At 41.8% G+C, this 72,089-nt stretch overlaps 1 long non-coding RNA gene across 1 annotated transcript; it reads left to right on the top strand.

Annotated features, from left to right (window-relative positions):
* The first annotated feature begins 32,489 nt into the window (after positions 1–32,489).
* LOC125500895 lies at positions 32,490–39,810 on the top strand. The gene is made up of 3 exons (XR_007278363.1): positions 32,490–32,621; positions 36,577–36,633; positions 39,343–39,810. It is a non-coding gene; the product is annotated as an uncharacterized LOC125500895 (long non-coding RNA).
* The last annotated feature ends 32,279 nt before the right edge of the window (positions 39,811–72,089 follow it).

Here is a 72,089-nt window from a genome sequence, read left to right on the forward strand (position 1 = left end):
TGCACCGAGCCGCGGTCACATTGGTGTAATGGCTACGGTACACGTGTTACTTTTACCACACATTACTTACCCTGCACCTTTTCTTTTTCACAATTCTTCTTTTTTTTTTTTGCTATTTATTCTATATTTCGAATTTTCTCGCTCTTCATCGTCATCGTTACTCCGCTCCTCTTAATTCTTTTCTTCCTTTTTTCTTTTCAATCACGATTTCTCGATTTTTTTTTTTTCTTCTTTGAATCCGAGAAACTAAAGAAAGAAGGAAAGAAAGAGGGCGGGAAAGAGAAAAAAAATTCGGAACGAAATTTCAGGAAGAAAAGTTTTTACGCCGCGACTCTTATTCTCTTCACCTCCTTTTCACACGACGTACATACACGCCGGGGGAGGTATAAAGAGCGTTTGTGACATTGAAAGGGCGTTGAAGTCGATTGAGAAAAAAAAAAAAAACAAAAGGCTCTAGCTTTCGTCCTCTAATTTTTTTTTCACTCTCTCTCTAGCCTCGTGCGTCTCTCTCGTTTTTTCCGCCCACTTAATTTTCGTTTCTTTTATTCTCCCTCCCTCTCCTCACCCTTCCCTCCCGCGACTCTTTCGCTTTCTCGTCGCCGTCCGCAGGTTGTTACTTCGTTAAACCGTGGCACGGGGTACACCCCGTACAACCGCAGCCTCGCGGTTCGGATTTTGACGGGACCGGAAATAGTAACCTGTCCCCAGGGAGCGCGACACCGCCCTAATCCGATTCGATGATTTTTCTCCCACCGCTCAGCTTTTTTCATTCCTTCTTCATTTGTTTTCTTTTTTTTTTCTCTCTCCTTTACCCGTTTTCTTCCATTATATCTCATATATCTTCATTCGGATCCAGGGTTTCGGTTTCTTTTTTTTTTTGTGCCTTTTTTTTGTTTTTTTTTTTCCGTCGGCACGCGGCAACTCTTCGGCACACGTGCGCTACCGTGGCCACTTTTTATCCCCTACTTAGATTTTTTCCTTTTCATTTTTTTCATTTCTATCTTTTCGTCGCTCGTCTCTTCGCGTTATAGATCTGACTGGCGGCGAAGGAAGGAGAGACTGACACACGATCCGTGTGTTCGATTTTTTTTCCTCCTGTTCGCGTTTTTTTTTTTTTCCGCACACTCGAGATTCCCCTTTGGCGCGTACGTTCGTTGGATTTTCAGCGTGGATTAGAAAATCAAACAGAAAATTAGGCGAGATTCGACAAAACAGAGGATACGAAAAAGTGTAAAAAGGGAGAGGAGGAGAGAAATAGAAAAAAAAAAAAAAAAAACGGCGCGTCGTAGGACGATTGAAACGCGTGGCGAATGGTAGAAAAAAAAGGTAAGGAAAGGGAAGAGGACGAGAAAAAAAGATTTCCTCAGGCAAGTGGGCAGCGGTGCACATTTACCAAACTTATTAAAGAAAAACCTTTCTTTGCTTTCCTTCTTCTTTTTTTTTTTTCTCTCTCTCTCTCCTTTCACCTACGGAATATCCTTTCAGAATTTCGCCGGCGATATGTACCACGGATATATACCGGTGTGCGTGTGTATATATATGTATTATGTGCACGTATAAAAATTCATTTATATAAAATCTATGTGACTATGTACTCGTGTATATACGTATGTATTATATACAAAGGTCCTACGTAGGTACGCCTCAATTCTTATAGTCGCGCTACACGCAAATAAATAATCGCTGACGCAATATTTTCGCTGAGGTGAAACGTGCCCAAAATACTCGACAACTTATACCGATGCTGTTTCTACGGATGATAGTGAGAAGATAAAAAAAGAACAGAAGGATGAGAAAAAAAAGAAGAAGAAGAAGAAGGGAAGATAAAAAAGGTTTTTATGTACCCACATCACAATTTTGTCTCAGGATTTTTACTTTTTTTCTCCCCGTTTCTTCATTCTTATTTTAACAATACGAAAACTTACCGAAATATGAAAGCTTGTATCGAATTTATATTTTGGAACGAAATTATTTGGTTTTTTTTTTTGCGACGCGCACATCGTGACTAAAAATAAAAATTTTCATTTCGACGATTTGATCTGATTTTCTTCTTTTGTTAATCACGTCTTCGTTGATTTTGTCTCTCGATTAGGATGACAGCGAATAAGGTCATGGGAATGATAAAAAAAAAACATGATCGTGCTAATTAGCAGATCCTACAGATCATTTAGAATCATTTTTCCGGTTGATCAATTTTGCTTCATTCCACGCTAATTATTTGTTTCTGTTTTGGCGAAGCATCGTTTCGAAGTCGCGGTAACCTAACCTCATCATATCCGATGACCTTGAACTCAGCTGTGTTCTCGACCTCCATATTGGTACCGAGCGTTAGCAGCCGACGAATTCTGTCGTTTTTCAATTTCGCGCTAACCTCTTCGATAACGTGGCGATCGCGACGAGGAAGATCAGACGGTCGAAATACGTCGGAATCGACGAGGAGCTTTCCGACCGTTCGGAAAATTCGAATTTCCGATGCTTATATTTTATCTCCCGGCCACTCTGGTTGCGTCGGACCGACGTCGTCGAGTCCTCCGAACCCGTCATGCATCGGGCGAGGATATACGCGTACACGTATAAGGGGGTGTTATTTTTAAGCCCGTGTCAGCTCGATAGCAAACAACCCTTATTTGCCAGGGATATTATATTTACCGGCTGTCCATATATTCAGCCTGATGATACATCGCCTCAATCTTTTGCCTCGCCGCTCGCTGCGTAGGTGTGTAAAAAAAAAAAAAAAAAAAAAAAAAACACCTGAAACCAAAAAAAATCCACGTCCATTTTTCCAGACCTCGTTGTCGCGGTCATCACATGCACGCGTATCTACGGGGTGTAAGAAAAAAAAAAAAACAAACGACGCGTCATCGTCCTGCCAGGTGATGATTCGAAATCGGTGAAAAATTTGTACACCGGAATTGGAGTGAAAACTTTTTTTCATTCGATGAAAAAAAAAGAAATGTTCGTTTCTTTGACGAGAACGAAAGTTTCAACGTGCTCCATCGGATCGTATTCGATTTTATTTTTTCGGCTTTTTGAGTCAATCCGAAAATTTGGAAATCCAATTTCAGCGATCGAAATTTTTTTCTCACACCCTGTACAGTCGTGGATACGTTAGGCGACGATGTGCGAGCACGTGATCCGAAAAGCCTGGATGCGAGCAGGTAAAATAGAGAAGAGAGAGAGAGAGAGAGAGAGAGTGAAAAGTAAAAAGGATGAAAAAGGTGGGACGAAAATTGTTTGGAAAGAATCATCGTAGAGAAGGGCGAGAAAGATGCGTTCACAAATATTGAGACTAGTTTTGACAACGAACGACCCATGGTTTTTACTTATGCACGGGTATACCTGCCTCTGCTTTGTATGTACAACCGACCTACCTACCTACCTACCTACCTACCTTCTCTATACATAATGCTCTGCAAGTGACATATTACTTATGCTCCACACTGCAGCACGGGTTTCAATGTATAATAACGTCGGCAGCTCGTGATTTGTGTGGGCATGCGAGTGCTCGAGAACATCGATCTTCTATGAGAAATTAGTGACGTGATCTTCGGGGGGGGGGGGGGGGGGGGTCGGTATTCGTCGGGCGTAAAGTTAATCCGAAATCCCGTCGCTCTTTATTCCCGTCCTAACCCGCGATATCGGCCATTTTTTTTTTTTTTTTTTTGTTTTCATTCTTCCCGGTCCTCATTAGACTCGCGATTCGACGGACCGCGTGCATCGCGCGGGTTATTCGCGGACCGTGTGTGCGCGCGCGAAACGCGAATCGAAATGAAATGAAAATGAGAAGAAGGAGTGGAACGAAAAAAAAAACGAAAAAAAACAAAACGAAACGGAAAAAAAAAAGTGAAAAAGTTTCACGGTCGGCGGTGAGGCGCCGTCGTGTAGTACACCGGAGACGAAGTTGATACGCGGCGGGCATGTATTAATTTTGCCAATTTATGTTTAATACCCTACAATTAAACTTCCCACAGCCTCCCATCCACCCGGGTCACGGATGGATACACGTCGTGTATTATCTCTCGAGAAAGTTCTCTTCTCTCCATCCTCCGTCCCGTACCGAAGCGGACGCGCCACATACTGTGACCAATGCTTTAAGAATGCACATTATACCTATATACATGCTCACATATGTATATGTATATACATATATCTGTAACCATGTACGTACATAGCCTTACGTCCGTACCGAGGGCCTCCTCTCGTCCCGTCTCTTTTGATCCTCGTGTCTAAGCGCATCTGCCTACTCCTTCTCATCTTACTATAGATTCCCTTCTTCTTTTTTTTTTCTTCTTTTCTTCTTCTTCTTCTTCTTCTTTTCTTCTCCCGCAACAATTTACAGCAACTTTTGCTCTTTCTCGCATTCGGTTTCAGCGACTCCTAATTCCCTTCCCGTTATTTTTATCGCTATTTTTTCTTCTCTTCTCTTTTTTTATCCGAGCGAACTTGTTTCGGCCGTTCTGATAATTTTCCCTTAGTTTTCCCATCTTATTCGCATTGTTCATAGACCTTCGCGATTACGGACGGCGCAACGGCACCTGGTGGAGATACGGAGGTACCCGTTACTCAACGTCGTGTGTAATGTTCTTCTCATATTTTTCGCAATTTCTGACATTTCTCTTATAATTTTTCCCTTTGTTCCGTTCTTTTTTTTTTCACCTCGTTTCGATGCACTTACATCGCCTCATTGGCGTCTACGTATGTACGTAGAAAAGTACATAAGATGGGTGAGTAGTTCTCGGAGTCAGCGTTACCACCGGCATCAGCATCAGCAGCTACTTAATATCCCCGACTAGATAATACGATGACGAAAGAAAAAAAAAAAAAAAGAATCCGTAAGACGATGACGATGTAAAATCGTCATCAAAAAGTCAAGTACGTGGTACACGTACCTCACCAACGCTTGACCCACATTTCGTCTAACGAGTGACGTACACCGGATTCAAAAATTCTTTTTCAAATTTTGAAAAGAAATTAATTCCACACGAAATTGTTTCGCGCTACCCGATATTCTTTCTCCATGAATCACGTCGTTTCGATTTCCCATGCGATCGACGCATGAGAGATAAAAGATGAAAATCAAATTGAAAAAAAATAAATAAATGAATAAATAAAAAACAAACGATCCGCAAGGCTCAACGCGAGCACCACTCGTTAAGTGCATAGGTATGTATAGACATATGTAAAGTTTCTTATATACATCCTTATTGTTTTTGTTTTGCTTTGTTTTTTTTTTCTGGTTTTGTTTTTATTTAAATAATTTACATATTGCGAGCTTGTTAAGCAAACTCGAATAAGGGGACAGCGGACGGACGGACGAACGGACGAACGGACGGACGGACTAACAGAAAAATCGGACAGACCCTCCGGTATAAAACCAAAGAGGATATCTTTTCGGAGCGCGGAGGTTGGTTGGTTGGCTGCACCGCACGTGCAGAGAAAAACCATTTCGACTAAAAGCGCGCGCACACACGTATTCCCACTTACGACTTTCCGTACCGTTATTATTATCGTTATCATTTTGAATAAACTTCTGAAGGGATGAGAACGCAGATAAAGATATTTTATCCAAACATTCGAGGAGGCGTACGTATGTATACATATGGCATGGGGTCGTAAAGTCCGGAGTTAGTTTTTTTTTTACTTTCCTACCCTTTTTTTTTTTTTTTTTGAACTTCCCTTACGCTCCTTTTTCATCCTAAAAAAACGACGAAGACTACATTGTTTAAACAGATGCATCACTGCAGTGAGTGTATACATTTACGTATACGTAACGTATTATTTTCATAAATTTCTTTCGAAAAAATTTTTCTAGATTCTCTCAGTTTCATTCTCACAGATAAACAAAATCAGGATTATATCGAGCGACCGCCTCTATTCAAACATATTAATTAGAAAAGTTTGATTGGTTAAGATAAAATCCAATTAAAAAATTTATCTTTTTTTTTTTCGTTCATCTTCTTACTTTATTCTTATTTTACGTCTACTTTCGTTTTATTTGTTTTTTCAATGAAATAGAGATGATTCCGTACAGTAATGGCTCATTGTCGGTGAAATGTGATAATTGGTGATTTTTTTTTTCCTTGATAAAAAAAGTAAGAAAAAAAATAAAACAACGAAAACGACGAAAATATAATTACGAACAAGAGTCACGCGATTAATTTAATAAATTGGGCGAGTGTGAGGGATCGATGAGAATATTATTCGGTGTTCATCGAGAAAATATCGCTTCCTTTTTTTATTTTGAATTCATAATTTTTTTTTCAATTTTCCTCTCCTTAATTTCTCCTTTTAAACGCAAATTCAAAACCACCGACTTCGTTACGGTATAAATTAAGCGAATATCCGGACCGCGCAAATGTTAATTAAAAATAATCTTAATTGGAGCGATTTATTCGTTGATATAAATATACATATATATACAAAGTAACGTCAATTAAGAATCACTTCATAATCGATTAATAATGGCACCCGCTTGTTTTTCGTTCAATTACTCCAGCCTTCGTTTCGTTTCGAAAAATTTTCTGGATTCTTTTTTTTTTTTTCTCCTCTTCTATTCCTTTCAAATTTGGAATCGTTAAACGGTCCTCGTGTACCGATAACAATTTAGAAGGGAGTTGCGGAAAAAGAAAGAAAGAAAGAAAGAAGAAAAAAAATCAGAAAAATTACGAAACGAAACGAAAATTAGAGAATCGAAGTTTCGCCAATTTAGCGCACTGCAAATGTATTCGGCGAACAAAGGTGAAAATAAATTACAGTTCGGAACTACGGGGTGTGTACCCGTGAAGTAAGTGGATATCGAACAGATGAAAATCCAGGTGAAACGGAACGAACAAAGAACGAAGGAGAGCGAATAATATTACCGTGTAGGTTATACCGGCCCATTATTTTATTTCATATCATTTTATTTTCGCTCTTTTTCTTTTTCGGTACAAAGAAAAGAAGAGAAAAAAAAAAAAAAAAGAAAAAAAAACAAACGGAGATGGTTCTAAAACACGTAACGGCAATCATTGCCTCGATATTTTCACGTTTTTTGATCGCGGTATCGCGAGAGCTGTCTGCTATTCGCTGTATACGTGGCTGACCCTCTCCCTTCCCCACCCCGTTTTTCGCCCCTTTACACTTAATTCGCTTCAACCTTTCACCATTTTCTTCCCTACAATTTTTATTTCCCCGCACGATTTTCCTCCGTTGTATGTGTTGTATGTACTCGAGAGGAGGAAATTTTTTCCTTCTTTTTTTTTTTTTCTTTTTCTTTCTTTCTTTATTGCGAGTATATATGTGTATATATATTTTGTTGGGTAAAAGTACAAAACGCGTTCGCCAGGAAATTACAAAATATCACTCAAAGTCTCTTGTTTATTACCACCCCTACCCCTCCTCAACTTCTAATCCCTCCCACCCCTTTATATGACCCGAATAACCTTACCCTCTCCAAGATTTAAGACCAAGATTAGCGAACTTCAGAGGTTAATGAATTAGGCGATGAAAATTAATTTTTTTCTCTCTTTCTTTCTCTCGTTATTCAAAATTCTTGAATATTCAAATTGAATTGAATTTTCAGCGAACCACCGCCTCGAATCCGTACGATTTCCGCCGCGTGTGGCCCTACCCCCAAAGTGGCGAGAAAATAAAAGGAAAAAAAAAGAAAAAAAAAACCCAAAAATGATAATGTCGATGGTAAAATAGATCGGTACAGTTGGCCGATAGGGAAAAAATAAGATACACATGTATACGCAACAGAAGACGATATCGGCAAACAGTCGAGTGTTTCGTTTTTCTATTCGAAGCGAGATTTTCTCCATTTTTATCATTTTTCAAGTCCTAAGCAAACGTTTCAATCTATCCCATGTGACGGTGTACATACGTTATCTATGGTCTACTTCAGAGAATAGATATAACGTGTTCAGTTTCACCGAAGACGAGACACTATTATACACCTACTCGAGAACTTCCTCACACACGAGGTCCGATAAAGACCGTTTTCCCATCTACGGATATTTTATATCATATCACTCGCTCCTTTTTTTGATCTTTTTTTCGAATTTTTTTCCCCAACGTCCCCCCTCCCCCCCTTCCATAACCCTGCACGAAAACGAGGAGAGAATTGATCGACAACAAGCTGCACCTCGCCGGTGTCATTTCAATGTATTTAATGTACCCCATATGACACGTGATATAATATACGAGCATGACCGTGCGACGAAATTCACCCGTGAAATCCCCCCCTCCCTCCCCCCCTTCCTTCCTTCGAGGCCATTTGATTTGATTTATAGATATGGATTATAGATCGTAGATGTAGAATCATATGTTTATTTTTTCTATGAACAGCGGATCGAAAACGCGAGCTTTCGCTCCGCTGGTGAGGAACAGAACGTTTTGCACCAAAAGCTGAAACAGGCGTTTTTCTCGAATTTTGAATACCATTTTTTTATCAGAAGAGCGAAAACGCTCCTTTTCGCTCCGTCCGAGCGGAGTGAAATCGAGTGTTTTCGCTCCGCTGGTAAGAAAACATGTATATTTTTTTCAAGTGGTCTAGAAAATCCAAAGTCACATCGATTTCCGTGTGGTAAATTTTATTTTCGGATTATCAAGACGTTCTCTAATTTCCCAGTTTCTCGCATCGATCAATTTATTCATTTAATAATAGATACGATTAAATTTTTCAATCTTTTTAATTTCTTCTGAAATCAACGAGTCATATCTAGACAGAATTCATTTGAATAATACACGAGCTCGAATAAGTGACGGTAAGATATGAAAAATGAAAAGTGAATACTGCACTCGAATAAATAAATAAAGCCGGTGTACGAAAAGTTGAAAAAAAAAAAAAAAGAGAGGAGGACTCGGAGTAAAAATAGTAAAATAAACTAGAATAAAATAAAATAAAATAAAATGGAGGGAATAAACTGAGTAGGTGAATGCGCATAAATATTCAACCCTGTACGAGCGTGGGAGATGTCGGGGGCGGCCTGCGGTTAAAAGCTCCTATATTTAATACGCATAAATCGTGCGCTCGGTGCGTGTATCCTACGTATTTGTAAATATATATGTGTAAATATATACGTACACACACACACACACACGCGCGCATACGTGTATGTATACGTGTGGCACTCCGAAGAGAAACAACGAGAGGAAGAAAAAAAAAATCAAAATAACGAAAAAAAAAAAAAAAAACGACGACGAGAAAACAAACAAACCGGAAAAAATCTTCATAACGAAGAAGAAAATGAACGAAACAGAAACAAAAGGAGAAACAACAGAAAAAAAAAGGGCAGCACACCAAAAATGAGGGCGAATAAGGGGCCCGGGAAAAGGGGGAAGGGGGAAAAGATATGGTCGCGGCATTCGAGAGAAAACCCCTTAATGGAAAGGAAGAATATCAAAACCAGAAATAATTTCTTTTGAACAGTTTTCAGCGTACATCTTCTCCTCTTTGTTTTTTTTTCTTCTTCTTTTTTTTCCTCTTTTTTCCACATTACCATGCGAGCAACCCTCGAAAACGGCACGAAAGACAAAAAAAGAAGAAGGTACGTAAACGGTACTGACTCCGTAATAAAGACTCTTCTGTAACATTATAGAAATGCATGCAATCGCCATACATAGACCTCTTTTATTCTCCGACTCGGAGAAACTTTTTCTATTCAATTTTTACCCTCTCGAGGTTTGGCGGCAGCCAACCGACGACGTAATAGATCCTCACCGTATCCACTTCTTCTCTTCACATCCGAACCCCCTTTTCCCTACCGGCTGGTTTCTGTTTTTCCTTTTTTTTTTTTGTTTTTTGTTTTTTTCTTTTCTTTTTTTCTCTCCACTTTTCCGCTCGCTCTCCTCATGCAGTCGTAATGACTGTTTCGTTTAACGCAACCTCGTAATCGACGAGTGGTTCGAAACGCTTAAATCTGCCACCACCCCCCCCCTGACCTCATCCGTAAACCCTACGCCCTCTCGTACCACGTGCAACAAATTTTTGGGCGAACGTCGAGAGCGGATCGCGTCGCCCGCGACTGCGGCGCGAACGGTGGGACGAGGAGAGAAGAAGATGAGGAGAGAGAGAGAAGAAGAAGTTCAAAAATGGAAAACAAATAAGCTACTCGTCGCGGCCGAGTGACTCTCGCCGTGTTCTTAGACCCGAATGGCAGCAATAACCATCGCGATATGATCAAGAAAACAGGGGAAACTTGATACCTCTAAATCTTAACTTTTTGACCGCCGCGTACCCGCCACCCTAACTACATACTCAAGTAGCTCCGTTCCTTCAATCTCCGTACGGATAAGCCGGGGTACTTAAAAATTATGGTATAATTTTATTTTGCCTACAAAAATGGCTGATTAAAAATGCCATTGACTCCGAATTTTACTTTTCTTTATTTCCACTTTTTTTTTTCGTCAACCGCCAACGATGAAGCAAAAAGATGCAACCCTCAAAAATGGAACTAGAATAAGAACGCGCGATATTTGTTTTATTTCTTCACTTTTTTTCTCCAACCACTAGAGATACGAGAACCAAAAGGGCGTAACCCTCAAAAAACAAAGAACTAAAATAAGAATATACCAGATTTTTGTTTCATTTTTTTACTTTTAATCTTCAATCATTAACGATATGATAACCAAAAGGGCTTAACTCTCAAAAAACGAAAAAAGGAGTAAAACAAGGAAGCAGTGAAAATTTTCAAATTCTTTACTGAATTCTGTTGATTCTAGATAGGGAACGAGAAATGTAGTTTTTCGGTTAATTCTCGCGTGTGAATAAGATCGGTTTGAATCGAGTTAATAGTTTGGCTGGAACTTCTGCGCGGTGAAGTGCAGTGGAAAGGTAAGAATAAGGGTGGATTACGGGCAGGTATACAGCTATGCATTTACCTGTTTATATGTTAAGTCTGTATAAGGGCTGTTTATTAGAGAAAATTTTCTAGTACAAGAGCGGCGGCGGTGGGGGAGGGGGGGAAGGGAAGTACGAAATAAGGGAAGGGGGGGTGGTACGAACTACGGAATCCACTTAGATAAGTAAATGACTTTGTTAATTAGATTTGTCGAGAGTATAATAGGAAGCGTGAGAGAATAGAGTGTACGCCCGGAGAGAGAGAGAGAGAGAGAGAGTGAGCGAGAAGGGGAGAGCGGGATCGAAAGATGCGAAGAGAGAAAGAGGAGGCGCGATACAATCCGGCGTGGTACTGCAAGCGAACTTGGGTATACTCTCAGGCTATATCTCCGCTCTTCTACCTTCCACGAAACTGAAATAGAGAAGAGAATAATAGAGAAAGAGGAAATAATAGAATAGCTAACGCGAGATGCTATGCTTACCATGGGATATACGATCCACATTTATACACAACACATGAGAAACCCCACCCCCCCCCCCCCCCCCCCCCCCCCGTCGATACATGCACGGCGGACGCGTACGTACGCGCTTATTTATGTTAATGTGTCGTGTGGTATGGTTCGTAGATCCGCGAGACAGTGGAGTCTAGATACCGAAGAGATACGGTGGCGATGGCGAGGGGTTGGAGGGAAAACGGGTGAAACTGGGCGGGCTGGTGCACCATTGTTAATTTAACAACCTGCTGCCACTGCTTCTACTACTTCTGCTTCTGCTTCTGCTTCTGCTTCTGCTGCTGCTTCTGCTGCTGCTTTTGCCGGAGCAACTATACGAATTAAACCGGTAAAACTACCCGTCGGTTTCGGTAAGACCGTGAGTTCTCCCTCTCTATCTCTTTCTATCTCTCTCTCTTTATGTCTACGCGAATGCGTCGCATCTACGTAGATAGGCACCGTAACGTGAATAGGTGTTCGAAGAACGAATTCAACCGTCGATTGTTTCGATTCGAGGACGGAAAATGGCGATTATTTGTCGGTGATCCAAGCCCCGTCGGTAATGTAGATTCGTAATTCGTTCGTTGCAAAAATCCGAAGATCGTCGATAGCGATTTTGACGTAAGGTGAGCATTCTGTGAATATATCCTGAATAATCCTACCCTTCGGATGCCCATATTCTCGACGAACTTAGCTACCGATTTTGTGATTTAATGACGGAAAATCGCAATTATTTTTCGGGGATCCAAGCTCTGTCGGTAATGTAGATTCGTAATTCCTTCGTTGCAAAAATCCGAAAATCATCCATAGCGATTTTGACATAACTTTAACATTCTGTGAGTATATCCTGAATGATCTTATCCTTCGGATGCCCATATTCTCGACGAACTTAGCTACCGATTTTGTGATTTAATGACGGAAAATCGCAATTATTTTTCAGGGATCCAAGCTCTGCCGGTAATGTAGTTTTGTAATTCGTTCGTTGCAAAAATCCGTAGATCGTCGATAGCGATTTTGAGGTAACTTTAGCATTCTGTGAATGTATCCTGAATGATCATATTCTTCGGATGTCCATATTTTCGACAAATTTAGCTACCGATTTTCCAATCTAATGGCGGAAAATCGCAATTATTTTTCTTGGATCCAAGCCCTGCCGGTAACATAGATTCAGAATTTTTTCATTGCAAAAATCCGAAGATCGTCGATAGCGATTTTGAGGTAATTTTAGCATCCCATGAATACAACGACAATATACCTACCGTTCGCATGCCTATATTTTCGGATGCCGTCTAAGTGAAAGTAATTCACTTGGCGGCAATGTAGATACGGGTTCGTGTGCTCCATGCGGCTTATCGGGATCGACGCGGCTGGCTGGAAACACACTCGTTCGGTAGTCGACTCCGGCGTATGAATTATGCGTAGAACGCGTGTCTCTGCCACACCCCCTGTACCGAGGTCTATCCGCCCCCCACCCTTTCTTCTCCCTTCGGTTCTATTTTGACACAAGGGTGGCCGTAGCCGCGCGCGCCTTCCGAACCACCGGAGACGGCTGGCGACCGAGTGCGAGAGGAAAGGGAAAGCTCGGGAACACCGCACCGCTATGGTATTAGGACTGCAGAATTCCACCCCACGAACTATGCGCTCGCTTTACTAAATCCTCTGCCACTTGTACGGACAATACAGGTATATAAACCATAATGTATACATATGTACACCCCCGGTAGCAATTGCGTCCCAATCGCTATCTTCGCTTTGTCGCATCGAAAACTAACTAAATAAATGGACCGTACGAAAGTGGACGAAAACTTTGGCTGTCCAAAAATCGAGAAATTAGAATTTCAGAGTTGTCCTTTTTTTGTTTGTTTTTTTTTTTTGATATTCATTTATCATCTCCGTTTCACATCGTTCTTTTTTCCATAGTTTCATATAACTTTTTTATCTCGTTACTGAATAATTTTCTTCTTCGTTGTTTTTTAATAATACAGGCGACGCGTGCATGATCTTGTACACCAAGTCGTAAATAATGTGGAAACATGAATATCAAAACGCGCTTGGCGGGCGGGCTTATATCCCTTTCTACCGACCCCTTCCAAAAACCTCTTTCTTCAACCCCCCCCCTCTAAACCCCCTCGGCAAACACTTGCTGCTCATATACACTCGTGTACAATATTTAAATACATAACAAGCCCGTGTACATACATACATCCGTACATATGTATATCACTTACCGAGGTATGCGTGCGGAGTCCGTGTTTTTGGGGTAATTAGGGGTTGTTTTTTAAATTTACCGTGCACGACCTCCATTTTAATTTGTAACCAAATATACGTCTGTACGTGCGCGCGCACAGGTGCGTGCACCGGTGTACGTGCAACATTTTTATGTAATTCTTTTGTCACTGTTACACTTCACGTGAATGTGAAATACGTGCGTACATATTTACAAGGGGGAAAAAAATGAGAAGTAGGGTTAGGTATTATAAGAATCTGTGGGTGTAATTATTCGCTATTTATTTCACATATATATGTATATGTACCTATACTATTTTTATACATGGTATACATAACGTTTGACTATGTAATACGTACCTATATCCATTCAACCTACACAACCGTAATAACATGTGATTGAATATAACAGGGCGGTACCTTAACCTAGATCGCGAGAGTATAAAAAATTCAAACAACGCAAAGGATTTTTTTTCTTCCTTTTCTATTTCATTCCATTCAATTCTGGTTTATTCCCCTTCTGATCCTTCAGTTAATCATAAATTACAAAGTCGATTTCAAACCTATTTTCGATTTTGTTTCTCCTTTCGTTTCTCTTTTTTGTTTCAGACATTCTTCGACAACTGATCGGAGATTCTGAAAAAAAATATTTGGAAAAAAAAATGTTTGTCCTTCGTTTTTCCACAATTCACACAAACTTTACAAATCCTACGGGTACGTTCCTGAATAGGGATCGATTTTTTTTATACGATCCAAAAACAACAAAAAAAAGGAAAGGAAAGAGAAAAAAGGCAAGAAACAAATTCATATTTAAAGGATGCAAATGTGTGTCGTGATTGGGAGCAATGAAGCCGATACACACGAAGCGCGACGACGAGGTTGCGCGAGTGAAGTTGTTGTATAATATTTTATACGTTTTACATACCTGTATACACATATAAAATACACATACATAGAATGAAAAAAAAAAAAAAAAAAAACTCCAGGTACATAAAAAATAAAAAATACGAATAAGGGATATTTTTTTCTTCTTTCTCTTTCGTGTACATATTACGAGTATTTGTTAGTCATACATGTATACATATATGTATAGTATGTACATACCGTATGTATATTTGAAGGGGTAGATGAAAGAGGATTTCGCGAGAGTTATACAAATTGCGGCATTGAAATGATTCGTTCATTCAATTAATTAATTGGTTATTAATTTTACTTCAATCTGACGACGGAGGTTAGGTGGCGATATTACATACATATATGTATGTCCCGATCGTTCGCACTCGCGTGTTACGCTTTGTGACGATTTTTTTTTGTCGATGAAAACATATATAAAAATGTAGAAAATGATAAAAGAAAGAAAGAAAGAAAACCAAAATTTCAGGTAGTCCAACAGGTCTGAAACGTTCATAGGTGTACCACATGTTTTTGTTTTACGGTTAGAATGATTGTGTTTCATATTTCAGTGAAACGGCGTTATGTACACGAAAACATATTACCACGTACGTACGTACGTAGAGACCTGCTTAAAAGCGGGAGGTTCCCTCTTATTTATTTATACCGTAAAAGGGTCATTGTTTGCCATTTTGATAGGTCAAGTCACGCAGAATAATCGCGTTTATTAATCTTCAGAGAAATATAACGCGCAACGATCATCTCTTCTCTCTTTTCTCTTTCTTTTTGCTTCCCCCCTCCCCCCCCCCCCGTTCTTGTTTCTTTTTACTTTTTCTTTTTTACCGAGTGTACGACCCGACTCATGCGATTCTGCAACTAAAATACAACCCCAGTTCCTAATTGACCGACATTTCACGAGCGCATGTTACATGCGCCAACACCAAATGGAGATCAAGAACACAGCTGGGGTCGGGCGGGGTGTTCGGATACGTTGAGGTTATGTTGCGGCAACTTCGGAATGACGCGCCTCAAAGCCAGACTCGAATAATTAGCTACATCGCATGGAATGAAACAACATTGATCAACCGAATGAGGCGTTCATATTTTTACCGAAACTTCGAGAAATCATGAGGATCAGTTACGACAGGTTAGGATCTACGTGACTCTGATGATCCTGAATTATTGAGCCTAGAATTTCATCGATCAATCGAATTGATTATCATCATTTGTTGCTGGTATTAGAAAGGTGGGAATTGCAACTCCGACTACAACTGCTTTTTTTTTTTTTTTTTCCAAAAAAATCCTCACTTTCGAACCGTTGAAGAATCTTCTCCGAGGTCTCAAAAATCTTGGTTAGGTTTGCCAAAAAAAGCACTACAAAAGCAATCGTCGAACCACCGATTTCCCGCCTTAATATCGAATTTTGGCATTCGAAAATAAATTTGCAAATTCGTAAAGTGTTTTTCCAAAAAGTCTGATCCAAGACGAATCCAAAGCACTCCCATTTTTCCCAGATACGATTTTCACTCTTGGAGTTATGAGGGATGAAAAATTTCCTAAATTTCAAAAATCGTAGAATTTGAATTTCGAATGACAATTACATCAGAGGGGGTTCCAAAAAAAAAAAAAAACTTTCGATGAATGTTTCGCCTTCATTTGGATCCGGGCAAACGCGAAAGAAAAATTTCAGCCGAATCCAAGGGGTCGAGGTCTACTGGAGAGGTCGGTCGAGTCGAGCTGGAATCCCCCAAAGACAACATAGAAGATAGAAAAGGAACGAACGAAATAGAGAATAAGATGAAGAGTGAAAAGGAGAGGAGAAAATAAAGAGACTGAAACCAAAAAAGATGAGAAAAAAAAAAATAAACATGAACACGGCTACATGGGGATAGATTTTTATCTTCACGTGTCAAAGGTCGCGGAGGTTGCGCGCGCTCGGGGGTGTAACCCGATAGCGATGACGTGGGGGGGGGGTGACTCTGCACTACTTTCATAGCTGAAACAAAAGTGGAAACCCAACCACCCCCTCCCCCTATTCTTCTCGCCATCGGGATACCTGGGAGACCAGAAAAAGGAAAATTAATAAACGAATAAATAAATTACACGAAAAACGAAAAGGGAAGAAATAAAGTGAAAACGAAACACATGAGAAATAAAACAAAATGAAGAAAAATTTAGAAAATCAAAAAAGAAGAAGAAGGAGAAAGAGAAGAAAAGGAAAATAACAGTGAGAGGAACACCGAGAGATGAGTAAGTCGTTCGGACGAGTGATCCTGTCACTTCGTATTCACTTGGACACGTCATAGAACGAAGAAGACGTAAAAAAAAAAAAAAAACGAAGAAAACAAAAAAAAAAAGGAAAAAGGCGGTGGGAGGCTCGGAGAATAAACGGCTACTCTTCTATGGGAGGAATTCGAGTGAACTTTTGGGGTCAGTTTACGTTTACCTGCTATGTTAAGCGATGATGTTCATGCTACCGGCAGACTTCTACTTGACAGCTCTCATTTTATTTTCTGTTTTTGGTTTTTTTTCTTTCTTTCTTTCTTTCTTTTTCGTTCCGTTTTTTTGCGTTTTCGTTCGAGACACACACCTTTCTCACTTCGTTCGCTACTATGTAGCGAGAATCCCAATACACGACCGTCGAACGATACCCCCCCCCCCCCCTCTCTACTTGTACTAAAGCTTCCACTTTGTGAACAAATTATACTCGTTAGGATGTTGCGGTCGAAACTGTGCGGGTACAGGTTTAAAATGTATCAAATTTCCGTGTCTTTGGTACATAACTATACATACCTACGTAAGTACATGAGATCAAAAACCGAACGTACCCAATCCGGGCTATGAGAAACTTTTTCTAATGCGACATCTACCCCGCAATTTCGTTCTCCCACTTTTGACAGAAATAAGCCGCAGATCGTAAAAACTTGAAGAAAAAAGAAAAAAACCAAGTAGCCAAATTCGTTACGTTCGATACGCGGAAGAAGTTATCGAGAGGACAAAAAAATCTTGACCTGTTCGAGAAGAAGAAGAAGAAAAAAAAAAAGAAGAAAAAACCGCGAAGCATATTGAAAGTGTGTAAAAATCAGGCGAATCGAATTATGGGAATCAGGTTTGAAAAAAAAAAATCAACCCCCGTCTTTGCGCGTGCATCGGTGCGGAAAATCTTATCGGTTTTCCCTCCGAACTTCGAGATTGATGACATTCCGTTCGTTCCGTTTCTCTTTTTTTCCCGTCTTTCATAAATATTTTTTTTTCGTCAGATTTCCGTCGATTCTGTTTCATCAAGGTGAGGTCCAAGATTAAAAGGTGCGTCGCGGGGGGCGGAGGGGGTGTAGTGGGGTGGGTGGGTGGAAGGCGAGGGGCAATTAGAAACGAGTTTCCGCGGTAGCCTGCAGCACGTTTGATTCTGAAACACGTCGGTGAATTCGCGAGGGCGAAAGTCCATTACGGTGGATGAAGGCATCCGACCGTAGATTGAGGGGAAATCCGGTTAAGTGCAGACCACTCGAGTTCTGCCCTCTTAAATTGCGAGTACGAAACCAACGTAGGACTTTGATCGATAACTCTAAACGTGTATATAGCACACGTTACGTGTACTGCAAATGTTGCGGTCACATCTACTCGCATCAAAACGGACACTGAAATATTAACGCCACCGCCCAACCCTCCAAATTATCGCGAACACCCCCGATAACGTGTTCCCAAAACTTACTCCTTCGAAATTAAAAGAACACGTCCGATGCTTCTTGATTTTCCAAAAAAAACTCGATGAAAACTGAATTTTCTCCGGCAAACGAGCATCGCGCTGATTTTGTCTACATTTTTCGGAACGACCGCTCTCGGTCCGTTTCCAAAACGGGGATGAAGAAACTTCGAGGTCGAAAGTAGGCGGGGTGGGTAGGAAAAATTTTCACTTCGCGACACGTGATTCCGGAGACGTTATAAAAGGCGGCTTTTCGCTCAATGCACGGCGAGAACAGAGGCGAAATTTTCGAGCGTTTTCCGCGTTCCCTAATGTATAGGAAGCTTCCGAAATGTAGGTCGTATGAAGTTTCTCGTTCACATCGGTTTGCATCCGGATAGTTTCCGTCGCGTTCGCTCGTTTGTATGCATTTATCTCTCGGTAGTCGTGCGCGCGTGTATCTTGTCACGAAGTTTGGAGGCATGAGGGTAGGTATATCATGAGCCGGATAATCGCGTCGCATCTTTACGGTCCGTAGTCGCATTGGCGAACTCCCGTTCACACGCTATGCATGCGAGTTTAGTCTACCGCGGCCCGCCGGGGTCCCATCAATTTCAATTTTCGACGTCCAGGCGCCGCCGGTCCAGATACAAAATCTCTAGAATTAGAAACGTAAAACGACAAAATGAACCGGAAAAAAAAACCGCTGTCGTCGGAACGGAAGCAATTCATTAACTTCCAATCAGTCGGACACACTGGACACACTCTCCGATCGGTCGGTAAAACAGGCCGATAAATTTTCGAACGAACAAAAGAACGGGCTTCTTTTTTCACAATTGACGTTAAACCCGGCATTCGATCGATTTTCGAGCATACGCAAATGTACGGTGCGGGGGGTATCCCGACGGAAATGAAAATTTCAAACCTGTTACTGGTCGACCGTACGTAGGCCCGATTTAAGTTGACGAGAGTGGCGGCGGTGGTGGGGGTTTGTGAGTCGTTAGCAAGCCGCGCCGCGTCGTTCCGCGTAACTTGGTTACTAATTAATTATTAAGAAATTCGGTAGTAGTAGCTGAGCGGGGGCGTAATCAGTCAGCGAAGTCGTTATGCGAGAAGGAAAGGGGGATCGGACGGCCTTTCGGATGAGGAAAACTTTTCGGCTCACCCGCGAACGAAGTTAACCTAAAATAACCACCGATCAATTTTCGAGAAAAAAAAAAAAATAAAGAGAAAGATGAAATTATTTCCCTGTAAAATTTTCAGAGCAGATTGAATCACAATTTTCACCACCCTGTTTCGACAATCGTGTGCGTACTTTGCATCGATGAAGATGACGGTAAACGAGCGTCACCGTGCGTCTTCTCCTTAATTTTTTTTTGTTTTTCTCAGTCGGTAAAAAGGTTTCAAGAGGTTTTAATTACATTTTAGCTCTAATGGGGTGACACCGTAAGTCTCTCTTCTCGCACCGCGTACGCTTAGTTGTGGTTCTGAAAATATTTTTGCGAGATAAGGACAAAAAAAAAAAAAAGAGGAAGAAAGACAACTAATTCTCCGGGAGCAAGGCGAGAGTACCTTTTTTTTTTCGGCTTTTGTTTTTTGTTGCGGAAATGTGAAAAGAGTAGATTGTGAAAATGGGCGCGAGGGGCGCACGCAGCCACCTTTTGTCCGACTTCTCGGTGCAACTAAAAGATGATGAAGATGAAGAAGTGGAAGAAGAAACATTCGACTAATGCCCACCGAGAGTGTAATTCTGTGTCTTTCGGAGTATAGTCACCTACTCCTACGAAAACCACCACGTTTATTATCTTCTCACGCCATACTCGTTCATGAGAAGCCACTCATTTCGTACCAAAAAATACGAGACCCTCTTACGAGGTTAGGTTATATTTTTTTGCAGATTATTTCCGTTCATTTTTCATGTTTCAACGATCCGTATCAGGTCGAAGGGAGTTTGTTTCGACGAGCACGTTTCGAAATTTAGATATCGGTGGATTTCGGGTGCAGCGCGAAGTTTGATCCGCAGTTTGAAAGCTAATCTTCGGTAGCCGTTTGCAGGATGTTGAAATTGCAACGTACCCGCTATCTACGTGGCACGTCCACGCACGCAGATGTATGTGGGGTACATGTGTGTAATAGTCCCGTGCAGCAGTCAAGTAACAAGTAATTATTCGAAGAAGATAACTCAATAGTTTCCGTTGGACAATTAACCGACCAATTAAACGCTCGCTAAACTCGGCCTACTACAAATTGCTTACGAAACGACCTACTATTATTTGACTAAAGTCCCATTAACAGCAGCCAACTGCAGGACGTACCAACTGTACCGAACGCGGTAGGTATAGCTGGGTGGGTGAATTGTTGAAAATTTATTAGACCGTCGCGAAAGAAAGAAAGAAAAAAAATAAAACGGTAATAGAATTCAAAGTTTTTTTGTCCCTGTATCTTGATTACTTCGTTGCGAGGAAAAAGAAGTTTTTTTTTTTTTTTTTTTCTGTTTCCTCTAAACTGCGAACATTCGAAATTATTCGACAGCTTTTTGGGGTTTCGACGAAGTGAGGATATCATGCTACCAGATTTTGGAACAGATTTTTTTCGTTTCCTTCTAAGAGGACCGTGGAATCGTTTGACAATCTTTTGACAATCGCAAGAATTGATTCTGAAGATTGTTGGGCGACTTCGGAATAGAGTGAAAAAAACGTAGATGTTAAAAAAAAAAAAGATTGTAAAAAATGAAAGAAGAAGAATCGCGTTCCGACCATTTCCTTAATGAATTTCTCTCCTCGTCATAATTCTTCCCTTAGTTTCTGCCACCCTTTGCAGGGGTTGGGGGGTGTGTGTCGGATGATCCTTTCATTCATTGGTTCGTTCATTCATTCATTTTATGCGAGTAAGCGGCCCCTACACAATATTTGGTTGTTAATAACCGAAATTCCGTGCTAGACACAGAGCTCCGTGTCGATTTATGGCGTTCGATTCATACCGATGCACAATTTAATACGACTACATAGTTTAATATCTCGCGCGATACGCGAGTACATATGAATATTAATATCCATATATTTGTATGTACAGACCTATGTGCCGTTCAAATGACGCATCAGTTTGATATTCGTTATCAAAAGAGACGGGGTCGGAAGGGGTTGTAAAAGGGGATGAACCGTAACCCTCCGAAGTTAGCTGCTCAAACGAAAGGAGGGCGATTTTTTCATCCGATCATAGAAAGGAATGGAAAAAATGCCTTTAAATCGAGTTTCAAATTATCAACGATTGCGGTAAATAAATACACACATATGTATAGGGTGTCCGCTGATTATAAATCCCAACTTTGGACTCGACTCTGACACAAAATAAGGACTAGTAGAACCGGAAGCGATAGTAACGGCGGCTCCTCTGATGTTTCTGTTGCCAGTTTTCGTGGCCTTGAACGGTGATCGCCATGTTTTGAACAAGTATTTTCTGGCGCGTCTTTTGAATACACCAATTATAAAACGTAGCATCGGCGGCCATCTTGTACACTAATCTACATGGTCGAAACATGGCCGCCGTTCGCTGAAGGCCACAAAAACTGAGAACAGCAAAATAGCGTATTGTCGCTTCTGGTTCTACCAGTCCTTATCCTGTGACTTTGACTTAAAAAGAATTGTAAAAAAAGAAAGGGAGGGAAAACGCTCATTTTCGCTTCATGCAAGCAAAAAACGAGTGTTTCCGCTCCGCTGGTGAAGAAACAAATCGACATCGAAATCTAGTGAGAAAAAAAAAGATTTCAAATTCTTTTTCACGTTCCAATAGGACTGATTTTCAAAAATCGCAAACCAAAAATTGAGGGTTAGGTCTCTTCGGTTTTCATCCCTCGGATACGCGTCTACACTCATACGCGAAACGTATATAGGTTATACATATATGGACACGTGTGTATATAATTTCTCATTGTGTTTGCGATGGGTATATTTATAATTCATCAAGAGTCTGGTTCAATTTGTAACTCCCTCAAAGAAGATTGCGTTGCCTTCGGGCGAGATGTAGACCGACGTTGTCTTCGTCGTTGTGTCGTTGTCGTTCTCATATAATCGTCGTGAAGGGAGGCGCTAGTAGTGAGCCCCGGAATAGGTGGTACGAAGGAAGGAAAATCTCGTAAAATTTATGTACCCATGTAGCCATATGTAGTACATACACAAACATACGTACACGTGTGCACGTACACGTGTGGTTAGGTTAGGTGTGAAAATGTGTTTGTTTCGACGTGCGTGGGCGTGTGTGGGAAATGTATTTAAGATGATGCGACGATGTTGAATGAGCGAGCGAGCGAGTGACGTGGGTGTCCATGTTACACGGTATATATGAGGTTATACACACGTACGTGCGATGGGTGAAAGAAAAGGGAGAGAAAGAAAGAAAGAAAGAAAGAAAAGGAGGAGAAAAAAAGTGGGAAGAAAAGGGAAGAAAACCTGCAGCAGCTCATCGAGAAGTGGAGGTAAAGTTTTCGCGTCGCTCGTAAATCCGACACTTAACGGGATCACACAATTCGCGCCCAGCCCCGGGGCAATATAATGACGTTGTGTGCAAGGAGCGTAGACCGTTCGTCTAATAGAAGAAAGCGGTATAATTGACGCGGATGCCGAGCGAAATCGTATAAACAGCGGAAAAACGAATGAAATAAAAATGATCGTTCACCAAGTCAGGGGGAAACAATGAGGATATCGCCGAACCATCGAATCCCCCAGATCTGTAGATTATTCATTTTCAGTTTTTCGACTCGCCGAAGAAAGAAATCTTCATGTCGCAAAAATATTATGTGTTGATACCTACATCGCTTCTTCCATTTCACCACCAAAAACGAAAGGTGAAAATCAAAAATGAACGAAAAGCCATTTTCGTTACAATTCTCTTTTTTATTCAGATCATGAATTTCATTCATTTTTTCTTCTTTCTTTTCTCTTTTCTCTTCTCTTTTCTGATCTGCGGATGTCGCAATCAATTGTTCTTGTTATTATTATCAGATCGAATCGATCACTTCAAACATTCGTACAAATCAAATACGAGTATCGTGATTGGAGAATGAAAAAACAAGAGAACTAAGAATGAAATCGAATTTCAAAAGACAATGGAAGAAAAAATTGAAACTAACCCCAGAAAAAAAAAGGAGAAAAGAAGAAAAGAGTCGAAGAAATTCCGTGTACATACATAGAATATATGATGAATATAATAATGACTAACAATCCTATAACCGACAGCCAAAGCTCACGATTCTCTTTTGTCTTGATTGATTATTCGTCGCTTACGATGTACAGATAGATATACATATATCTACAGGTATACACATACGACTCTGCCTTTTTATTTTTTTTTTATACACACGAATGTGTTCAGTTTTTTTTCTCCTCGATGGTTTATTGTTAATTTTTCTTTTTCTCTTTTTTCTCGTGTTATTTCATCTCGTCCGTTTCCGTATCATCTATTATTATTGTTCTGTGTGTGTATGTATATTTTTTTAATTAAACAAGGGGAAATAGAAATAATAATAATAATAATAACAACAATAAAATAATGGAGATCTTCAATCAACGTTCGGTTTTCTACCGCTCCGGGACTGATCATCATCATCGCGTACCCTCTCCTATATATGTACATACGTATATAGGTATAGCTATTACCCGCGGTAAATGAAGAAGCCAATTTTAGCGTATAATAAAAATGCAAAAGAGTTCACGTACACAAATATTTGAATGTATATGAAAAATAATATACATACAAATATACATATTATACATATATATATATCTATGTATTTGTGTATATGTAGAGTGTATGCGTACAGACTCTCGCTGATTGTAAAATGTCTTCTGCATAAAAGACCTTATTGGCTTTAGGGTGAAATCTCCCCGCAATCGATTTTTTTCGAAGCTTTCTCAAAAATAAATAAAAACAATATCACCCGTCAACATCCCTCGTTATTGTACATACCTATAACGTCACATCGTTGTCATTATTATTATCGTTTCCTTTAAAATTTCAATTACAAAACTCACATAACCTGTATTCAAGTACCCAGTCAGCTACTTCTGCAGAAACCCGAGTACATTTATGTAAAATAATAATAGCGATATCGATAATAATAATGCGAAATATTTTTCAATATTCTTTAATCACTCGAATCTGTTAGTGAACAGTTTCCTGGGTTCTTCAATTTTTCTTCTCTTCTCATTCTCCTTTTTCTTTTTCTTGTCTCTTAGAACGTCTGTCTGATCCCCACCGAGCGATCTACCCTCTGAATTATATCGTGAGTCAACTTGGCACAGAGAATATCTATGAATATAAATTTTGCAATAAAATGCGAATGCATTCCGGAAGGACGGGAAAGAGGGAGGCAAAAAAGAGGAACCGGGATGGGGCGGAAGAGAAAGACTGAATTTTCAGGACTACGATATACCATCTGAAATTAGCATCCGACATAACCTATAACGAGACCAGTTACGCCGAATTTTTGAATCCTGATTCTGGAGATTCTATCTTATCAAATCTTTCGATCAAATAATCGCAACTTCTCGACCCTAACCAACAAATTTTTGTCGAAATACAAGCAAAATCCAGACAAGCTTGCCAAATTCGAAAATAACGAATGAAAATTCAAGAATATAATATCTTCGTCGTCGTCGGTCATCGAGAGATGACTCGTCTCGTTAGTTTCATCGATAAAATCGTGCCGCGGGGTAAAGACCTGGTGAGATCGGAAGGGCTTGAGGGACGGTCGAGGTTGAAGTGGCTGAAGGAAAGCTCAAGTTGAAGAGGTGGAGAGGCAGAAGAGGGGTCGAAGGAAGAAGAAGATGTATAGTAAAATTGAAATTGCTTTACCTTGCATATAAGAGGAGCGAGGCAGGAGCGGTGGGACGGACGGGAGTGTGTAAGAGGAAGAGGTTAGGTTAGCTGTATTGGGAAAAGGGTGTAGGTGGAGATCGGTCGGTACATTTACGTGGATGAAAAGCGCATATATATCTATATATATATATATATATATATGTATGTATTTGCCAAAGTGGAGATACCACGGCTAGGAGGACAGGAAACCGACGTGGCGTTTCTCTGCAGAAGCACCACCCGAGAACCAGAAGAACCGTACCAACGGCGGCACTGCCAGAAGTAACTTTTCCACTTTTACAATCCTCCCTCTACTTTTCATCCCCTATATAGGTAGGCTGCCCCCTTCTTATTTTAGCCTTGCAACGTTTTATACATTCTATGTATACATATACATGGGGATATACATGAGAGTATACGTACTATACATGCATTTATGTATACGAAAAATCCTCGACTGATGCAAAAGCTCTCTTTCTTTCCCTCTCTCTCTCTCTCTCTCTCTTTCTTCGCTATACTTTTACTGCACTTCTTCCACTGCAGTTCGAACACATTCAATCTAGTTAGCTATAGTCCCCCCCCCCCCCCCCCCATTCGGAATTGGAATTTTACCAAGGAATCCATATATAACTAAAACACTTACTCAGGCCTCTTTATACCGCGAGTTTTATTTAACTTCACACCGAACCGAGAGTACCGACATTTTCACTCCGTTTTCTTCGTCTTTCATTTTCGAGTACCTTATCAGGAAAATGAATAATTGGACACGGAAGCATGTTCGATACATAAAATGAAAAAAGGTCGGCCGATAAAAGGAGAGAAGAGAAAAAAAAAAAAAATATATCGAATAAATAACTAAATAAAGTAAAATACCGGAGGGCCGTTTCAAGGAAGAAAAGTCGAAAGGGGGAGAAAAAGGAGAAAAGGCGGAATCGGTGTAAAAATCTTTTTCCCCTGTTTTCTTTATGGGAGTGTTAGGTGCAGTGGAACCGATGGCGGTTATTCGGGTAGTAGTCCTATTCAATCGCCAATAACTTTCCCGCCTCGCCCTCTTGTATTTTGAACCCTCGAGGAGAACGTGTAGTAAATTCCATAGTCGATGGAGACATTATACATATCGCATATGGTTAGGACTATAAAAAAAAAAAAAGAAAAAGTGGAGAGAGAGAGAGAGAGAGAAAGAGAAAAAGGACGAAGCAGCGGCGGAACGTTCCTTCCAAAACGAAGCGTAAAGGCAACTGGTAGTATTAACATTTCCATCAAATTCTTCCATCTCATGAAACAATTCTCTCTCTTTCTCCTATCCCGTACAACTAGTCTTCTATATCCATCCCCAGTGGCTTCCCTTTCCATTTCTCATTTCCTTCTTCTTCTTCTTCTTCTTTTTTTTTTCTTCTGCTTTTTGTTTCTCTTTCTTTTTTCCCGTCTCTCTCTCGCCCTCGCGTACCGCCCTACCCACGGGTCCTCCGCCGCGCATGAGACACGCGGATAAAAAACAAAAAAAAAACGAAAACGAAGAAGAGCGAGAGAAAATACTCGAACGAAATAAGTATAAGATATACAGAGAAAAGCCAATAAGCTAGATAGACCGACTTCCACACACATTTCGTCGCTAACTTCGCGAAGGTTCAACATGGCGTTTGTAATCGTTTCGAGTGGACGACGACGTTCTGTTCGCCTTCGTTTCTATGGCCTAATGGCCAGGGATATAGTTCGATGTATCCACGCCGATAGCGACGACTCGAGGCCGCGTCTAGATCGCTCGGTTTTTCATAAATTTCTGTCAGTTTTATTTTGTTTCGCTTCAACTCGCTTATTCTTCGTCAATTCTTGAACGAGTTTTTCAACCCACCCCGCCGTTCTCTTCGAGCCCCTCTCCAGCGTTATTTCGACGCTTGTCTCGACGTCTGTATACACATACCCTCCGTCGGCCATCCCTCCGCAGTCAGATGTCTAGACGCTACAACCTTAATCGATCAATCCATTACTTCATTACGTCATTTGACCTTCTTAAATGTAATTGTTGAAAAGCCATCTGGAACGCCGCAGAAGACAAGCCCCCTCGACCACGGTGAATAAACTTTGTTTCGAAACGCGAACTTTGAATACGTCGCGAGGATGAAATCATCAGCGTAAAAGATCATTTGGAAATTGATTTATTCAAAAAATGGCGGGATCATCAGTTGTTTGGATCGGCTGATGAAAGTGATGAGATTACGTTTCTTGCGTCATTTGTCTTTTCATGGCGTTTGTCAAATCTGCGTTACCGTCATTTGTGCGATGTTCATTTTTTTTTTTTTTTTAAGTGTCGCTATCACAGTTACCGATTTTATCGATTTTATCGATACCGATCAATAAGAGAGAGAAATGCGGATGCGGAAAATGTAGAGAAATTAGAAAAATAGTATTTTGCATTCGCCTGTAACTTTATCTCAACTTTTATATCGATGGGAAATTCTACGTCTGGTGATTCAAAGAGGTCAGGTGGAAGCATAAAACTCTCATCTCCTACAGCTAGCTGAACTTCGTGTATACGACGCGGTCTTATATTACTAAACCTACTCGCTTGAGACAGCTTTGAATCGATCCTCCAAAGTACCTCTTACGACTAGCTACAAAAAATACGCAAGTTCAACCTGCCGAAGATTTTCAATAAGCGACCTTATAAATTTCACCCCGTACCCCAAAGGAGATGGAATTTTTGTCTCACGCTCAAACGAATCGAGATGAATCGCAAAAAAAAACAGAAAAAAAAACGATGATACTTTTTTTTACTAAATCATACTCTCGAATTTACATATCAGTTCACCTGTATGAAATGAGTTATCGTTTTAATCCGGGCGAATAATACGTACGCGAATTGACGTCGATCATAAAATGAGAATAACGAAAAACACGAAAAAAAAAAAAATAAAAAAACGAGAAAAATGAAATGAAAAAAATTGACAAAAAGAAAAAGAAAATTGATACATCACCCGACGAAATTGGCGTGGTGAGGGTCGATGAAAATGTGTTTCTTTTTTTTTTTCTTTTTGATTTTTTTTTTCAAGCGACGTGGTGTGGACGTGTTGCCATGCCGTTAAGGTGATTTCTGGTGCCCTCGTGTTACAACGGCTGCTCTAGCGTGACTGGTTTTATTCAATCGTGTGTTTAGTTTTCTATGTCAGGATAGTATATTTTTGTTTACCGAATATCTGCCCGCCCATCCGAACCATCCATCCATCCATCTATTATTTTTTTTTTTTTGCCCTTTTTTCCGTTTTTTTTTGTCTTTTTTTCTCGTGTATTCGGGCTGGTAGGTGGGCCTATCCGCGATATCGTATATTGCAGCGGAAGGTTGCTCGAAAAATATCAGTCCGGATCGGCGAAAAGAATCACCGAAATATGCAACGGATCAAATCTGATCAATGGGCGATGACGTTTTTGGAAATAAACCACTTTTTGATTCTCGAGATTAAAAGTAAAATTTATTTTAAATAAGAGACGATAAAATCAGATCAATTCAAAAGTCTAAAAATCGAATCAACTCTTTGATCGATTTAGATCTATCCTTGTCGGATGATATGTTTGGAAATCTTACCCTCAGAATTTCAAAATCAAAAGATTTGGATCGGATGTAATCGAATCGAAAATTTTGATGTCCGAAGGGCCGAAAAAGTTTGAGGCGATTGCTTTGAAGAAACTTGGAGAAGTTTGGTTTTTTTTTTTAAGGTTTTAGGGAAACTGGTGTTTTCGAAATTTCATCTTATTCTGGGACGCGACTGTCGTCGAACGTTCGCAAGGGGTGGAAATCGAGCATATTTTTCGTTCGTCGGGTTAAAATCGATGTCGGGTAATTTCAATCTTTAAGGATTATCCCGGGATAACGACGATAGTCGATATTTATATCGTACGCAAACCTCGACCACCGGAATAGGTGTACGAGGATATAATCCCCAGATATTGGAAAATCCGAGGATTCCACTCCGGCACAAATGCACCTTCACTTACTTTGTAGCATATGGAAATATCTTGTAACTTTTTTATTTTATTTATTTTCATGTTTCCCATTTTTATTCTTATTTATTTTTTTTCTACTCGCTTTTCTGCTTCTTTTCAGTCACCATACGGATGATTTGAAATCATTTTCATATGAAAATCTTTCACTCTCGCATCACGTTAATATCCAAATCATTTGAAATTCACACTTTCAGAAAAAAAAAAATCAGCAGAACCAAAATAACTAGAAATTTTGATAGTTATGATCGAAAGTGATTGATCTCGTCTCCGACTATACGAATAAATGACTTTAAAAAAAAGGGTAATCAAAAAAAAAATGTCTCAATGCGTTCGAAATTTGCGTTCCGGACTCGGCCAGCGGAATTCAATAAACTGTGAGAGTTAAATTTGTAAAAATATTTCCATTCACCTATCGTGATGGCGGTGTCGATCATATTGTCCCTAATCTCTATCCAGTCGAGACAATGTGATTTTGTCTAATCAAATTACATTCTGAATGGCTTCGCGCTCCCCAGGCGAGTCCGTTGATGCTTCATAGTTTGTTTAAATGCACCAGATATCGAGATAATTGACTTTGCGTTATATGTGCCATGCGTTATGCATCGTATGTCACACAAACCTGATTACCTCGTAATAATTACCGTTCGCTAACGACGTCGTAACTGATAAAAATTCACGAGTGATTGAGAGTCAAAAAACATTGTAGTTTATGCCACAAGTGGAGTAGGGGGCGAATTATTTGAAATCGAGTCTGTGTCGCGATAGGTTATGTCGCGGTCACGTGACGACGTGTTTGGTAGATGGCGCTACTAGCGGAAGGCGAGTGGGCGACGACCAATCGAATCCTCGAGCAAAAGCAGCATAACCTCAAAGCAAACCTCGATCGTTGGATTCGCCTTAAATTCCACATGTGGTGTGCCTTATTTTTTTGCAACATCTGCTTTGAAAGTCTGGTGGCAACATGACCTAGAAAATAAAACAGTACCAACATTTTTTCGAATTAAACTAACAAGGAATATTATGATTCCTAATTTAAAACTAGTCGTTCGGTAAAGTAGCATGACATTCAGCGCTCGAAAATTGAACTTTCGAAGCAGGTGTTGCAAAAACAATTATTTCCAACAAAAAACTAGCAAACGATCGAGAAACATAACGTGTTTCTTTCTTTCTTTCTTCCTTTTTTTCCTCAGAGATATCTTCGCTATAGATCTACGTAATTATTTATCCAATCGGTTTACCAAATGTTTGCGGAGAATTAAGGCCTGGTGGAAAGGACAGTAAAGAGCGGCGAGGGGGGCGGAAAAGAAAACTGTTCATGTCTAGCCGTAGGTCTATTTCTATACGCATACGTATAATAGAAAAGAAAGAATCTAGGTATATACATAGTGGATGTATAAGTGATATATACAGACGAAAGTTTCGTACGTCGTACTATCTGCTATCGCGCAACGAATCGGAGTTCGATATAGTGTGCATATATATATATATATACACAAGTGTATGAATATATGTAGGTATATCTATGTGTATGTATGTAGTCCGGCCAAAGTTCTCCCTCGGGTTATTATTTGAAGAGAAACCATCGGGGGTTGTTCACCCCCTTCATGTATACATATACATATTATATAGACTCGCGGCTATATACATCCAATGGATACTCATAACGATTTCCCGATCTATTTCCCCCCACCCCTTCAACCACCCCTGCCGAGTTCACCCCTCCACGATGCAGAAAGCTCGTTCAGCTAAATTCAGTAAAACAATAGATTAAATTAGGATATGCAGGATCTAGATTATATTATTCAGAAATTACTTCAGATTCTATTTCAACGTCGTCGCCTCCGTAATATACGACTCGGGAATTTGTATATTTCCAAGAGATAAATGTATATTCGCGAAGGCGATCTCTTCGAAGATAACAAAAAAAAAAATCAGATAAAATAAGAGATGGAAAAAAGAGCGCGCGATTCCGCGAAGATGAAAAATTGGCAGAGACAGAAAAAGAAAATCGAACGACGACAGAAATTAGTATCGAACGCAAAAAGAAACGTCATCAGCGATGTCCTCGGGATGTGAGTATTCATACGGATAGCGGAATTCAATTGATTTCGCAGAATCCTCCGCGATTCGGTCTCCTTAAGTCCCATGAGCTCCGAGGATTCCGAAGTTTTATCGAATCCTTGACCGTCCGACTGGATTTTCTTACTTAACTTCTGATCCTTTGCCGATTATGTGTATACGGGACACGAGCCTCGAGCATGAGGAAGGACCTAAGCGACAAAAGAGAAATTTGGTAGATATTATTATTTTTCATTCGATGCAACTTCATCGCCTTCTTTTGTCCGGAAATTTTTCCGGACGTTCGATCTCGAGGAGAGAAAAAAAAAAAAATCAGTGGTCAAACCGGAGGGAAGAGTGAAAACTTCAAACTTTCGTTAGACAATCGACGATCGGGATCATTGGATTTCGGGTGTCAGTTGAGTTAGTTAGGGACGAATTTAGTTGACGTTTCGAGTTTCGATTGTTAAAATTTCAGCGCTGGGGATTATGATTCCGGACAGCGGAACGTAAACCCAAGGGAGTATTGTGCGATCCGAGGATCAGGATATCCCGTAATTTACAACTTTCCAGGTTGGGTTTCTCCAGGAGAATGACCTCGGATCAAGTTTTGGCGTTGCGGTCGGTTGGCAGTTGGCTAACAAACCGTTAATAGTTACAACTTGGCGAATTCTAGACGCCGCGATTTACAGGTCCTTGACCGAGTTTCAATAGAATTTATACGCCCGCGGTAACATAACCAACTGTAAATTCATACTGGTACGTTTCAATCGCCCGCAGATCGAATCCCTGACCTCACAATATCGAGTGCTAATCAACGTGACTTGTGCCCCGTCTATCTGACCGTACCATCGTCCGCCGGAGTTTCAGTGCTTAGAAATTGGTTGTTTCATTCAAAACCTTCGAGAGAACCCGATTCGAATTGAATCAAGGGGTTGCATTCAACGCTTTCATTATACACGCCGCGCCCTATGTACAAAGTGTACGTACACCGAGCGAGCGAGATGGAGAGGAAAAAAGTAGAGAAAGATTTCGAATCGCCCCGTTTTTAACGGAGATGAAAAGAGTCCGTCGGCCCCCACGAATTTCGGTGAAACTTTTTCGCGCTCGAACGTCAAAGAATCGGTCCTAAAAGCGTTTGCAATTTTTTTTTTCACCCCCGCTTCGGGACGTCGGACAGGCGACAAAAATCGATATAGATGTGTGTACCTCTGGCACATGAAGAGCGAGTCAACAATTATTAATTAAGTTTACGATTCCGTCGGAGCTTAAGAGATAAAAATCTATCGGCCGTAGACGGTTTTTCCACCCGGTGGAGGTCCGCGCTTACCTTCAGGCTTTTCGAAGAAGGGCCTTCGCCCTCGGCGTCAAAACCGGTATATCGACGAAATTGATTGGGGCGAGAGGGCGGGGGTGGGTTCGAGGGGGTGGATAAGCAAGAAGCCAAAAGAGAGAGAGAGAGAGAGAGAAGTGGAGAAAAAAAAAAGAAAAAACGAAGGGAGACGGAGGATCGCTACAGAGGGACCGGCGGAACTCGGGCCGCACAGCCGTATAGGGTGAACGCCCTATAGCCAGTTTCAGGACGAACGAAGTGAAAAGGGTGAGAAAACATTGTTACTAGCAGTTACTCTTGCGGGGCTTCGAGTTTCTTCCCTTACGTGCGAGTATAGGGGTTACATGGTTGCAACCCCAACCTACAACCTTAACAACCCCGCCTTCTTCTTCTTCTTCTTCTGCTTCTCTCGTTCCCGTTCCCGTTCCCGGTCCCTTTCCCGATCCCGTAACACCTCTCGCTCGCCCTCTCTCCACATCGTTCTCCTCATCCTCCCCGGGGGATGAGCACATCGAGCATTGAGGAGAAAAGGGGAGCGCTTCGCCGAGGTAGGTATGGAGAGAAGGAGGGAAAACGGAGGGATGAAAAGAGAGATGGGGAGAGAACGATGCGCGCGAAGGGTAAAGGGGGTGGAGAACCTCTGAACCTCAAGGGCATCGTTTAGGATTACGTTTGCCCCGTTGCGTTTCGGTCGCATCTGCAGGGGCCGTGCACAACCCCTGAAGGCGTGCTTCGAGCATTCAAACTATTCCCCTCGTATACCAACACTTGAATATTTTGCTACGAAAATCCCGCAAAAAAGGAATTTCTTTTTTTTTTTTGCACGGTTATTGAAATTAACCCCTGTGATTACGCACCAAGAGTTACGCAGGTATGTTATCGGGTACGTCGACTTTTTTCATAACAGTTCGAGAAGAATGAATGACGGTTTTTTTTTTTCAGTTTATATCGATCCGATTGAAACCATGGGACGATCTGTCGAACTCATGGGAGAAAAGATTGAAGGATTTCATTTCCTATTCACCCGCTGATTTCCAAGCGAGTCAAACCCCTCGAAGACGTCTGCAAGCTCGTCCTTCCCAAAAAAAGTTAAACGCACATCCTCGGGCGCTTTTTCCACCATCCCCTCAATTTGCCCCCCAAGTATCCCGTCCGCGTGACAAAAAAAAAGCACTTTTCTAGCACTTTTTTCATCCAACCGGTCCACAGGATACTACGATATGTACTTCACTTCTCGAGTGCGCGTGCGCGCACACTTCTCGCCACTAGCTGGCGTGACTGCCTAAGCGATACTGATTCTTATTGGTCCGATTCTTATCGTATCGCTGCCGCGCGTGCGCCGAACGCAGCGCTCTCGATCTTACTTACTTCGTAGATCCGAGTCGATGCGTGATCGTCGGCAGGATCGCATTGTTTTCGAATGAAGAGCAATTTAGAACTTGAACTCGGATTTTTTTTTAGGTTTATCAACTGTCTTATCTTTGCTTTTCTTTGTTTTCGCTGTTTTGATTTTTTTTTTTTATTTCACAGTTTCCGAATTGCAGAAAATCTGGTTGATTTTCGGTTCACTCGTTAATTGTCATTCTTCCCGAGATTAAACTTCGCGAGGAATTTCGTCAATATCGTTCGTTATTTAGTCAGCTTCGTCATGTATGAAATTTCAGGTGTTTCGCTTACATCCCGTGCATACGTAGGTACCTGGCTAGAGTGAAGTTTGTAATAATATTACACGCGTAGTGAGGGGTGTATTTTTGTTGGAAAATTACGGCAGGATATACTTCGTTGACAAAATGCCTCGCTTAACTCTCTAAATCGTTGAGGTTCCTTCAATCTTCCGCCCCCCCTCCCCCTCCCCCCCCCCCTTTATCCCTTCGCCGGTAATCCTTTATCAAAGGATAACTGAACCGGTGGTATTTGTCAGCATCGTTTCTTCCCCTCACTTCCTTCCCATTTCACCCCACCGGTTTATACTGTCTTTCCGAACCCCGCGCCAACTTTTCCCCCCCCGTATCGAAACCCCCTTTTTCTTACCACCCCGGGTGCAGCTATATAGATCTGAAGCGAAAGATTTTCACCAAACGCCCCGTAGAAAACCACCCCCTCGCGGATCATTATATATTTTAGCTTTGAACTTTCCCTCGGGCACGATGAATGGTATTCCTTTTTTTGGTGTTTATTTTTTTTTTTTTTTTATCTCTCCTTTCTTTCTCTTCACGTTTTTTTCAACTTCTCACCACATCTTTTTCGATACATTCCTCGATTCCACTTTCTATTTATATATGTTTTCACAACGTACGTATATCTGCCTCGTATCTTTATCTCCAGGCGTAAAGGAGCCGGAAAAAAAAGGAAAAACGGATTTATTCATTTTTTATCACCCCGAAAAAATCGAAGAAACAAAATCAAAGAGGTCGATGACGAAAAATGTATTGCACTGTGATATTGAAATTTCGAGTGATTCGCAAATAATATTTCATTACGAGTCATTGAAACGACATCAAAAAAAATTTGAAATAAATTTCGAAAGAAAAAACCAAAAATATCGTTTTTTTTTTGGTGCGGGTCAGTGAAGAATAAAAACCAAAAAAGGTCGAATTAATACACAGTTTCGAAATATTGTAGAAAACAAAGTTTCCAAAAAAACAAAAAAAAAGAATCTAGAATCCTAGGTTTAAAATTTGAGATTCTTCCTTGTTTGTACCGGAAATTTTTCATTCTTGATTCCCTTCGCGCGTACGTTACGCGTGCTGTATTTTTTCGGAATAAATTTCGGTAGCATTTCGAATGGAAAATGGGAGATGGGGGGGGGGGGGGGGGGGGTCACAGGGATTCCTTTTCACGTAGCGAAGACCGCGCTCCGCACGATAATCTTTATCCTAGATAAATGTGCACGGTGTACGTATAGGTCCACGTAGCAAGGTATACACGTATATATATATATATAGATAAGCTAGGTATACGTTAGTTTTCACATATGTATGACGAGAATGGAGCACGTTGGTGGCCATAACGGGGGCTCAGACTTGTGTCAGCGTCACAGTTATCTGTCTCTCTACCGCTTCCTTTTATTCGCCTACGAGATATAAAATACAGGCAGGCCCCATCGCTCGTCTAGCTCCGCGCGTTACCTGGGTTACGTTATACGTTATACGTTATACGTTATACGTTATACGTTATAACTTGGGTTAGGTTACGTTGGGTTAGATTAGGTAGATTTCATACGTTTCACTACTGTCGTGCGCTACTTCACCTAAGGGGTTGTTTCCCCCCCCCCCCCCCCCCCCCCCCCTCGCCCCTCCTGCCCACCGATTCTTCGCCCGTCTCACCGCAAAGCAAAGATTTTGTCCCGTCATATTTTCAACCTCTGGCTAGCTGCATGCGCTTCGACGATGTTTTATATCCACCTATAAGTTTTTCCGAGCTAGAAAGCTGCCCGCGTGCACTGCGCGAGGTACACGTGCACGCCTCATTTTTATTACACTTTTGCATAAAATAATTGGTAATATTCTCGAGGCTCGTGCGGGCGGGCGGCGCACCTGGACGCGAGCGCGAAAAAGCAAAACCAAAAGACCCAAAGACAATCGAGGAACATTTTTGTTGTTGTTTTTTTTTTTTTTTTTAATTTTTCGACGCGAGAGCTTTTTCTCTTCAAAATTGTCGCTCACGACCTCATCGCTCGCGTCGCCGTTCGATATCTGGTTAACGTTTTCGGGGGGGGGGGGGGGGGGGGGTGAGGTGGTGGTAAAACTTTGTAATAATGACAAGAGTATAGTAGCTACTACTTTACAATTTGAAATGTGTTTGTAAATAATCTACCCCTTTCCAACATTGAGTAAATACAATATACGAACGCTTAAAGTTCGAGGGTTCTGTACTCTGGGGTTGAAACATTGCGGAGGAAAATAGGGGTTGGGGGTCGAGGGGGGGGGGGGGGGGGGGGGGGGGGTGGGGAAGTAGGTAGGTAGGTAGGTAGCGTTAGGTGGAAATCGGGACGGGGTGGTTCTCGAAAGTTTTCGATAACCTTAATTAAAAAGCCCTCGTTCCCCACCCCCCGTCCCCCTTCCCCATCTCCATTCATTCTCTCTCCCCCTCTCTCTCTCTCTCTCTCTCTCTCTCTCTCCCTCCCTCGCCACTCATTCTCGCGTCGTCTTATCCTCCTCTCTTTTTCTCTCTGTGAACAGCGATTGACACCAAACCAATAAAGTCACGCAATCCTTTCCAGGCCGTCAGGCAGCAACAACAAAGGAAAATCTCTGGGGTGAAGAACGGCGGTATATAGGTAGGTACGGAAAATACCGGGGGCAGGGCCGAGGCGGGGGCGGGGGACGGAGAGGGAACAGGGAGATGACCGAAACCCCGAAATCCCCCGTCAGCCGCGTGCCCGGAATAATAATGTATTTGATTTTGGTTTCCAAAGTACAGTATATGGACACCCTCGAACACCCCGTGCGTAATACACGCTGCACGTACAGGGGCGGTTGAATGACGAGGGGCGGGGGGGAAAAATCCGGACGGGAGGGGTTTGGGGCCGAATGACGCTGGTGGTATTGGGTATAAAGCTAAACACGGCCACGTGTCAAGTTTAAACGGATCGTGAGGAAGAGATGGAATACGCACGCGTGCAGAAATTTAAGGGTGAGCCGGCTACCCCGAAATTCCGAATTCGAAATTCTGTTTATCGATAAATGAGAACTTTCGTGACTTAATCGATTCCGAAAATCTTACCCTCGAACTTCGAAGTATGGTAATTTCATTCTTTTTTTTTCCCAAAAATCGTAAGACTTTTTTTTACAAATCAGGAATTGCCAAAAACTAGAATTAATCTAGGGTTGATGGGCTCCTTTTTCGAAAATAAAAAAAAAGCGGAACTTTGTCGAAAAAATTTGGCAAAACAGCTTTGTAGTTTTGTAATTTCATTTCACTTCTCAAATCTCTTAGAATATTCTAAACTTTTTTCAGAAGAATTCAGGGATTTTCGAAACGTCTAATCAATGGAGGGTCGATGGGCTCCTTTTTCGAAAATCAAAAGATAGCAGAACTTTGTCAAAAAAAGCTGTCAAAATAGCTTCGTAGTTCTTTGATTTCATTCCTGTTCCGTTTCCGAAATCTTTCAAAAAATTCGAAACCTTTTTTCAAAGAATTCAAGAATTTTCGAATCGTCGAATCAATGGAGAGTCGACGGTCTCCTTTTTCAAGAAAAAAAAACAAAAAAAAAAAAAAGAATAGGAGAATTTTGTGGAGGAAATTTGTCGAATTAGCTGATTCAAAACGTGGACTGCTTCCATTTTGGAATAGGGTAGTGATAATTGCGCTGATTCCGGTCGACCCTCGCCCCGATGTTATTTATACCTTTCAACGACTAGTGGGTATAAGTTACTCACTTCAGGTTGAATCGCGCGCTTCCGTATTTGTATTCGTTAGTTAGTCGAGACTGTGTACGCACGGTACAATAATGTACGAGTTAAAATTTCAATGCGAAGATTCTACCGAATGAATACACGTATACAATGTTATTCAAAGTTTATGTCTCCGCGGACGATTTACGAGATGAATTAACTACCCCTGCTGATTCTCCTTCCCCCGCTACCTCCGCCACCCCTGCACTTATACCCCGTATACCGTAAACCACATCGCTTTCTCTCTGTTTGATGATACCTACTCGGTTTCCTGCTGATGTTGCTACGGTAATGCTAAGTTTCTGCTTTAACTATTATACTTGAATTTACGACGCATTTATGTTTCTAATACCTAATTCAGGATATCACGTATTAAATTTTGGGTATGCTACTTCTAGGTTATGATACGCATTACCCTCGTCTTTGGAAACGTCATTCTTCGATTCGATTATTCTATGGCTAAAAAAATGCAGATAAATTGGAACTTTGATTTTTTGAGAAGGCGTTTCCTCGTATCAAATTATATGAGTACATGCATTTTGAGGTTACGACACATATTGGGGTTGTTTTCAGAAACGTGATTTTCATATTCGATTAGTCTATGGTTAGAAACATTAGGATAAACTTGCAGTTCGTTCTTTTGATAAGGCGTTTTTATGTATCAAATCACATAAGTATGTACTTCGAGGTTAAAATACATATGGCGTTGGCTTCAGAACCGCCATTTTGTAATTGAATCATCCAGTGATTAAAAGAGCTTACGTAGATAAACTTAAATTTTGATTTTTTGAGAAGGCTTCTTAATTCATCTTCATGTTTCTTCGAATTTTGAAAACGAAGACACGTTTATCTGGGCATAGTTAGAGCAGAAGAGCGTTACTCGACGTTTGTTACTTTCCCTCATTTTTTTTTCCGTGCCTTTGATCATGTAATCTAACCTAACCCGTCTTCAGAAACGCGGAAATTCCGGGATACCGTACACCCGTGTACATATATACAAGTGTGTAAAAGTACATAGGTACATATTTATCGTTACGGTAGGTACTGCAGATCAAATCGGTTCTATATCTTGAAATAATAGCCAATAATCTTTTATCGAAAGCTGCTTATAACTCGTTCGATGAAATAGAAAGAAAATGGCGGGTGGTGTGAGTGGTCGGACTTTCACGAGCGCGCCAGCTAGTCCATCTCAACGTCGCGACGATCACTTACTTATATATTTATTTATCATACTTTTATCGTCCCCATAAATAACTATTTAATACATACGTTTCTATGTACTTATCCACGGGGTGTGGGCGGTAAAAATTTTTCCGATTCGCTTCGCCACCGTCCATTTTGCCAGGATTGATTTCCGATAGAATACCTGTCATAAGTCACACTGGCTCGTTATTCTTCCTTTCATTAGATTCGGGAAAAATTATCGCTTCTTTCATTTTTTCGGGTGAAATAAATTCCGTTCCACGTTACGAGGAGCACGAAATTGTTCTCCTGAAAATTTTTCGGGCGCCACCTTTTTTCACGGAAGTCGGATATTTGTATTTCCACCGCGAGATAAAATAAACATACATTTATATTTGTTGGAATTTCAGAAACCGGAAGAAAGATGCAGCCCTTCCATAAGCTGACAGGAAAAAGTGCCCCTAAGTACCAGCTAAAGGATTGTCAATGCCAAGGAAAGGATATACAGGGGAAAAAAAAGAAGAAGAAGAAGAAGAAATGGAAAAAAAGCAAATAGGAAAAGAAAAATAACATGTAAAAGGAGCAGAAGAAGAAGAAGAAGAAGAAAAGGAAGTAGACGTGAAAGTGGAAGTAGAAGTAGAATAAGAAGAAGTTGACTTCCGAGAGGGTAGCGCAAGAATAGGTTCTTCACTCCGCCCCCGGTCTACCCCAACTGGCCCCCGGTGCAGAGCTGCCTGCCTCCTACCAAAAACTCAAAAGATTTATCGTCACTCTTTTGTTATATTCCCGGAACCCCCGAGGTGCACCGCACTAGAATTTTTTTCCCCCAAAAAGGTGAATGAAAAAAAAAAAACCAACAACAAAATAAAATAAAATGAAATAACCGAAAAAAAAAAAAATAGATCACTCTTCACATTCTTCCTTCCTTCCTTCCTTCCTTCCTTCCTTCCTTACTTCCTTTTTATTTCGAATACAGAGTGGATAATATCACATCCAGCGTTGATTGTTTTTTTTTTTGCTGATAATTTCTTCTTTTTTCATTTTTTTTTTTTTTAGTGTTTCGTTCTTTTTCTCTCGGATTCCAGTAGGTATATTCTTTCACACCTACGATGATTTTTATGAGGAAAGAAGAAACCGGTTACATGAATCCCATCTTCTGATTCGAAAATGAATTACAAACCTGAATTTCATCTTTTTTTTCTGACGTAGTTTTTTTTTTTTTTTTCATTTCATCTTCTACTTTCCATTTTCTTTTGTAGGTTATGTGTCCGCGTTCGGCCGACAGTATTGTGCAGGGAGGGTATAATGAAGAGGTAAAATTAATATTGGAAAAGCTCCCTTTTTGAATATTAATTATTTCTTCAGCTTTGATTGGCAATTATACGATATATTTATGTAATTTACAGATCAGACACAATCAATGCGTCGTGAGAAACAATTTTTTTTTCCTCTTCATTCATTCATCCATCATTTTGGAAGGATTTTTCATGTCTAGTTAAAAAAAAAAAAAAAATGAAAAAATCCCTGCAGAGAAAAAAAAAATAGAATAATAATTGGTTGATTCTATTCTGCAACCCTTCATTTCGCTCATGTATACATATATATCTACTATAGATATAAACGACCCAGATTTTTATATACATATACCTGCTCCCAATTAAATCTACCGAAGAACAAACTGAATTTCAAGTTTTTTCATTCTTCGTTTCGGTTTTTTTTTTTTTTTTCATTTCGCCTTTTTAATCGTAATAACAGCTCTGCGGGTATCAACTGTCAATTAAATATTGAACAGAGAAAAACAGAAGAAAGAGAGAAGAGAAAAAAGTAAAAGTTCCCGCGATATCGTTTCGGTTTAAAGGAATCACATTGTACATTAATTATTTCATGTAATACCGACTGAAATACATGAATATTGAGTCAATCTGCGACGTTGAATGAAAAGTTCATTTTTCGCATCGAAAAAAAGTAGAAAAATATTTCCAACATTTTCAAAAGGCGACGAAAACAGCGAAATGAAAAAAAATTAAGGAAACCCGCGGGCTTCATGGGAAAGGGTGAAAAGTGTCGGCAAATTTTTTTTCAACACACCAGATACAGTGGAATCGATGACGTCGATGGATGTGGCGAGAAGTCAGCGGAGGGATCGATGAGATCGATTTTTTAATTCGCGGTCGAGAATCGATCGATCGAACGGCGCGGCGATGCGACGGCAATGTGGATATAACATACGTTGGATGAGTTGGAATTTTGCGAAATATCGACAACTCTTTACCTCGCGCCGGGATTCAATTACCTGATACGTCAGGACCGCGCATATCGTATTCGGGTCACGTCAGTTAAAAACGGAAGTTCTCAGCCGCCATCTTGACTAACCACATCGAATAGTACATGGGGTATATATACCCTCCGCTTTACTCTCTATATCTCAAAAGTCTCGGACAGTCTGCTGCTGCTGCTGCTGCTGCTGCTGCTGAGCAGCCAGTAGTTGTAGTAGTGGCGGTTCTGCTGCTGCTACTTTTGGTGGTGCACAGGGATCAATGCAGCGCTGCGCTGCTTTCACGTCTCGATCGATCTCTCTCGGTGCTCGCAACGCCCACTCAACCCCAACGGCGACGTTCTCTGATACCGACGGAAAATCCGAGAAAAATGGACTCCTCTGCCACTGATTGTAACGGGGGATAGGAAAAAAAAAAACAAAAAACAAACAAATCCAAACCGAAACCAATTTACATAGGGGATGAAACACTGAACGACGAGAAGAAAAAAATTCCCACCCTCCGAAATTACCCTACACACAAGTTAATCTCGCACCAACGAAGGGATTTTGTCGGAGAGAAACTGAATCTTCAAAATTTCAAATTTTTGGCATAATTTCTCCTTTTTTTTTTTTATTTCAGGCTTTCCGCTGATTTTTTTTTTTTTTTTTTTTTAGCTGGCACTTCCGACCACGAGATCAACAGAACGTGAGAAATTTTGAAAGATGAAATTCGGAGGAAATTATAAGAGCGCGTTTTTACTCCGCATCGAATCCGCGGAGGCAGTTTCCTCTGCTTTTCATTTTACTATTTCCTTTCCCACCCCCGTTACATTCATATCCCGCAGTTTCAAAAATCGACTCAGCCTCGGTGCGTTCGACAAACAGCTGCCTTTACGACGTCGTTTCTAGTTCACCGTATGAGAATTCAAGCCCACGGAATAAAAGAAAGTCGAGACGGTTTTCCGCCATCTTGAAAAACCAAATTCAAACAGACCTATCACACTCGCGATGCCGAATTCCAGACTCCCCTCCCCCGAACTTGATCATCAGAAAAATGAAAATTTCGATCGTTTCACATTTCGGAAAAGAGCAACAGAAATCTGAACTAAAGGAAAAAAACAGGATTCCGCGTCCCTCGCGTGAGTAGGACATATTTTGGAACGGCGGCGATGGTTGGGCAAAAAAATGAAGAGCAAAAAAAAAAAACGAAGAAGAACGTGGACGGCGTCTGTACAGAAATCCGAACAGGGGGGGGTTTGGCAAACTTTATTCCGAGGAAGGTAACGAGATTTTACACGTCTGACGACGGGAGATTCCACGGGCGAGTATCGGGCAGCGAAACAGGAAAGGTTAAAAACTTTGAAAAGTTTCGCTACTGGCTGCTGCTGCAGCGGTGGGTATACTTATAGAAGATAGTTGACGTCGAGTTGAAACCCGCGACGCGCGACGCGAGGCGTCGCCGACGAATACGCCGGCCATAGCGCGGCAGCGGAACGCCAACGTCCCCATCCGTCGTATTCTTCCCCTTTCTTTCAACGAATCGGCAGTTTTCGAAAAGAACTTGAGAACAAATTTAAACTGTACTTTGAGACGGTTGTTTTCAAAGCTTCAATGGCCTCCGTTCAACGGCTCCGAAACTCCTCACATATTTTCACATCCCATTTAAAATATGAAAGAATCTAACCTAAAATTGCGTAGAAGTTTTTCAAATACCAAAAAAGAAAAAAAAAAAAAACATCAAGGATCGAAGATTTATGCAGACAACTGCAAGCAGATTTTTGCGCGGTCAAAATTCGAAAAAAGTGTAACGGCTTTTTCGCTCGGTTTTGATTTGGTCGGAATTTCGCGGATCGCCGTTTTACTCGGAGCGATGATTTTCGCCCGTCGCGTCGTTCCAAAAACCACCGAGTTGATCGACATTTTTTTGCACAATTTTGACAAACCCCTCCGACGGAGCTTTCAACGAAACAAGGATTATTGGAGGGAGGGAAAAAAGAAAAAATTATCATCCCCGCAAAACAAATCCCGATCAATCATATTCAGTTATTAAAATACCAGCAAACGGACGTCCGATACAGGGTGTGTTCGAAATTCCGTCGCGTTCAGGTCGGAGTAAAATCCCGTCACACATTGTTCCGAGTTACAATTACGCTGGGAGTAAATTGAAAAAAAACAAAAAAAAAACAAAAAAAAAAAACAAACGGGAATGAAAATCGAAAAAAAGATTCGCCGCGGCATCAGCTGGAGTGAGGTGTGTCGGTCAGTCAGTCATTGAGTCAATCTTGAGTACGGATTGTCGAAACATTGATTTTCCCACTGATGAAACATGCGGAATCGGAGTTCTAGCCGTGCAGAGCTTGCAGTTCTGGAGGGCCGCGAATGTCAGAGCTGAATAAAGCCAAGGCTAGAGGCCTACGGTTACGTATAGGTATGTATATATAAAACTTTTTTGCATACATTGGTATGCGAATGTGCCATAAAAAAAGCTCGGCGACGTAACCGACGACGACTGACGTCCGTTTGTCGTCTTTTATTACGGGAAATCAAAAACCCTCAGGAATCAACCCTCCGAGCTTTTTTCCCTTGCGAAACCCGGTTTTTAAAAAATGTTAAATTTTTTATTCAATCAAATCTCGCGTCTACCCGAATTCGTTTCACATTCTAATTCCTCTCCTCGTGCCGGCGATCGTAACCTTCTGACGAACGCGTGAGAATTTGAGGGAGGCGGGAAAAAAGGAGGAGGGAGAGGTGAAAAAAAATTTCATTCATCTAGTGCCCGGTGACATCGGTCACCCGTCTCCTTGAGCTTTTCTCATCTCGTCTAATTCACTCTTTCCCTGACTCTTAGGAAAGTAGTAGGTGTGACAAAAAAATCCCCTCATAGCCACACCGCCGCTAGTACAGTCATTTGTGAAATATTTTTCTTGCATACTTTTTCTTGCCAAGAAAGTGGCTAACAAAAATGCTGCTTCTCTAGGGTCATTGAATTCTCTTCGAGTCAAGCTTCCCCTGATGCCCTCGCTCGTATATCCTTGACAAGGCTTATTACCTGATTGGATAAGTTACGACAGCTTTTTCTATCGTTCTTTTTCGTGACGCCAGCTTCGAAAATTCAATTTTCGAGGGCCGGAAAGTGCCCAATTTATTCAGCCTTAACTAATCGTTCTGCTTTACCGGCCGAGTGCCGTAAGTACTCCATAATTTCACAGTTTTTACTTTACTGTACTGTAGCGCAGAAGAAAAGTCACGTTTGATTTAAAATTAACGATGATTTTGTTCCTCGCAATTTTAATCGGAAAAATAAGTAGGTATTGCGTTATTTTTCATGTCACGTTATTTTCAAAGTGAATTTTCAAAGCATGTTGTGGAGTAAAAGGCGAATCTGACGATCCAGATGTCACAACGTTCGCTTTGAGGTTATGCTGCTTTCTCTCTCTCGACGATTGGATTGGTTGCCGCTCACTCGTCTTCCGCTCGTGGCGCCGCCTACCAAACTCGTCGTCACGTGACTGCGACATGACCACATGACCTGTCGAAACGACTCGGTAGTCGAATAATTCGCCAACTACGCGACCGTTTCACAACTACTCTTCATTCTCGCCATGGGGAATAATTAGCTCGTCGAATCCGATGAATCTTTAGGGAATAAAATCTGTCAAATTTGGCATCGAAATGAAATCGTGGTAAAGGGTGAGCGAAGACAGAGAGGAAAGAGAATGAAAGCCGTGCTTTTTTCCTCTCGAAACCCGTCACCACGGTATTATTTACACTTTTTTTCCACGATATTTTTTTTTCGGTGTCATGTGCACGAGCCAATACGGTACGGACCCATATCTATATTTATATTTATTTTGTGTCTCGTTGGATCGGGCGAAGGGATAAGTTAGAAACGATAAGTAAGATTTCGGTCGTTGTATTTTAGCACGGCGAGCTCTAAAGTCCCCCGTAGGATAAGACCAGATAATATCCCGAAGGAACGTGCTGCAAGAACGCAGTGATTCCCAACTCGATTCATAAAGTACCCTGTCTGTGCCGGCGTTTTTTTTTTCTTCTTCTTTTTCTCTTCGTTTTTCACCGTCTCATTCAATTTTCTCTTCTCGTGTCCCGCGAATCGATTTCTCCGGTACGAAGTCGGGAAAAAAAAAAAAAAACATGAGAAGAAAAAAACCAAAAATCGAAACCAAATTTTCGACGATAATTCGACGGCCTCCGGATCTCGTCGGTGAAAGAAAAAAAAAAAGTCCACGGCTAGGCCATCGTCCGTAATTAAGCGTTATGTAGCGAGTGAGCTTCTGGTTTGGGAGATACTGTATTCACGTACACGGCATTATATACTATTACATATATACCCGTTCAAGAGTTTAGGGTTTCGATTTAACCTGTCAACCCTCTTCTTCCAAGGGGTTAGATACCTACGTGCGAGAAAGGTGCGTTTGCGTTGTGATGTCGTAATGCTTCAGAGAATCCTAGAGTCGTCTCTGATATCCGGGGGGGGGGGTGACGGTGGGGGGAGGGGGGGGGGGGGGCCCGGGCCAAGACGACGTCGACGAAAACGACGCTGGGAGCTTCGGATCCCAAAGCCAAGGGTGGGAACGATGGCGGCGTAGGAAGAAGACGGAGGGCGGAGGGGGTAAGGGAAGCTTTTCGAGAGATGCGGAGGGTCGAGTCTGCGTTTGGGTTTGAAGGTTAGGAGGGGGGTGGTGGCGCCTTCAATTCTCTTGCTACCGGGATGAGATTCTCAGGGAGGAACCTCATTTAAATAACAGATAATTGCCAGCCATGTTAATTGAAGCGTTGCTTTGGGATCAGTTGGAGAGTTAACCAGATTTCGTTGGACTCCCTCCCCCCCCCTCCCCCCTCCCCCCATTCCCCCCCTCGATCCCCATTTACTCTCCTTTATACCGTGTTTCCTTTAGCAACGCGTACCTTTTTCGGCCCTCGGGCTTACGTAAATAACCGCGAACGAACGAATCAACGTATCTTTAACGAATGAAAACACAAGTTTTATACACACGTGAATGTTCACAACCCTTTCGTTCATCTGGTTACATACCTCCACCCTCCCCCCTTCCCCCTCTGCCATATCCAACCCGCAGATATTATTGGTAGTTTTTTGTGAAATTTTCGTCTCATTTTTCATCTTCTTCGTCGAGTTGAGAATTTGTTGGGCTCGTTTTTTTTTATAATTAAGAAACAGAAAAAAAACGAAATTCGAAAGTTTGACGAAAGAGAATCAGAGAGTTTCGAAACGAAGTTCATCCATGATTTCCGGTTTCGAATTCGTATTTTTAGTATCTTTATTCGCGAACGTATTTCAGAATGATCATTTCTTAGGGGCGCGCGGTTTATTTGCAGCGTGGTAATATTGGTTCGATTTTGCGATATCCGTATAGCCGGGTAATACCGTGGTGGGGGTGGTGCGGGAGAGCTGACACGAAATTCGAATGTATAAATGGGAATTGCGGTCGACGCCTCTGGCCTCTGGGCTTTTGGCTTTTGGGCTCTACCGCACGCTTGGAAATTTGTCAATTCCATCAGATTCGAGTGGATTGAAATTGAACGTTGGCTGGTGACGGGCGACTTGATTGCCGGGACCGGCAAACCCTCTGCTGATCACGCTGATGCTACCGCCGCCGCTACTACGACTCCGCCGATGCTGCTGCCGTTGCAGCTTGACGTTAGACGTGTACGGTACACCTGGTTATATTCACGTTTCCAAACCGACGCCATAGCCCTGACCCTCGCCAACGGACATTGAGATGCCTGACACGGTTCCAACCGCTAATTGAACCGTTTATGGGTGTTGACGGCCACTCCGCGTTCGCCGCATTAACGGAAACCCCCGCCGGCAACGACGGATACGGTTCCGCCAAGAGCGGCAACCGTGGATTTCGAGCGATGAAATTCAAGCGAAAAGCATTTTTCCAAAAAATGGACTTCGGACGTGGAAAATTGTTCCATCGCCGACTCCGACCTCTTCGACGATCGGAGGTTCGAGGTGCGAAAAAAAGGGTTCCACGAATTCGTCTGAAAACGGCGACCTTGAAGAATTTTCAGGGACAAACCGCACAACAGCTACAAAGTTGGAAGGAAGAAAAGGTGGCGGGGAGGGGGTAGGGGTGGGGGGCGCAATAATTTTCCCCACGAGTCCGTGGAAGGGGTAGTTGGTTGTAATTTCGCAGAGTCCGAGGGTTGGATAATTAGGTTTAAAAATGACAATTACCTTCCAGATAATGGTCCACCTACCTACGTAATTGGTAACATTTCTTCTCCGGGAGTTTAAAGCCCCGCCCGGTAGAGAAGTACGGCGGTGGCGGCGGCGGCGGTCTCTGGATTCGGGAGGTTCACCGGCGGAGCAAAAGCTCGTCCGTACAAACGACGCCTCAACTGTGTCGCGGAATTCACTAATTGTACGAACAAACCCACCGTGCAACGCCAGCTCACCGAGAGACGAAATTGGGGTAGGTAATCGCGGTGATCCCGAAACGCGCTGTACAGTCGCCAGGAGACATAATTCCGACGGCGTGACTCCTTAAATTCTGTAGCAAACCATGGTGAAAATTTTTCAAACCGTCAATCGATCGACCGATCGAGCATCCGAAACTCGATTCGGACCGGTGTCAGCATTGAAGGAATGAAAAAAGCTCGCCTCAACTTTCTCGTTGAAAATTTTACCCTTTTTCTCGTTTTTTTCTCTTTTTCAACGGAGTCGGCGGCTAGGTAACGGGACACGAGTCGATGGGAACGATTAGTCAAGTATCAGCGGGTAAAATATTATCGTCAAGTAGCGCGTACGTCCGTCGGGCGCTAGGGGATATTATTCAGTAACCCGAAGTTGTCGGCGAGCTGGATAGATCGTTTGCGGTGAGGATCGCGGTGGTTTTGGGTTCGTACTGGGCGGCGGGCAGCGCCGGCTGACCCTCCTTCCTTCCTTCCTGCTTCCTTCTCCCTCCCTTTCGCCCCTGGCCGCTCTCCCTCTCCCTCTCTCTCGCTCCATCTCGGTACTGTTCCAGGTTCCAGCACTCCTGATGGAAGCGAGCGAGTTTAATTTCTTAGACACCTTGTGTGGTCGGCCACCGGTAGCGGTATAACCCATTCCGGTACCTGTTACCGAGTCCTGCAAGGGCTCGAGTCGAAGCATCCCGATCCCGGTGTACCGTGGCCGCCGCTCGCGCTCCTTAATGGCCGGCCATGCATTATCGCAAATTAGGAAAGTTCGCTCGGCCATGTGGCACCAGATGTTGCCACCTACACGCCCCGACTTTCATAACCACGAACACGCGGAAAACCGCCGACCGCGGTCAGCTACCGCTCAATTCTTTTTCACCCGAAAAACTCGACCTCCGAAAGGCCACTTTTTCTTCGTCAACTCGATTTCGACTCGCGAAGTTTTCCGAACCGGTCCGAAGGATCCGGACGGTTTCGACGAACGTCCTACCCTAACCTCCTCGATTTTTCTACCGAGGTGACGAAAACCGGTAAAAATGTTCGGTAGACACGTCTGATTTCCCTCGTTCGAAAGTTACGAGAAAATGACCCTTCGAATTTTTGAGGAACGAGAAACTGAAAATCTCCGATTTCCAGGGGAATCTCTTTGAAGGTTATGTCACCGTTCGAGAATAGATTGAACCAGCGTCTTTGTCGTACGGGGGGTTTTGAGTTTGTTCAGGCGTTAGAATTTCGGAGGTGGCGAGCTTGAATTTCGGCTCAATGACGACGAAGGTCTTATTGCGGTTCATGACGGTAGTTGACCAGACCGAACCCGGGCTTAGTGCCCTTGGGTACCGTAGGTACGGGCAGGAAACGGCCTCGCCAGTCACCGAGCCATCCGTCCTTTCGTCTTAACCTAAAACTTGAGGGTTAAATAATTGCGCGGTCGAATGTCGTCGGGGGCAAGTTCGGAACGACGAAGATACACGACGTCGGGGTGGAGGGGGGAGGCACTTTGACGCCGTTAACCTGTCGAACTTTGAAATACCGCTCACGTTACATACGAAGGTTTTTTCTTTTCGCTCTTTTGTTTTTTTTGTTTTCTTTTTTTGTAGTTTTCGTCGAATCAAGTTCGATCCCAAATAAAATATTGGCTGACAATTTATAAGGGGGGGGGGGGGGGGGGGGGGGGGGGGGGCAGGGAGGGCGGTAGTCAATCGTTCGCGGAGTTGCACACGCGGAGACCGAAAATTTGCGATAATATTCAGCCCGGAGTGTTTCGGAAATTGCAGACAGCCAAAACGGAAATTGATTCGAAACTCGTGTCGCCGCTACAAATTACATGTATTTAGGTGTGCGCGGAACTTGATCAGTTCGACGATAGGAAAAAGAGTAAAAATGAAATCGGAGAAAAAGAAAAACAACAACAAAAAGGACGTTATTTCTTGGACAAAGGAAATGAGGCGATCGATCGGTTTTCGGTCTGACCAGATCCAGCACTTTTTTTCTCACTTTCTTATGGTTTGTTTGTTTTTTCTCGTTTTATTTTGCACCATTTTGCAATTCGGATCGAAGGTCGCGTGGTTATATAGGCTGTATCACGGCCTATCACGGGCTATAATATAGACGTATCGGGAAATATCCACATTTCCATCTCAACGTTGCGATATATATATATATACACGCGTATAGGTATGTACACACATGTACGTATCCACATGTATAACAATGCGCAGGCTATCAACTCAGGGATGAAATTTATCGCGGGCAAAATCTACCGACCAGAATTCACACACGTATGTACATATGTAGGTATACGAACACGTGCGAGGTTACGTATATATATATACCTATGTACTACGTACGTACGTACATACCCCGGTGCTAATGTCAAACCCCCTTTCGCGCCTCGGTGCGGCTCATACAGAATTTCGTAATCAATTTTCAATGTCCATTTTGAACCGACGCGCGTAACGAGGTCGGGAAAATTTTTTTTCTCGCCATCTTCCGCTTTTGAAGAAGAAAGAAAAAAAAAAACAAAAAAAGAAAGGTTTCCCCGTTTTTTCGAAGCTTTTTTTTTTTTTTTTTTTTCTTTTTGCTCGAACCGACGTTTATTATATTTGATCAAATCATTGATTCTTGGTTATTCCGACTACGGTACGGTTTGCTTTTGCCGTTTATGTTATCTATTTGCCGACCAAGATTTGCGGAGATATACGCTCATATACGTACGGAGAGACAGCTCCCCGAGTGAATTCTCTCTTTTTATTCGTCCTCCCATACGTATGTAACTCGTACGTATCTTCATACATGTTATGTGTATATATATATATATGTATATATATATATTTATACACCATAACCCGCGCATACTATATATATATATACGTATAACGCTGTGACGTTAAAGATCAGAAATAAATCTTAGTTACAGTGATTTCTTTTCCCACTACAAACCCGACCGCATATAATAAATCAAATATCATCGCCATATCCTACGGTATTCCAACTACGACGTTTTCTGCTTCTTATATTCCGACCTCGTGATATCCTCTAACGTCGCCATATTGGACGTCGGTATGAAATCTATTCGCGAGTAAAAGATTCCACGAAAATTGAAGAACGCACCGCGAGTAGTTTTCAAAAATATTAGCTCCTTTTATTTTTCCCTTGTCTTCGTCGCGCGGGTTCCTTTTTAGATTTCCTTTTTTCGACAAATCTGCGGCTTTTTAGGTTAGGCGACAAAAAAAAGGAGAAAAAAAATGGCTCCCGGACCGACGACGCATTCGGAAGTGTTCGCGACGCGATGTAGTTGAAAGTACGAGGGGGGCGGGTTTTTCGTCTCAGCGGTGGGGCGTTGAAACGTTAATCTCGAGTTTCTTGAGGGTTGTAGTTCCGTTGTTTGCACCGACTAATTGCTCCGATTGGACTAAAGCTTATAAATTTCGAACGCTTTTCGCGTACTTTTCACCGTCCTTTTCAAACCATCCGTACATACACACCCACCTCGTAATCGCTCTTCAGCTACGTTCCGGACGTTCGTTCGTTTTCCACCTCACGGGAAAAACGAAACCAAAAAAAAAAATAGAAAAAAAAAAAAAAAAATACGGGAGAACCAATGGAGAAGGTTCAAAATGCGATGAGGAATAGAAAATCTTGGTGAATTTCTGATCGGTGTATTTTTTTAATTTAATTTTTTTTTTTACTTTGGAGGGCAGTAGGAAGTGGAGGGTTATTTTCTGTCTCGCTCCTGCTCGTTCGCAGAGCGAGTCGACTCCTTTCCCCTTTTCTGGCTTCTTTTCTTTCGCTTCGTTTTTTTTTTTTTTTTTTTTTTTTTTTTTCTCTTCTCTCTTCCACGGCGGAATGTTAGCGTTGTCCAAGAGTCTACGAAGATTAATACATTTTCAGAAAGAGGTGGACCGATGCTCGCTGCGCGGTGAAATACTCGTTCTTAAATCCTTCTTCCTTACTTTCTTTTTCTTGTTCTTTTATTTTCTTCTTCTTTCGAATATTCTCGGTCGCGCATATTCCTTCGTCTTGTCTCCTCAGTCATTTTTCCTCTTGATCCCCACGAGTATATTTTTGTACCATGTCTATATACCGCCGACCCGCACTAGCGCTCTTATCTTATCATATAACGCTACAAAATGTCCGACTCGAAAATGATGGAAATTGGATTTGAAGATATGGAAATGAGAAGTAAGGCATACAAGTTTTTCAATTTTCATCCCCTGCATGACGAAAACCCCTTGCTGTTTTGTTTTCTTCGATTCGGAATGTCTGTTGAAACGAATACAAAAAAAAAAAAAATCTCAGAAATCACTTTCCTACAAATTCCTTTGAAAACAGGAAAGAGAGAAAATTCGCAAACGATTTATCGAAATTTAAAAATCAAAAAGGTCAAAAAAAAAGAACGCAGCAACTTTCAATTTCAAACCCTTAAGAATCCGAGAACTTGGCTTGTTACCGTCTGCAGATCGAAATCTCTTTTCGCTTCGTTCATTTTTCTGATATTTTTTTCCTCTCTTTTTTCAAACGCCGCGAAAGAAATATGTACATTTCTCCATTACATGGTGCATTACACACACACGTGAAAAGTATATACCCAGATCGTCTGCATGTAAAGTGCATTCGCATACCCGTACGTATAAACGTACGGTAAACCTGATGGCTTTGTAGTTACGTGTCTAGAATTTTCTGAAATTCAAGGACCGGCTGCATTTGAAATTTTTAACGGGTGTTCGAGAGCAAATTCCGCCCGAACGGGTTACCATGTATTATTTTATACACACCGAACGGTGTATTACGTACCGCTGTGCGAAATCTATCTCAAGAGAAAGAAAAAAAAAAAAAGAAAGGAAAAAAAAACCATATTGAAAAAAAAGAAATTGAATAATGAAAAAGCAGACTAAATAAAATAGAATAAAATGAAACGGGTGGAAAAATCTGGGGTGGAGAGCGAGGGGTCCGGGAGGGAGGGAGGGAGGGAGGGAGGAAGTAAGGAGAGTTGCAGCACCGTCCGGAAATATGAATTTGTCCGAGCAAATCTCGGGGGAATTTTCTTGGCTCGGATGTCCAGCACAAGGACGAACTATAGCACGTTTGATCTGGTCCTCGGGCTACCAATACCCTTGGGATGTATATAACCGTACATGGATCGGCGTATACCTATGTATGTACATAGCAATGCCTCCGGGTCTTGCGAGAACCAATTCGTATTCGTATTCGTATTCGTATTACTATTTCTATTGCTATCCCAATATTACTTCAAAGTCACGCCCAGAATTCAACACACAGCATTGTGAATATCTGTATTATATATATATGTATATTTATTTCGTATGTATATGTATATTATATATATATACGTGTCGTACGCCCATCTATATGCACATAATGTGGGTATACTTATACCCACGTAGAGAAAGAAATGGACGAATAAATGGAAAAAAAAATAAATAAAAAACCGGATGTCGTAATATCCAATTTGAAATTACGCGATCCACGGCGGTGGTTACGAGTTTTTTTTTTTTATCTAGTTTTGAACTTGGATTGTAATTCTTGAACGTCGGGAGAGGTGATCAATCTGTGGAAAAATAAACGAAGTGAAGTTATTGTGGATCGATCGCGCGTCGATTCGAATTGACCAATTGAAATAATCTGGTAACTTAACAGAACCAACCTCAGAGAAAAAAAAAAAAAAAAAAAAGAAAACGAAAGATGAATGAAAAGCATGAGGAATCGAAGTACGAGGAATTGTTTCCTAATGCGTTATATATCTCGGGAGGATTAAGGGTTTTGTCACTATCCCAGTTTCCCAGTTTTATGTGGTGTTATGTATCGGTGTGTATAAATTCACCAACACGCTCGTCTGCGTCTGTCTGCTTTTCTACGATTGCGAACAACTCGATCAGAGAGCAATTCAACAAATCGTCGGCAATTTATCGTAGCATTTGTTCTAACCAATCGTAAAATACGACCAATCTTTCAATATTACCTGTACTTCAGTTACCTTTGTAAGCAGATGTATATGTATATCACTTTTTACCTACATAACCTGAAACCGTATTTCGCATAAATGAAACAATTCGATATCGAACGAACAAAAAATTCAATCGGCTAAATATGAATTTTATAAATCGTTTGAATCCTTCTACAAAGGGAAAACTTCTCAGTTTTTTTTTTTTTTTTGCTTTTTCTTTGCGCTTCATCGATTATCCACTGAATTTCTGAGTTTCGAATCCAAATACGCGACACCTGAGTTATCAATTCTTCCATTGATGTAGAAAATTCAGGTACATCCGATCGGATGCGAGCGAAACCGTTTTTTGATATTTTCGAGTAGTCAATTTCGAAAATCCATCGACGGGACCCGTTCGGACTCCATTAGATCCAATCGGATTCAAAACAATCTCCGGACAAAAGAGTCATGAAATTTCAAAGATCCAATCAGATTCAAAAAAAGCTGATTTCTATAAACACCGATCCAGTCGAATCGGGAGAAAAATTTTCTCTGGATCGCGATCGAAGTGAAATCTAAGCGAAATAAGCAAATCACCCAAACGTAAGGAAATTCAACCTTCCATACCCATAACTTTCCGGCAGCACCATTACAGTGTCCCTGTAGCTAATTATCCGTTAATTAATTTAGGGGTACATAATAATGTCCACGGGTACATTTTATAACCTACCGGTGTAGCGGGGACCCGTAAGGTTGTTCTCATGATTCTGATGGTAAAGTATAACCTATAAGGTGGAACGGCGCAGGTATGAGAGCGTCGCTAATAACGATATTGCGATATATATTCCTGCGTTACATCAGAGTTAGAATTTTGTCACCCCCACGATACCCGGAAATTCCTAGATTTTCATAGCGACAAGATAGTTGAATGAAGTTGGCGCGGAAGGGCACGGTCTAGCGGCGTCGTCGAAGTATCATAGATAGAGAGAGAGAGAGAAATAGCGAGAAAGGGGAAACCCACCCGCGCCTCTGCATACACTATAGGCACATTTCGCTCTTCCCTATACCATTTCACAGGGTTCTCCCCGGGGATCCATTTGCCGGCAAAGGGTCAGGCTAATTACTTATTAATTATATTGTGGCTTGCCATAGGCATTAATTTACCGTGTACAGGTATACGCGTACTTATACCTATCCACGTATCCACCTACGCCTGGCGTCTATCAATTAAACTTACTCCAAAACTTCGAGGATCTTACATAACCTCACAGTAGGTAAAAGATGGATGCATATGTGCGGATACACACGTGCCCGTATTATTCGTGTACAATCTGAATTTATTAATTCAATTCGTCACGGGCAATTGGTAGAAAGAAAAAGAAGAAGAACACCGAGGATCGGACGATCGCGATGCTTCTTTCCGTCCATTGAAAGTCTCGAGTCAATTATTTTCTTTCCGATTAAATTCCTTACACTCCAAAACGAACGATGACCAGAATGAGAAGAGAACACGGCTGTCGGCCAGACTCCGTCGAGTTTCGAGTGTTTCATATTTATGAATTGTTGAATTTTTTTATTTTTTTTTCTTACCGCTTTCTTTGGTTAACAGCGCACGGATCAAACATAAAACACGTTGACAAATTACGGTATCCGTAACGTGTACCGTGTGGGGATTCGGAAGGGAGAAAAATAGAAAACTGAAAAATTTGCGTTCCTCCGAGTTCGCCAGACGCTTTTTTCGGACTCATCTATCAGGTATTCTTATGACAAGGGATTTTTAGGAAACTCCCACTCCAATTTTTTTTTACCATACAGATGTTACGGCGACTATTAGGTGTGCGTTCTTTTATTCGCTCCCGAGGGTCCGAGCAAACTTGTAGCGGTCGATCGAGTCTCGCCACGCTTTTCGCTAACAGGCCTTCGGTCAAACTTTTTATTTCCTTCTCGTTTCCTCGCTACGTTTTCGCTGTCCGTTTCTGCTTTCAGATATTCTTCTCGAACAATTAAATATCAAAAAACGTAATGGATAAGCTCTGTCGACTGCACGTCGCGCGAACGATCATCATCGTACGTACGTAACCTGGAGGAGACGAGTCTTCCTGAAATATGTACACCTCCACGTGTCACGGGACGTGCAAGTTTCACGTGTCCGAATGAATTTTCTAAATTTAAACACATTAGTTCCTAGCCCGTCTAATTTCCTAACCTGTCTCTCAAGGAAGTATAATAATCCGAATTCTACATCCGTCGGTTTACGGATTATCCAGCTGGGAAACAGCTGTTATGCGACTGCCATCTTAATTCCTCAAATCCAGCGGGTGGTGTGGGGGGGATCTCATACCGGTGACAGTGCAGCGCCACTGACATTTTCCCTCGGCTTTTGCATTAATTCGTACGACTCTGCAGTTTTAGGCGTTTGGCGGTGGAAATCTATCCTACTTTTTTCTACCCTACCTACCCTAGGAGCCCAAGGAAAATTCGAGGAAATCTTTTAAAATTCTCAACGAACGAGGATGGGCGAAAAAAGTTGTTCGTGGTGCAGTAAGCCGTTGAACATGAGAACGATAGAGAGGAAACAAACATGCTTCAATTCCAAAATGTGAGGGAAGGTGCATGCGGATGATGAAGAAGTTCGCACGTCGTTCCGGTGGCACGTGTGGAATAAGTGGAGGCCTTGATCATGAAACTCTGTCATTTTCTCCCTTCGACTTAATCCGAATCCATCTCGTTCTCTCGAGGACTCTTAACGGAGGGTCGGGTCCGCCCTATTCGGGGCGGTTGTCACGGACAGACTCAAAATACGCGGATTCGAGGTGCGCCTAGCGCTCGTTCCCGTTGGTACCGATGTCGGTGACTGTGCGAGGGGTGGGGGGTGGGGGTTGTAGGCGAGAGGCATTGACGTACAGAAAGTTGGTACGCGTGTACGTATAAACAACGAACGAACGAACGGCGACGTAGAAACCCGATAGAGAGAGAGAGAGAGAGAGGGGGAGGGGGAAGAAAGGGGGAGAGAAAAAGAGGAGGAAGGAGGGAACGGCTGCTTTGATCTTCGGCTGATAGTTACAAAAGGAAATCACCTCTTGTTTCGCGATATGACACGTGTCACGGTCATACACAGGTGGTTCCGGTTTTCGCGGACCAATTTTATTCAGCCCACAATGCCCCCGACTCGGCTCTCGCCTCACCCTCGTATTTCTGTATTAATATTATAAATATAATATCTACTTCCATCCGCCCCGCCCCCTTGCTCCTTCTTCCATCCATAATTGATTTTACGTCGGAACTATTTTCAAAGAATTCATTCGCTCCGGTCAAAGGAAAATCTAATCGCCTCCCTGAGCCGACAGAACTCGAAGCGAACGTTTTTCGACGAAAAATTTTCACCGATAATTCGACGACTCGCCCGAAAATATTTCCAACCTATCCGCCGTCTTCGCACGATTCGTATTGAATGTATAAGTTATTCTAAAAGTTTTTCATTGTACCGCTATTTTTTTTTTTTTTTCTGTTTTTTCTCTTCGACAGTTCGATGGACGTTGGCTAACTTCTTTCGTGAATTGCGATAGAAATGGTTAACCTTTAAGCGAGAATATCCCGTTCAGAGTGAGCCGCTGTCGAAGTACCCGTCACGTGACGTTCGCGCCTTGCACACAAACGGAGGTTATGTTCAACGGTGGGGCAAAACTGTCAACGAAACTTTTTCAACACACCGCCGATGGCACACAAAGAAACAAAAGTAACGAATGAGACTGAAGAGGCAAAAAAAAAGAATCCATCCACCTCCCAATCGCCCGGTTCGGTTCAGTTTCACTTATTAAGTGATCGGAGATGAACATCGCGACTTCGACAAAATGGAGGATTTCATCCACCCCGGTTACAATCAGTTTCCAACTGATCTGTACGGTGAAGATTAAGAACGAGGATTTATTTATTCGGGAAAAAAAGTGATTTTTTCACGATCCTCTGCGGCAGGGGCTGCGTAACGGACGTACACCAGAAAATCTTACAGAGAAAATCTTTGTACACCCCCCGAATCTCTTTTTCTTTTTTTTTTTTCTATTCATCTCTTATTTTTCATCCCTCTATGGATGTGTAACGCGGGTATATGTAGCTATTACGCATTCGCTGCCTGAATTTTTTCTCTTTTTTCTTCTTCATCATCATAGCCCGATGACCCCTTTGTGGTCACCGTGAACCACCGGCTCGCAAAACAAACGAACAAATGTACGAAACAAAGGATGATCATTCATCCCTCTCTCATGTCCCGTCTTTTTTCCTCTTCCATTTGTTCGTTAGTCCCCATTTTTCCTTTTTTTTTTTTTTTCTTTTTCTTCAATTTCGCATTTTTGTCGGTTGTTTTTACCGTATTTCAAATTACCGTTGTATTTTTTATTCTCTCCTTCTTTTTTTTTTTCTCTCTCTCCGCACCGACGAACCCCGTGATTCGTCATTTGTTCGAAAATTGCAACGAAAAAAGAAAATTCATTTCGCCAACTGCACGTTTTCCGACAAAATTTACCCCAGTTTTTTTTTTTTTTTTCACTCGTTTTCGTCATTTTTTTTTTTTTGCAGGACCGCGAAAAGAGACATCGCTCTTTCGACTCGGGTAAGAGGAGTACGTAGCTCTTAATGACTCCGATACGAAACGAGGAGAAGCGAAACGGGCGCTCGGAAACTTTGACTCCGACTTTCGTTTGCCTCCGTATCGCGCGTTCTCGTGCAATATATGTTACTATATATATATATCACATTTTCCAAAAAAGCACGTGATATCGTGTGATATGTTGCCAAGGACGCGGCAACCCTTCGCGTCTGGTTACACATCGTGAAAACTTTAGAGGACTTTGTACTCGAGGCAAAAATAAAGAAGAGGGAGAGAACGTACTTCCGGACAAAGGGTTGCACGTATTCTCCACCGATAACGATCGCCAAAATTTTTCCTTTTCTCCTTTTTTCTTCCAAGTTTCCGTACAAACTAGTCCGTGCGTACGAAAAATGAGCGAAACAGAGATAAAAAAAAAAAAAAAAATAAAAAAAAAAAGAAACAAGAAACAGAAGGAACGATTATTCAACCCCTTGAAGTTTGCGGCTTAATAACGATAATTATAATACCTCGACCGCGGGCGAATTAACGGTGTGGTGTAGCATGTTAATTTGGTGTCGAGGTGTTCATTGTGTGATAAATTTTTCGTTTCTTCTCGTTCTCCCACCTTTCCAAATGTGTACTCGCTTATCGTCCGACGTTGTAGATTCGGTTCGCTTTCGAAACCAACCATTACCAACCTACGCGGAAATTGTGGTTGAAATTCCTTCGACCCGGTAGCGCGCGCGATGCGTAGATTTAGATTTTAAACTCTCGGGCAGCTGACTTATTTCACCTTTGATTTTTCAAGGGGTGTTGGCTATGTAATTAATACGATAAAAAGTTTCTTCTTTTCTTTTTTTTTTTTCTACTTTCCGATTTTCACTCCACCCGTGCGCCTCGTGCACGTTCGATCCGTGTAGTTGACGAGGAATTTTTTTTTTCATTTTTTCCAAAAACCGAACGAAATCGCGTTGGAAGTGAAAAAAAATCACACACCGCGAATCGCTGTATGTATAGTCTCGAATTTTGGTGAAACTCTAAAAAAAAATCGGATCAAAAAAGGAAGAGGCAAGGAATAGGGCGAGAGAGGGCTGGTAACTGGTAGAGGAAGTTAAGAAGGAAAGCGAGTTCCTCATCCTTATGTATACAGTTACACATATGTAACATTGTACATACGTGTGGTATATAAGTCGCTATAGATACAGCACAGATACTCTCCGCGAATAAGGAGCGACGTAGGTGAGGATTTACGACAACGCCTTCACGGACAGGAAATTCGTTAGGGTAACCTTCGGGATTCTCGATAGCATCCTGCACGCACCAGACCGTGTTAACGAGAACTATGTCAGATAACACATGCCTATGAATTTTACTTCGGAACTTCGGAACAACCCCCTTACACCGTAATATCATACCGTACCCACCTTGTTACCGAACAAACTCCAACTCCCCCCCCCCCCCCCCCCCCTCTCCTACAGCCTCCGCTTTTTATATGGACGGAAAAGACAAAAAAAAAACTTTTTCAATATTCAATTTTCCAAAAATTTATACCACGATCGCCACATCTATGCCCCGAAGCGTACCGGGTAATTGTTTGTAAGTGGGGTTCACCCTATTTGAAAAATGAAAAATCGAAATTCTACATTTTTTAATTTTTTTGTTTTTCAATTTTTCGTTTTTGCGACGGATCATTTCGAAAACCACATAAAAAATGAATATCTAATTAAAAACGGAAATTGTAATGATTTTGTTGATAGGTATTTCAACTATATCAACTATGAAAATCAATTTTGAAAAAATTCAAATATCGAATGTAAAAAATTTTCCAACAGACCGTCGTAAGAACGAACGATTTGAAAAAACAAAATTAGAAAAATGTCAACTTTTCGATTATTCATGGCTTGAAATAGATCAAACCCAACTTCCAACGAAACTCGCGATTGATTGATCAAAATTTCGAAAAAATTTCCTGAGACGCTAATTCTGCTGTTTTTGCAAATTATTTTCACTCTCACAGATAGAATCGAGGTGACGTAGGTACGTAATAAAGATGTACATAAATTTCAGTACATTTGTAGCGTTGTGTACACAGCCGGTTGTAGCGGTTCAGGTGTAGGTCGTAGGTATTCCTTATATCGTCGAATCGGTGTTACGTTAAATCGCGTCGAGATTAACCGGCGCGCAGGGTACGGGGTTTTATAACAGATTGCATAGATAGAAAAGATATAGATAGTCGCCGAGGTAGGCAGCAGCGGCATCTGATCGCGTACGCCTACACGGAGTTCCACGGTAATCAATAACACCACTAGTCGTGTTGTACAGAGTTAGGTGAGGAAACAATGCCGCGGAGCACCGTGACTGACGGAATTACGTACGTACGTAGATATACCGACACCCACCTGCCCAGCTCTCCTCCTCCCCCCCCCCTCCCCCTCCTCCTGTTCCCCTCCTCCTCCTCCTCCGACGGTCTCGCCACTTCGCTCTTAACGGTTCTACCTACCGGATCGTTCTGCGTAGTGGATGTTTGCACAACATCTCGCCAACTATAATACCCACTACGCTTCAATCTCCGATACAAGGTATACACACACGATCATATACGCGCGGTTAAACTGACTCGCGAAAATGTGCCGAAAGACGAGAGTTCCTTTTTTTCCTCTTTATCTCTCTTACTCTCTCTCTCTCTCTCTGTTTTCTATTTCCTTTTCGAGAGAATGAAAAAAGTTTTCGCCGAGCATCCCAACAATCCGGATATCTCGTCGAGCGAACGAAAAACTTTGTTCGTCTCAAAAAAAATTTTTTAGAAGAACGGGAACGTTCATTTTTCTTTCTTTCGATTTGTCGACGGAAAATTTTAACGCTTTCCAAAAATCACGTGTGCTCCTGCACGGTTGATTTTTTTTTTTCTATTTCGATTTTGAGCGAGCCAAGAAATTTTTCGTACTACCATGTTATCGATACCAAATTTTCTTCGAGCGAGCGAAAAACTTTTTTTTCCACGTCTCGGAAGAATGATTTTTTTTCGGTGTTCTGGACTTTCGAAAGGACGTGGATGATCGAAATTTGAATCGGATGATATCGGGCAACAACGTTTCAACCGACGAAAATGAAATTTCGAGATTTCAACGTTTTTCGCGATAGCTCGATTTTTTTGTTTTTTTTCAAATGTCGGAGGGAACGCTATCGCTCAATAGCGTCCTACTGTTTTCTAAAATTGCTTTCGCTTTTTCTTTCTCCCTTTATTCGCTTCAATAATTCTTGGGGGAACGAACATCTGGTTGATTAGGCGATTTTCGGTCGTTACATTTTACTCCGCAAGGTAGTTAATACGAACTTCTATTTTGAGACGTTTGAAATATGGGGGTCGACTGTGTAGATTCTATTTTAACTTTAACCTACATTTACAGGATCAGAATAAGGAACACACGCGAACCGTTCTTTCGATACTTTCTTCCTCGTCTTTTCTTACCTCTCTCCGTCCTTTTTTTATCATCATTATTATTTTTTTTCCTCTTCTTCTCCTTCTACTTCTTTCTCTTCGTCTCATTCCCCTTGCGTATAATATAAAACGGTGGAAGGATCGTATATTTCTTTACACGAGAATTTCTCACAAGAATTACAACACATGGGATACACGGTATATTTATACGAAAACAAATTAACTACCTACATCCGTCCCTGATAAAAAATTGGAAGAAGAAAAAAAATCAAAATGACATTGTCATTCCGTGCAATAAAACTCGCGGAACGCGACGTACCGTATGCGACGGAGGTATGCGAGTAAAATTTTGACACCCCCGGAAAATAAGATGGCAAATGTGAAAGTAAGATTTAAAAAATTTCCCGAACACGACGTACATTGCGTCGTTTTCACTCGAACGAGCCGTTGAAATTTTTTCCGTGAGAAAAAAAAAGCGGTGATGCGTTTAACGCACATTGAGACATCAGAGTCGAGTTGATTGGGGGCTTCGTTCGGAGATGATCCGACAGGTAAATCGGCGGTGTATTTTTCATATTTTTTTTTTTTTTAGTTGCGTGTACTTTTTTTTTTTTTTACCCCTTTTCTTCCGCTATTACTCGGACCGTGGGTCGCGGCACGCACAACCGATCACAGAAAAATCTTATTGCCGACAATACGAAATGTCTCAATTTCTATCTAATTTCACCTGCGGCAGCGGCGGTGTCGAGGAGAGAGAGAGGAGAGAGAGAAAAAATTCATGATAATAACGACGAGAACAATAAATTAGATCCTGGAGAGGAAAAAAACTCGTTCGTCGCTCAACGTTGCCTGCATCATTTTAATATTTCCCGTATTACAGGCACCGCGGAAGGTCGTCGTTATAACGGTCAGGCCGAATTTCGATCTCACTCGTCTTTGTCATTTTTCATTGAAACGTACCGTTTATTAAATTAGATACATCGCGGCGAAGGGAATGCTTGGTCAATCTGTAATAAAAGTACACTCGGTTGCGAAATCATTTTCGAAAATTCTACACACGACGCGTCGCACGTTCGCAGGGTAAATTCTTTGTCACGTGACGTCGATCGAAAAAAGTAAAAAAAAAAAAAAAAAAAAACAAGAAGAGCGGGATTTGTTCTCATTTTTTCTCTACCGTCGAGTTGGCCGCACGTTAGATCACGTCGTGAAATCGCGAAGAAAAGACACAGTTTTTCCATCATGCAAAATACGGCGGAGTGGAGTGGAGGAAAAAGAAAGAAGGGTAAAAAATAGTAGAAGGAGAAAAGAAACGTAGAGGTAAGAAACGTAGAGGGAGAAAAAGGTTCGTCGGCGTTGCGGAGTTTTGTATCGTGCTCGGTGTCGTCTGGCGGTAGTGGTTGAATAATGTAACGGGCATTGGGTTGAATGATTTAAACGGGAAAGTCTTGGTTCTGGGTGACGAACGAGCTGTAGGGGGCGGTTGAAAGCGGAAAGCCGAGTTAAGTCGGGGTCGAGTGTGTAGCTCACAGCCAACCGGACGGCCGCGCGTCAACTTTTCGCCAAATATGTAGCTAATATCATCGCATCCGCACACCGTACGATACCGAAAAATTATCCGATTCTCAACGTTAACAAACTTCCTGGAACTATCTGCATTTCGTTTTCCCGTTCTCCTCTCCTTTCCCTCGTCATTCGTTTCCGGTTTGGAAATGGGACATTTTTCAGTTTGGCATGATTTTTGAATTTGAAATTTCTTTTTTTTTTTTTGCTTCCAGAGTTGTGCGAACGCGATTTCTATGGCTGCAGGTTGTAATAAATTCTAAAGACGTTTCCTTCTTACATAAAGATATACGTACATGAGGTATACGTACGTATGTACATAACTATATGCATGTACATACATACCTATGTATGCACGTTGAATATAGTTGTGTAAATATAACTGACTGAAGTTTCTATTCTCACGTATTTTTCCGACCATATTGATAAAGTATAAAAATGTGTTCGGTGAATCTAGAAAGTTCACGTCAACTCGGATGACAATTCAATCTTTTCCGTATCGTTTGAAAACGATGGTGAAAAAAAATGAGGAATTCCAAATCTGACGATAGAGCTTTCGAGAAATGAGACAAAGTGAGGTGAATTTGGATAAAGAATTTTCCGGACACTCTCTAGTTTTATTTATTAATTACAATCGACCCACGAATGGAGTGGCGTACAGCTGCAGCCGGTCACTAGAGTTTGACAATTTGAAATCGAACGGTTTTCAATTATTTTCGTCGCTTTAAATAACGAATGTCAAGCAGCCCTAGCCGACGATAATTTATAATCACAAAGTTTGGTATACGCCGCTTATATATACATCGTGTAAACAATTAGACGCGACTTCGTCATGCCGGTTGGCGGTTCACACGGTCCATTAATTAAGTTCGCCTAAAATGGAGTTTTTCCATATATAGATCTACCACCAGATAGGTGTGTAAACGGTGTTTAATTTATTTATGTTTACCAACTTCTGATGCCGTAAACGGGTGTATCAAAGTATGTAACTTGATCAACGACGGAATCAATCAATTACCCGTACAGGCCATTTCGGGCCAAATAATCAACCAGCGACTCTTATATCGCGCCGCCTGTCTTCGACCTTCTTCCACTCCTTTTTTTTCTCTCTTCTCTTCCACCGTAGAGAAGCATAAAGAATTTTTTTTGTCCGAAAAATTTACAAATTTCCTTTTTTTTATTTTGTAACGATTTCGCACAAGTGCGCTGCAACACCTGCAACACCACGTCACGGATATACTTATATACGTTACACGCGCTTAGCGAGAAATCATAATTTTTTTCTTTCTTTTTTTTTTGATTCATAAAAATTCTCACGTACGTCGGTTATATATATTTCTAATTAATTCTACAACAGGTACACCTATATACCTATATAGGTAAAAATTAATTCACGTGTCGACATCGTTCGATGTACATATGTAGGGAAAAATTTTATGGACAGGTACGTGTACAGGGAATAACGCGGTACAGTGTTTTATCGGAAAACTATTCAACTTCCACGTAATATCGGCTACGTGATTCCGAATCAAAGAAAATTACTATCCCATGTATGTATAGCTACTACGGGTGATTGTGAGTCGCTCAATGACAGCAATACCTGGCCATGTATATCGACAAACTGCAATTCATTTGAAAATAATTTAACACCCGTATCAGATCACGATCGCAAACTCGATATTTAATTACTTATATATATGTATATATATGTACACCGCTGGAATAGAAGCGACTGTATACGTACGAATCTACCCGTGTACATTTCTATGGTATACACCGCGGAGAGTTCTAACAGGACAAAGCTGTGCGCCACGGTGAAAGCCATTGCTACGCAATATACAAATGTAATTAATTCCTATCAGCGATCTCTCCATCCCTTCTCTCTATAATTCGTTTCCGGGTTCGTTCTCGATTTCTGTTTTTTTTTTTTTTTTTTTTTTTTTTTTCTCGCGCTGGAAAAAATTAACTCTTCCCCGGAATTTTTTCCAGTTTTTTTATTCGCGTCGAACGTCGAGCTACGTCGAATTCAATCCGCGATATCTCCTCCGTTTTTGATTATCGAGAGAAACGACAAAATTTTCCCCCAATTTACGTTCCACGTTCAAAATGTACAGGGCGAGTCGCACCGACGGTCCCAAGTGGGAGGAGTTTTTATCCGGCCGAAGCCCCGCCCCCCGTTCCTTTGCCCCGCCCACTTATCGTCGAGATCGTATTTGCGCTAATTTTTTCGTCTCACTTGGCGTCGTCGCTGTAGATTAGACTTTGTTCCGACTATCGGGTAGCGTAAGATAACAAAAATTTTCGAAATTCTATCGACCGGGAGTTTGGGGATGAGGAGAAAGAATGAAGTGGGCGGGTCCTCGGCGGAATAAAACTCCTCCCGAATGGGACCACCGGCCTATCGGGCGACTCGCCCTGTAGATGCATTCGGTCGAGTGATACAGCGAATTTCCAGGGATCTCCATATGCGTAAATATATTGTAATTACGCTACAGGCGGTGTATACGTGCGTTACACAGAGAGACCATACGTACGCGGATAGGGTATCTACCCTAAAATCGTGTTGCTCTCAGCCGGGTCGATTAATAATGCGATAGGACTGATCCCTGTTTGCTCGTCGGAGCTGCACCGTGTTTCTGTTGACATAGTCGTCCCGCGGCATTGGTATTGGTGGTGATGGTATTGGTGGTGATGGTATTGGTAATCGTAATGGTGGTGGTGGTGGTGGTACAGTCGTATGGAAGCAGGTTTCGTGATTTAGGCAGGTGCTTAATTCCTTCTCGGTGTAATTGCAGGAGGTCCGAGGGGGTCGGGCGCGGGGCTTTTGACTGCAGCAACAACGGCGCGGTGGGACCAACGTCGGGATCGGGGTTTCTGGACCATGGAACGTTGAATGAGGGCGCGGAGAGGAGGGCGCGGAGAGGAGGGCGCGGAGGGCCGGGGAAATCGGGAAACAGAAAACGGAAAACGGAAAGCGGTAAGCGGAAAGCTCGGGGACCGACGACCTGCTCAACGATGAATGTAGTCCGCCTGACCCCTGGGCAAACCGCAGCATCCAACATTCCCGTCCAGTAGGTGAGTACCTTAGTGTAGGTCACACGCACGTCTCTATGGTATAGCCTATTATATCAAAAGCTGAATAGATACATTCGGTGTCCCTGCAAATTTCATCTCTGGACCACGATCGTTATCGTCGTTCAGAACCCGTTCGCGTCATTCGTCGCCGTGTTCTCCATTTTTTAGTTTTTTTTTTAACACCGATCGAGAACTTCGGAACGAGATCTAACCTGTTCTGAACATTTTTATAAAATGCGAGCAGTTTGATCGGTTTTTTTTTTCAGAAACTGGATAAATTTTTTTTTCCGTTTCCCAATTTTCTAAATAAGTGAAAACCGAGTACAGGAAAGTAAGTATATTCCATAATGAGAAACAATCGCGACCGAAAAGAAGGAAAGGATCAAGAGTCGGCGGGGTAAAAAGAAATAGAAGAGGGGAAAAAAGTTTCCTCTATCCCATCCCAGGATTGGAGTCGATCTTCGAAACACCCGCTCGGCGCGGGTTGCAGTTACATCGTGTAAACTGTATCTGTACAGCGGAGGTGTATAACGCTGCAACATCGCTCGGTACACCTTTACCGCCCACGAGGGATTTTTCGTCTCACTCTCCCCCAGGAATCTTCGCGGTTCTCGCTCCTCACCCGGCAAAGGCCGTACGGTAAATAGCGGTAAGTATGTACGTACATAGGTGTACATTAAGCTCGTAGTCTCGGCGAATTTGATTCCCTCCGTTTTACCGCACGAAATTACAACCGAAGATTCGCACCGAACATCCGGAAGTCGGAATCTGGAAGCTTCCATTTCGCCAAATCCACGCCGAACTTGACCTTCTCAAAATCGGCTACAGATATGGAATCGAAATGAGAGAGAAAAATGTGAGGCGCAAAAAGTATGGGGAATTAAATCCCGGGGAGGCTCGGGAATTCGTTGAGAACAATGGTAATTGTTTTACGACAATCCCATAGGTGTAGAAATTGATCCTGAAATGGGTGCGGGACAAAGGGGAGTACCTAATAATAATCGGGCAGGAATTTCTTCGTCATATTACTCTGCGGATGTACACCTTAATTTGTCCACATTTCGAATGCAGAGGGTTATAATGTGAGCTACGATAATAATATCGCGCACCGCGACGCGTGTGTGCCGCCGTACGCGCCGTACCTACTCCGTAATTATATCGTCGGAAGAAGACGCTACGGGGGTGCAGCAGCCAGCGACTCTAAAGCAAGCGAGCAATACTAATATCTGTATTAAAACAATGCGGGGCTTCTTCGGCACGAAAATTATTCTCTGAATTATTCCGTCTAATAACAGGGGGGGAAAAATCATCGCCACGAGTCATCCACCTGTTCGAAAAATCCATTCGCGCCGGGTGTGGCGTTCTCCGAAAACTTTGAATTTCTTTTCCATTTTTTATTGGCTTCGACTCGAAATATTTCATTTTCAAGAAAAACCTAATGAAAAACTGAAGAATTTAAAAAATCATAATCGCTCCAGCCAACTATATGTACAGGGTGTCCCGAAAATACCTCTACTGGCTCTGGGGGCGGGTAGGGGATGAAATTCTGAGACGAAAAGTCTTCTTGCGTTTTTGCAATCGACGAACGGATAGCGAAATATTCGACAAAAAAGAGCTGAGCGGGTCGGGCACTGCGTCGCCTGCTTGGCGCCGGTGAGACGGCGGGAAATTTGAATTCATCCGAAGCGCTCTTCTGATTGGCTCTCGTTCTCGTTGAATATCTCGTTACCGATTGGTCAGATGAAAAAACGCAAGAGGACTTTTCGTCTCAGAATTTCATTCCCTTGAACTCGGTGAAAGTATTTCGGGACAAACTGTATGTACACGTGTGCCTGTACATAGATAGACATATGTGTACAAACAATCGAAATGTGGATTTTGAAAATGACGATGATTCAGTGTACTCTACACTCGACATCTGGAGAATAACGAATGTGGAATTTTTCAACCATTCACCGCAATTCACCTATGCGCGATATGACCTGCCTGCACATATGTATCCTACCTATTAAACGTATAGTATATAAGCAGTAGTAGCGGTAACAGCATCCAGGAGTGTCAGAATTGTGAGAGATGTAACTATCCTCCAGCATTCGCAAACGTGGCAAGCCCGATGCTTTTCCACTCCCCCCGTCTCTCACCCCCCTCCCCCCCTGTCCCCTCCCCTCCTTCCCCTCCTACTCATCCCCGAGATCGCAAATTGCATCTCGCAATAATTTCCGCTCGGTTCTATTATCGTGATCTTCGTTGCCTTTCCCCATTCCCCCCCTCCCCCTTTTCCTCCCCCTTTTCCTCCCCCCCTATATCCTCCTACAACTCTCCTCACGTCTATGTCCAGAACAACGCGCGCTGTGCCATCCTGCGACTCTCTCGCGCTAATATCTCATGATATCACGTACATTATGAACGACGTTATATACGATATACGTATGAAGTTGGTCGGATTTTTAGTAATCTTATATACATATGTATATTTGTATATTTGTATATATCCACCGTGAGTCGGAATACCGCACGAGTATGGCGAAAAGAAATTAGATTGCGCAATTTGATTATTCGTTTCTTTCGGTCCTCGATAATTTTCGCATCCATTAACCCCTTTGGATTTGAAACTTGGAAGTGGGAATCTCGGAGGTCCTGTCAAAATTATATCCACCCACGGATTCCGCATCAATTATTACCGAACTCGGTTTCAATTTTTCACGTCGCTAGAAAGTGTCTAGCAACATTTTGAGAATCAAAGAAAAAAAAAGGATAAAAGTTTCTTCACGACTTTGATGTATCCGTACGGGTGTACCGCAGGTATATATATATATATGTAATGTGGAGAGTTGTACGTATATGTACTTATAAGTATGTACAATATGTATGTGTATCCATATAATGGCGAACCTCTGCGGTAATTAGCACGCGTGGAACTCGAAGGTATCTATACATGTACAGATATATACGTGGATGTAAAGTACATAATATGGAGCCTAATCCAATTAGTTGTAACAATTAGATATACCTTCAGATAAGTAAATACCAATAGGAGCGTGGTTAATTGACAGTTGGATGTGGCAAGTGTTGCGGTATGGTATATACGTACACGTGATATAACATACCTTATGTGCCGTACGTACAATTCCAACAACTATGTATTTGTATAATTATAGTGCTAATTAATATCCGCCTATGGGAAACCGAGCTATTATGGCCGTTTTATAGTTTCTGTATACACAGAATATTTCCAAACACTGAATTTCTAAACGCGAGCAAAACTTGCGGCGGCTTCACTGAAATCGCAAATATTTCATCTCAGAACCCCATAGGTTTTGATTTTCAGGCCTTCTTTTCTTTCAAATTCATTATTCGATGAATTCTCCAATCAAAATGTAGGAATTGAAAATACGGTCCTGTTTTTCTTTCTTCTTTCTCTAAAAAAAAACAACAAACTAGGCTAAAATTACTCGGCAAATAATTGAATGGGGTGATTAGTAAAAACTTTGTGGCCAACCGAAAAAATTGATTTTTTCTCTTTTTTTAAATTCTACGAGTCGCGATACGTTATTTCTCACAACCGTCCGATCGACGAGTACTTTTTCCGTGTGAAACAAGAAAAAAAAAAAAAGAAAAAAAAATGAGGAAAAAGTAAAATCTCAGGTGCAACTCGATCATTAGCGTTGAGCCTATATATCTATATATCTTCAATAGAATGTTTCGATTCTCGTATAATGTATCGTACATACCATATGTAGAATTATTATCGTAACTGTTAGCAATTGGCACGAGGACGAACGTACGTGTTCAAAGTTCACGTGAAAGTGGTTATTGTATGCATCTCGTGGTTGCAATTTTAATACCACCTAAGCGCAGCGTACGTAGTTTCTCTCCCGTAATAAGGTAAAATATATATTTATCCTCCGTAGTCCTTAAAAAGAGAAACAAAAGGGAAAAAAAAAAGACTAAGGAAATCGAAAAAAGTCCGCGGTAAAAAAAAAAAATTGTCGCCAATTTCTGCGGGTAGGTGATACTTTCAGTTTTTTTTTTTTTGCTTTTTCGTTTTTTCTCTACTCTTTCTAAAAAAAAAAAAAAGGGAACGACGTACCTTCTAAACGGAGGTTATTTAGCGAAAGTCGTACAAATTTGTGCGTTAAAAGTTGGAAGAAAAGAGTGCGGGGGGTGGCGAAGGTCGCGGGGGCAGGGGGGGGGGGCGAAGGGGGGTGAAGGGGCAGAGGGGGGGGATGATAAATGATTGATTAAAACCACACGCACAGCTGCCCTTCCCAAAATACCTGTATATTAATTCTGTGAACTACCCCATTTCCCTTGAATTGTGGTCATCGTTGAATGCCTTGCGGACATGAGTCGTTGGGTAAAAGGACGAGCGGCGGAAAGGGAGGGGGCGGCGGGGGGAGGGGGGGTGCGGGGGGTTGAGTGGCCAACATTACCAAGAGTCCTGCTTACGCCCCGCGCGGTGCCGCGGTCGTTCCGACGCTGCTAATGCTAAAAGCTAAATGCTAGAAATGCTATACATACATTTATACATGCACAGTATGTATATGTATATATACAGCGTATGTATATATATATATATATACGTATACGAAGGTGAAGAACCTAACAGCGCGGGCAACAGCGGTTGAACCACCATTGGTCAAGGGTTTTGTCTGTTTGGTGTGTAATGGTTGGTAATTATTGTTGAATTCTCTTCGCATAAAACCAGTTACAACTCACGAGATACACTCGGTGAGCAAGTGTTCTCGCTTGCATTCCCTCCCTCTCCCTCCCGATTACCCCCTCCCTCCCTCCCTCCTTCCCTCCTTCCCTCCCTCCCTCCGCCGCGCCGTATTCGCCGTAATTCGCTGTATATCTATAGTCGATTATATGGAGTTTAAGCAAAGAGTATAACACTTATTACACGTATATGCCACGGTAATATGTACATATATAAAATGCTGCAACTTGCCGTCGATATTTTTTTTATATACCTCAACTTTCAAACCCACCGATCATTCCGAAGCGAGTATCTTCCTCCTTTCTTTTGCTTCGTTTTTTAACCCGTGAGAAAATTATAAGCTATCCGGGCACAATTATTCGCTGATCTTTTGCCGAAGTTTATTTTAGCGAGCGTCTTTTATTCGCTTTTGTTTTCTACCTGATTTTTTGTTTTTTCTCGCATTTCATTGCGGTGAAAAGTGACAGAGATGAAGAAAAGGAAAGAACGGAGAGAGAGCGAGAAACGTCAAACTTTGCGGGAGGTTCCGTTACGACGGGTAAGCAGAAAATCGGTACGAAAATCGTTGCGGTAATTATTCATAGAGCGATTTGCAGATCGCTTTTTTACCGACGGAGCGAAAACGCTCGATTTCACGCCGCTCGGGACGGAAACGAGCGTTTCCGATCCTCCCGAGCGGAGCGAAACCTCGTCTTTTCGCTCCGCTGTTGAAAAAAAAAAGTCGCGCTAATGTGCGTTTTTTTAACGTTCACACTGCGTTCTCCAGAATTCTCACGAGTGTTTTCGAAGAACCTCGTAAAAATGGGGCGAAAAGATAATCCCGAATTGAGTGAGATTTTATTTTATTCACGCATCGGCGATCTGGCACGGAATAACCTATACCTACACCTCGGTACATTCGTCTAATTTATATAGCGTCCCTCCGTTGCGCGCCAAAAGTCAAACATTCTAATCGATTAGAGAGCTGGAGCACATCTGACGACAATTGCCAGCCAGACGGTGACTCCTTTTATTTATTTATTTTTATTATTTTTTTTTTCCCGTTTTATTCCCGTCTCGCTCGTTGCAGCGGAATCGATCAATTTTCTTCTCACTTTATCTTGCGCCCACCCATTCCTACATTTTTCGAG

This window comes from Athalia rosae, chromosome 5 (genome assembly GCF_917208135.1).
Source record: "Athalia rosae chromosome 5, iyAthRosa1.1, whole genome shotgun sequence".
In the NCBI taxonomy this organism is placed as follows: domain Eukaryota; kingdom Metazoa; phylum Arthropoda; class Insecta; order Hymenoptera; family Athaliidae; genus Athalia; species Athalia rosae.